We start from the raw sequence: 72,089 nt of genomic DNA on the forward strand, positions 1-72,089 counted from the left end.
TTGGTAAACCAGCAAAAACCATGGTGGCATGATGGCTTAGAATGGCACAATTGCTTTAAAAGTGGCCTATTTGAGGATTTTAGGAGCTGGTAGGATTAACAATCGCAACTTCACCTCTCCAGCAGTACCTTGCTATCGCACCTTGCCCCAAATCCTCACATAGGATGTTTCTAGTTATCCTCGGTTGGAGTTGCTTGTATTTATTTCTTGATTGATTTTTCCCTTACGTGTGGTTAATCACTAAAGTCACTTCTCTTCTCAAATAGCTTGGCCTACAGGACATCTAGTGCCAAGATTTCCAGTTGTGGAACATACCAACCTTGTCTCCAAAGTTGATGTAAGATATACCAATTTATTCATGGATTTTAGTAAAACTTCAAGAAGTAAACATGTGGGTGCAGAGTACCAAATTCAGAAAAGATTTTAAGAATTTTAAAGTGAAATTGAGATACTGAACACTGCTTTTCTTTCCCCTCCAACTCTGAGGTCCCAGGAGTACACATTTTCAAAAATTATCTCTCATTCAGATACTTGGTAATCAGGAAATGAATCTATGGCAAATACATATTTGATTTGTTTCAATTGTTTTGATAGGAATGAAATCAGCCAAACTCTGTATTGACTTGAATACGCAGTTCTGTCAAAGCTTAAGTACATAAGTTCAAAATTTCCATCCTGCCGATTCAAAGCATAGAAATATATAAATTCCTCCAACTGTGTACTAACATGAAGACTGATGGAAATTATTAAAATAACCAAATTCTGGACTGTAGTACTTACTACTTTTGCCCTTGGTTGTTGTCATTAGGATGGATCATAAAACGGATTGGTAAAATCTTCAGTTCTATAGATATTTAAGTCAAGGATTCACAGTTATACTGCTAGAGTTGGTATGAAGCGCCACTCAAAAGAGAAGGAGTTGAACTGAAATTCTTCATAATTTCTACAAAAAGGACACACTTCTTTTGTTCCATAATTCCTTGGCCAAGTGGTAGGAGTCTTTGTTTTTCCTTTTACTTTTATTTTCCTTTATTTCCAATATATTTACTTTGGAGCTATATTTATTTTGAAAGATGGGTAGAGAAATAATTAAATTGTTTGTAGCTAAGTTTTTGCTGTGAACAAATATGCATACCACAAAATGTCATTATACAAGATAAGTGCTTATATGTAACCATTCCTTAAATGAGAGGACATGGACACACTATTGCTTGAGTTATTGTAATTTTATAACATAAGAATACTTAAAAATGTGATAAGAGAAAGGAGGATGCAGTACATACTTGGGGAGAAAATAATTTTACATTGAAAAATGAACACAGAGAGTTCCCACTGTGGCGCAGTGGAAGTGAATCCCCCTAGGAACCATGAGGTTGCGAGTTTGATCCCTGGCCTTGCTCAGTGGGTTAAGGATCCAGCATTGCCATGAGCTGTGGTATAGGTTGCAGATGCTGCTGGGCTCTGGCGTAGGCCAACAGCAACAGCTCCAATTAGACCCCTAGGCTGGGAACCTCCGTATGCCATGGGTGCAGCTCTCAAAAAGACAAAAGCCAAAAAAAAAAAAAAAATGTGAGCACGGGAGTTCCCGTCATGGCTCAGTGGCTAACGAACACGACTAGGATCCATGAGGATTCAGGTTTGATCCCTGGCCTTGCTCAGTGGGTTAAGGTTCCAGCATTGCTGAGAGCTGTGGTGTAGGTCACAGACGCAGCTTGGATCCTGCGTTGCTGTGGCTGTGATGTAGGCCAGTAGCTACACCTTCAATTGGAGCCCTAGCCTGGGAACTTCCGTGTGCCACAGGTTTGGCCCTAAAAAGCAAAAAAGCAAAAAAAAAAAAAAAAACACATTTGGAAAAAGTCTTCAATAGTAGCATAAAAAGGATCTGACACGTACAACTCAACAGAACCACATAGGACATCAGGAACAGAAAAGGAAGAATATAATGTTTAACCAACAGGGAATAAACTTACAATTTAAAAAAATAGGAAGAAACTTATCCCAAGTTTCAATCCCTAAGAAAGTAACCAAAAAATTTCTCTAGGCTGAGAAATAATTGCAAATACCTGGGAAATCTTCATTTATTATTTACTAAATCATCACAACTTGAAACTAGGATGCTTATCAGACTTTTAAAAAGAATCACAGGTCTCCTTGAAAGTAAGTAAAGCACAAAGTAGGACCATTTATTCCTTCAAAGAGAGAGCAAACACACTTGATTCACAAAGTTCACATTAGCAGACATACATGTGAGATTCAGAAATTGAAAGCAAACTTAGGTTAGTTTTCATAAACTTACATCAGGCCAAGTGCAACAGCTAGAGGTGAGGTGAACTTTCTTCTTTTCTCTTGGGAGTTAACCAAACAATTGCCCATATTTCTGGGGCAGAAACAGCCTTGAAAAATTAGTGTTGAATATCAAATTTTGTCTCTTTTACTTATGCATTAGTTTTATCAGTGTCCTTAGTTCCCTTCCAGGAATATGTCTTCTAAACTCCAATTTTATGAAGACTTACTCCAAGATACCTATTAACTAAAAAACACATTTTTTACATCACAATATTACTTACCACACCTTGTGATCAGATTCCTGGTTCTCTGCCAATGAGATCAGCTTAGACAGTTGACACCAAAGACTAATTTCAGTAACACAATTGTGTGATCATGGTGTAGGGGTTTGAAAAACATAATGATCAGGTTCCATCTGGTCAAGTGGAACCTGATCCAAGCAAAACCCAAGGTCTAGATTTTTACTGTCATTATTCACAAGCTGACTTGGCTCCAAACTATGAGCCAAGGAACTTTAAAATTATCAGTGACCTACGTCTTAGACTAGATATTATCCATTCAAAACTTACCGCTTCATTAAGCTTCTTGAGGGCAGAAATATGCCCTACCAGTATCTACCATGAGACTTAAATATAATATATTCTATAAACATATTTGAAATAGAATTATTTGATCTTTACTGGGTGACCAGTTCACAAGGATATTAATGATCACCATGTTGTATAATTCCATAATAACTATTTACATTAAAACATAGGACTCTAGAGAAATTGTGATTTATTTGCTTGAGCAATTATAAGAATTATCACTATTCATCAGAGAAGTCAACTAAAACTCAGTAAGACTAGGTATCAGGCACAAAGTCACAGTGCTGAAATATGCTGAAATACTATAAAAGAGCTATTTCTGGGAGCCAGATATGTTCAGATGGCCCTATGAATGAAATTTTGAAAAATGAAGCTCTGAAGACAAGTGAAAAAGGTCCCCAGATAAAATATAGTATGATCAATTAAATTAAATTTCAGAAAAACAAAATAATCTTTTACTCTATATCCCAAATATTGCATGGAACATACTTATACTAAAAATTATTCTTTGTTTATCTAAATTTCAAATTTAACTTGGAATCCCGTATTTTTATTCACTAAAGCTGGCCGTTTTACCCATGACCCATTCTTACTGCAATACATTTCACCTGTGCAAAAGTTGATACCATGAAAACTTCTGTGAGAAAAATTTTGATAACAATTCAGCATATATTGAAAAGCAAAATCTATTTAATAAGAACATTCTGAAATAGAAAATATATGACAAGGTTCTTTACTCTCAAAAAGTTGATAATCAGTTCATGCAAACAAAAAATAACCCAGACAAAGTAATAGTGAAAAATAGTGTAAAATGAAGTAGTAAGTATTAGATTGTGGGTTTAAAAAAGAGGCAAACAAAAACAACACAAACTAGCCAGAGAAGACATAATCAAGAGTGGGGAAGATGAATACTTGGAAACTGAGCCTGCCTGGGAAAATAATTATTCTCAATGGGTCTCATTCCTCCAGATCTGAAACAGGGTAGATTTCTTTTTTTTTTTTTTTTTTTTTTTTTTGTCTTTTTAGGGCCACAGCCACAGCATAGGGAAATTCCCAGGCTAGGGGTCAGATTGGAGTTATGGCTGTTGGCCTACACCACAGCCACAGCAATGCTGGATCCAAGTCATGTCTGTGAACTACACCACAGCTCATGGCAATGGCGAATCCTTAACCCACTGAAGCAAGGCCAGGGATCAAACCTGCATCCTCATGGATACTAGTTGGTTTCATTAACCACTGAGGCATGATGGGAACTCCGGAAACAGGGTAGATTTCATTAAATGTTAATACCGGTTGTTGAATGTGGGCAATGGAGGTCCAAGCTCTCTCCCAAGCAAAGGGAGCAATAAAAATGTGGCCATTAAGAGAAGAATAATAGATGGAAATGCTATAAAATTTGGTTGTGATGATTGTTGTACAATTATAAATGTAATAAAATTCCTTGAGTAATAAAAGAAAGAATAATAATAAACAGATATAAGAGGAGTCAATAATGTGAAGGCTAATGTGAATACTGCAGGCTAATGCCCTAAAGGCTGTGCTAAAGGCTAAAAGCAAGCCAAAGCCCTAAGTACTATGCATCTTTTGGGGGGAAGATTTACTTGAATTTGTGTAGTCTAAAAGGAGAAAAAGAGCATTTCTGATAAGAATCAGGGTTGGGGCAAACATTCATTCTTCTCTCTTTCTGGAATCTTAGTCATTGAAGGTGGTGTCAGGAGATCTCTATGTGATCCCAGTGATGGTCTTCTGGGTTATAACATCTTGACTTTTTTAGAATGAAAATAGGGCAATTGTGTCAGAATCCCTAGTCTTTAGCTCACAGGTGATTATGTTTAGGGCACAATCAAGCAAGGAGAAGTACAAAGAAGGGCCCCAAGCTATTCAATTTTAAGCTATTCATTACTAAAAAAAATAAATAAATAAGGAATATAATCTTATAAGATCATCATGTATTATATATACATAATGTATATCCCTTGAGGGGGAAGCAGGATCTTTCCCCAAGGCTGTTGTTTCTTGGTTCTTTCTCCCTTGTCTCTGCATCCCCTCCCTTCCCTGATCAGCAGCTGTCTGAACCTGCCCTTTGGAACTCAGGGAAGGCCCTGGAGGCTGAATGAGACCCATTTCCTAAAAATAAGAAATGGGGGACACAGAAAAGCTTTTGTGCCCAGGAGCCCCACAGGGCCCTGCTCAGTTTCAAAGGTAAGAAGACATCTTTGAATAACACCAAGCAGTGGTTCTCAAAGTGTTGATACCGGATAGCAATATCAGCATCACCTAGGAACTCCTTAGAACAAATTTTCCACCTTTACTCAAAGAATTCTCAACCAGAGTCATTCATTATTTTAAAAAGTCTTCCAGTATTTCTGATATATAGCAACATTTAATAACCATTAGAGTTTGTAGAGGCATCTTCCTTTTTCTATTAATCAGGACAGCTTGGGTAGAAGGTATCTACACTACAAAGGGTTAATCTCCAATATCAAGTGCAAAGCTGACAGATAGAGTAACAATATCCAGGCAACTAATTGTCCAAAGCCTTTGGTTTCTTCTTGACATCATTCAAAGTCCCTGTTAGGAGGCACAACAACATTGATGATTAGGAAGAAAAACATCCTTGAATGGACTCTAATATAAAGAAGTCTGGGAGTTCCCGTCGTGGCTCAGTGGTTAACGAATCTGACTAGGAACTATGAGGTTGCAGGTTCAATCCCTGGCCTTGCTCAGTGGGTTAAGGATCCAGCATTACTGAGAGCTGTGGTGTAGGTTGCTGACGTGGCTCAGATCCTGAGTTGCTGTGGCTGTGGTGTAGGCTGGTGGCTACAGCTCCGATTAGACCCCTAGCCTGGGACTCTCCATGTGCCACAGGAGCAGCCCTAGAAAAGGCAAAAAGACAAAAAAAAAAAAAAAAAGAGAGAGAGAGAGAGAAATCTGTACCTAGAAGGCATTAATACCCACTTTCAAGAATCCAAAGGAATCATTTAATTCTTATAACAGTTACCTACTTGACCCAATATTATTAAAATAGTACAATATTATTTTTTTCTGGTAAATCCTTATCTATTTAATTAAACATAAGGCAAAAGGTCTTTCAAAAAGTTTATGGTAAATGCTATGATTTTCAAATAGAACTTGAACATAAAATAGCTCAAGGGACTATTTGACTGTTTATGTAAAGTTTTAGGTCAAGTGGTTGTGAATAATGACAGCTAGTACTTATTGAGAGATGGGTGTAAGTCAGATTCTCCTTGGACTCATTTATATATAAACTTTCAGTTAATTCTCACAAAAAACTTATGGGGCATTGATAATAAGTTTTTTGTATAAGAAAAATGAAGCATGCACAAGTTTCACAATTTGCTTAAAGTCATAAGACTACTAAGAGGAAGAACAATATTTATAATTCAGGCAATCTACCTTCAGAGCCCAAGTTCTTAATTATGCCAATGGAAGACTTGCCGTCTTTATTAAGCACGAGATTAGTATTAAGAGAGAACAACTCTGTGGGATTATTTGACATATGTTAACTAGTTTATGGAAATAATTTTGCTTCTCAAAGGGAAAACATTGTGATATAATGTAGGCAAATGAATTGAAATTTGAGAAAATTTTATTTTCTATCAAAAATAGTATTAAAGGAGGAGTTCCCATCATGGCGCAGAGGAAACAAATCCAATTAGGAACCATGAGGTTGTGGGTTCGATCCCTGGCCTTTCCCAGTGGGTTAAGGATCCAGCATTGCCGTGAGTTGTGGTATAGGTTGCAGATGCAGCTCAGATCCCACGTTGATGTGGCGGTGGCAGTGGCGTATACTGGCAGCTGTAGCTCCTGAGAACCTCCACATGCCGTGGGTGCAGCCCTAAAAAGCAAAAAAGAAAAAAAATTGTTAAAGGAGATAAAATTTTAACGTAATTGAAGAAAAACAACAGCAACATTTTGTGATGGTCTGTTTTTATTATTTTTATTTTTATTTTATTTTCTTTACTAAAGTATGGTTGATTCACAATGTTGTGCCAATTTCTGACATATATAGCAAAGTAACTCAGTCCATATATATATATATATGTATATGTATATACATATATATATACATACATTCTTTTTTTTAAATATAATTTTCTATCATGGTCTGTCTCAGGAGATTTAATATATAATTCCCTGTACTATAGAGTAGGACCTTTTTGTTTATTCATTCTAAACATAATAGTTTGCATCTACTAACCAACAATTCCCAGGTCCTCCCACTCCTTCACCCCTCCCCATTGGCAATCATAAATCTGTTCTCAGTCTGTAAGTTTGTTTCTGTTTTGTAGATAAATTCATTTGTGCTATATTTTATATTCAACAAATAAGTGATATAATATGGTATTTGTCATTCTCTTTCAGACTTACTTCATTTAGTGTAATAATCCCTAGTTACATCCATGTTGTGCAAATGGCATTATTTCTTTTTTTATGGCTGAGTAGTATTCCACTGGGTATATGTTCCACATCTTCTTTATCCAATCCTCTGTCAGTGGACATTTAGGTTTTTTCCCATGTTTTGGCTATTGTGAATTGTGCTGGAATGAACACATGTTTGCGTGTATCTTTTTTAATCATAGTTTTTTCCAGATACATGCCCATGAATGGGATCGGTGGATCATATTGTAATTCTATTTTTAGTTTTCTGAGGAAACTCCATAATGTTTTCCACAGTGGTTGTACCAATTTACATCCCACCAACAGTATAGGAGTGTTCCCTTTTCTCCACACCTTCTCTAGGATTTGTTTTATATATATATTATGTTATATATATAAACACACTATAACTATATAGTATAGTTATATATTTAGTATTTATACATATAAAATTTAATATATAAATTATTTATAAATATATAGTGTGAGTGTGTGTGTATATATATATAACCATACATACCCATAGCATATGAAAGTTCCCAGGCCAGGGATGGAATCTAAGGCCTATCTGAACCATTGGAGACATGAAATAACCTGCTGTGCCACAGTGGAAATTCCTATTTGTAGACTTATTAATGATGGCCATTCTGATCTATGTGAGGTGGTACCTCATTATAGTTTCGATTTGCATTTCTCTATTAAGTGATGTTGTACCTCATTTCATGTGCCAACTGGCCACCCGTGTGTATGTCTTCTTTAGAGAAATGTCTATCCAAATCTTCTGCCCATTTTTCAATTTGTTTGTTTGTGAATTGTTTTTGAGTTGTATGGGTTATTTGTATATTTTGGAGATTAAGCTCTTGTCAGTTGCATTTTCTCCCATTCTTTAGGTTATCTTTTTGTTTTGTTTATGTCTACCTTTGCTGTGCAAAAGCTTGTAAATTTGATTATGTCCCATTTGTTTGTTTGTTTATTAATGTTTAGGCTGTGCTTGTGGCATATGGGGGTTCCCAGGCTAGGGAGTGAATCAGAGCTGCAGCTGCCGCCCTCCAGCTCAGCCAGAGCAGTGCAGGAACCAAGCCGCTTCTGTGACCTACACCACAGCTCATGGCAATGCCAGATCTTTAACCCACTGAGTGAAGCCAGGGATCACATCCACCTCTTCATGGATTCTTGTTGGATTTGTTACCACTGAGCCACAATGGGAATTCCCCATTTGTTTGTTTTTGTTTTTATTTCTATTGCCTTGGGAGACTGACATAAAAAAAAAAAATTGGAACAATTTATGTCAGAGAATGTTTGGTGGTTTTTCTGTTTTTGTTTTTGTTTTTTTTTTTTTTTTTTGGTCTTTTTTTTTTAGGGTTGCACCCATATCATATGGAGGTTTCCAGGCTAGAGGTCGAATCAGAGCTATAGCTGTCAGCCTGCACCATAGCCACAGCAATGCGGGATCCAAGCTACATCTGAGACCTACACATAGCTCATGGCAACACCAGATCCTTAACCCAATGAACGAGGCCAGAGATTAAATTTGTGTCCTCATGGATACTAGTCATATCCATTTCCATTGAGCCACGATGGGAACTCCTGTCAGAGAATACCTTGCCTACATTCTCTTCTAGGAGTATTTATGGTGTCATGTTTTATGTTTAAGTCTTTAAGTCATTTTGAGTTTACTTTGGGGATGTTCTAATTACAGTAGTTACCACTTTTTAATTTTGAAAGCATTCTCTATAAAATAACTCCATATATCAATATGTTATGAGTTGGAACCATTTATGACATAATTTTAAAAAACAAAATTACACGCAATGATATACACATACATGTACATATAAAAATATAGATTTTTCTATTCAAGAAGATATTAAATATAAATTAGGTGATATTATTCAGAATTACCATTATAAATATTACTTTTAGTGCTCTAATGTATTCTAGAAATTGATATATATGAGACATACTTGTCTAGTAACAAGCAGTATCTGGCTCATAGTTCTCCATATTGATTAGGCATAAGATTAGAGAAATGGTTACAAGTATTGTATGAAAGTTAAAGAATTTGAATTTTATCTGCTATATAATAATCTTTAGAGTTTTTATTTTAAATCAGGAGTTGTATAAGGGGTGGTTTTCAGGAAGTGCCAGTGTGTAAGATGGGTGAAAAAGCAGGAATTAGGCACAGATATGAATTGTAAAGTTATTAATATTGTCCAGGTAAGAGATAATCAAGGTTTAAATTAGAATGTGTCAAAAGAAGTTTAAAGAAGAAGTCCGAAACAAGGGGTATTTCAGATTCAGAATCAATAGCAAGGGAGAATTCGAGAGAGGGAGAAGCCCAAGGGTGACTATGAGCCTTCAAGCCTTCAAATGACAAGTGAGTGAGCAGTGGTACTGTTAATAAGAAACACTGAAATATGTTTTCCAGCTCACCTTCAGCATGGTAACCACTACTAAGACAACTGTTTCCACTTCTGAAAATGACAAAATGAAATGAGGTTCCTCTGAGGTCCTTTCTAGCTCTAAAATTTCATACTATAAAAATACATTTTAATCTAAATGTAACTAATGCAACCAAACAGTGGAAATAGGTTGGAAAATATCCTTCTGACAAATTCTAACTTTTTAACATAGCATTTATAAGCATGCACATATAGAAAATAATCCTAAATGTGAGATAATCCTTTCTTCTAATTTACTTGAAGGATAGCTTAAATGAACTTTTTCCTCTGCACATCAGCTGGGCAATGTGGTCTTTAAAATCAGTAACTCAGAGTTCTTGATGTGGCTCAGTGGTTAACCAATCTGACTAGTATCCACAAGGATGTGGGTTCGATCCCTGGCCTTGATAAGTGGATTAAAGTTCCAGAATTGCTGTGAGGTGTGGCGTAGATCACAGATGCAGCTCGGATCCGGAGTTGCTGTTGCCGTGGCTATGTAGGCCGGCGGCTACAGCTCCAACTGGACCCCTAGGCTGGGAACCTCCATATGCTGCAGGTATGGCCCTAGAAATGAAATAAATAAAATAATCAATAACTGAAATAATGAATATAGTTCAAATAAAAGAATCTGGCTGAAATTCAAGATGTACCAAAGTATTGTAGTTTCCTAATAATTTGGCATCCTCTAGCTTGACTTTCTACAGCCACTTCAACATTTACATAATTGCGAAAGTGAAAACTTTGGAGATCACACACAATTTATTCTGTGGTATAAAATGAAATCCCAGGTTATGAGGCCAAGCTTGACAGAAGACCACCACCTATAACCCTGGTTCTATGACCATCATTTTCTCTCTTTCCAAACAAGTCTAAACACTCCTGCTACAGCAAGTTTTCTTTTACTACACCACTCCATTTGCCCAAGATACGTCTACATTGTTCTGTTTCCATCCAGAGCATTTTCAGAAACTTAGCTGGTCTTCAGTGTTCCTCAATATCTGATCCTATTCAAAGTAAGCAAATGGATCGTATTTTTTATTTTGATTCACTTCCCAGTGTCGACTTAAAAAACGCACAACCTGGAATTCCCGTCATAACGCAGTGGAAACAAATCCAACTAGGAACCATGAGGTTGTGGGTTCGATTCCTAACCTCACTCAGTGGGTTAAGGATCCGGTGTTGCCATGAGCTGTGGTGTAGGTCACAGACACAGCTTGGATCTGGCATTGCTGTGGCATAGCCCCACAGCTATAGCTCCGATTAGACCCCTAGCCTGGGACCTCCATATGCTGCGTGTGCGGCCCTAAAAAACAAAAAAAACAACAACAAAAAAAAAATCACAACCTAAAAGTTGAGATTTAAGTTTTATTTGGGGCAAAATTAGGACTTAAGCCCAAGGGACACCATCTCAGGTAGCCCTGAGAAAACTGCTCCACAGAGACAATGAGGAGTTAAGATATATAGGAGTTTTTTTGCAACAAAGGACAGGTGGTAGGAACAGGGGGAGCTGAAGGTCAGCAGCTGCAGTGGCTCATGATTTAACCCATGTAAAGGCAGATGGCATGTGACAGCCAATGCCAAACTCCAGTTCACCACAGAGTAGCTCCTTTTCCACCAACACAGGACATTCTTTATTGCCTGAAATGTAAACATTTCAGTGAGTGAAATGACTCCTCCTACCTCCTACCTAAATCCTGCAAGGTTTTGGAAGATCCCCCCTTGAGATCTCCCCTTCTATGTCTCCTCCTTTGGTCTACAATCTCCACCTTCTCTCCAATTCTAATAAATATCTGATAAATTTAAAAGTACTCTTGCATAACTCCTCCATTTGTTTCATTGTTTCAGTTTGTCATTCCAACTAGATTTTTCCCCCCAGAATGATAGGAAATATATTACCTTCTTTACATAACAGTTTCTGTCAGTATTTGTCCAAGTGATGGTGACATATTATGGTTCATTTATTGGTTTTCTTAAAAACTCTCACCATGAATCTTAGTAATTGAGTGCAGTAGTATGTACCCAAAGTGTGTATGTGTGTGTGTGTGTGTATTCGTTTATTCGTTTAATGGGCTGATTTAAATAAGCCATGTTTGTGTTCAACAAGCATTTAATTTCCTTCTAAGTTTTACACATTGTAATATATAGTTAAACATAATGCTATAAAATAAGCCACCAGAAAAATCTCAGTGATATGCAATAACAAACATTTATTTTTCTATCACATATGTCTGCAGATCATCTAAGGTTCAGCTGATCCAGGTTGGGCTTACCCTCAAGGTTTACTTCAAGCTCTGATTCTATTCTAGACTTGCTCCAATTATCACTTATCATCCTTGGATAGGGGTGATGCAAAGCAGTTCTTCTGATGGCAAAAGATGAAAGGAAAAGAGTACAAGGTCAACTGTACAAGCACATTTTAAGAATCTACTCATGTCCATTAACATTAAATTGGTCAGAGCAAGGGATAAAACTAAGCACCGAGTCATGGGGAGACCATGGCAAAGCATGGAGATGAGCATGTGCATAACTCCAATAGGAGACTGATAAATTGTAATTGGAAAATTATTTCTTCATTATTTATGAAGAAATGTTTTCTGTATAAGTATTTTTTAATTTTAAAGTTTTATTCAGTATAGTGTTATAATTTTACATTCCTAATGAGTCTGTTCTGGCATTGAGTATGTAAGAGCTCCTCCTATCTTTGGGAATGTTTGTGTGATTACCATGTAGTAACTTAATATCATGTGGTAGCTATGCACAGACTTCTTAGGTGGGGAGAAAATACAAATTAAATAATGAAGTTTTCCCTATGCTCTTCCCTAAGACAACTCCTAATCCTATGCTAATTAAAATGGAGCTTTTTTCAAAGCCTGTAGCCTACAGCCAGCCTTTGCCTGGTCCAAACATTAGTGAAATAATGATAAAATATAGATGACACATTGCTGTCTACTAATGAAAAATGAGGCTATGCAATAGTTTCTTCACTATAACTATAAAATCACTTTTAAGACAATTCCATACACAAAAATTAAAATATCCCCAAAAAGCAGGAGATTTAGTCTTTTGGATAACACTTTCCTTAGAAAAAAAGATTTTATACCTAGGAAGGTTTAAACTTAGAAAGTTTAGGAGTTCCCATTGTGGCACAGTGGAAACGAATCCGACTAGGAACCATGAGGTTGTGGGTTCGATCCCTGACCTCACTCAGTGTATTAAGGATCTGGCATTGCCATGAGCTGTGGTCTGGGAACCTCCATATGCCCTGAGTGTGGCAAGAAAATCAAAAATAAAATAAAATAAACTTAGAAAGTTTGAACCTTCCTAGGTATAAATTTGCGTTTGAAAATGCCAGACTAGGTTAAATTTGCTTTTGAAAATGCCAGATTCATGTATTTCAATCACATACTTTTTACTTTCACACAGACTCAACAATTAGGTGCCTACAGTGGAATGTTTCACAATGTTATAGATCTGCTTTGAGATTTGTGAGCTTATGAATCCCTCGGAAAGAATGATGCTGCTGCTGATGACAATGATATAACAATGATTAAATACTACTATAACTACTGATGATAATAATAATAGTATCTATTATTTATTGAACACAAAGTGTACTGAGTAACTTTATTATGCATTTTCACATTTCCTTGTGGACTACTTTGTAATTTAAGTATTATTATTATATTTTGTAGATCAGAAAATGAGCTCAGAATATCCAGGTGATTTCCATGAGGTGGCACAGAAGATTAATGGAATTCATTTCGCTGTCTAGGCCCAACTGTAGGATGCTGGGCTTCTATTCTAGGGTCAAAGGAGTCAGATCCTAAGAAATGATATAAAGTCTCTTCTACAAAGGACTTGAAGTTATTTCATGCCTTCCTCCTCCCAATTTATTTCCAACACATAGATATTTGAGGAATTATTTCTGTATGTCCATAGCTTCAATGGGGGAACACCTAGACCTAGTCCTGAGGAAATAGTATGCACTGATTATGTGTTAATAACATCCCTGCATCCCTGTCTAGAATCATCTAGGAAGTATATATATATATACCCTATACATACATATATTATGTGTGTGTGTGTGTGTGTGTGTGTGTGTATGTATCCCACTGGCTATGTAATAAACAAAGTGCAGTGCTAGGCATTGGGTGGAGAGGGAGTTGAAGGGTTCATGGCCCAAATTTCTTAGGACTCACTAAGAGAACAAATAATCCATTTCACTAATACTTCTACGATAAGATAGACCATTAAAAAATGTATATTTATTGTGGTAAGAGCACTCAACATGAGATATACCCTGTTAACAAATTTTTAAGTATTCACTACACTATTGCTAACTATATCACAGTTTTGTAGAGAGAAGCTTTAGAACGTATTCCTCTTACATAACTGAAACTTGTTACCTGTTGATTAACAACTCCGCATTTCCTTCTCCGCCCTCAGCCTCTATATCTAATGTTCCACCATCTGATTTGACTCTTTTAGATACCTCATAAAAGTGATATCATGTAATATTATTAGTCCTTCTGTTGAAACTGACAGCAATAATGGCCTGAACCTAGCCAGAAACCCAGGTTGGGACTTGAACTCACGTGCTGGGACTTGAACCCAGCCTAAACCCAGATTGGAACTTAAACCCACAGTTTTAAATTAGAATCACTCACCTGGTGTCTGGACTCACTGAGGTTCTGGCTCTTCATTCCTCTGCACAGAAAGAATTCAGTGAGAGACAAAGTGATAGGCTAGAAATAGATTTATTAAGATAGGACACTTGTGAGAGATGCAAGTGGGCATGCAAGGAGGCTCTGCCCCCAGGATCCAGTGGGCTACAGTTTTATCATCCAAGGGGAGTAGGGGTCAGAAAAGACTACCTCCTCCTCTTTTCTTTGAGTGGTATCTCCTCCTTAGTATCCAGTAAGTTATGTATTGAATACAGCAGAAGAGCAGTCTTCAAACTCTTGCCCTTGGTTTGAATCTGAATGTAGGCTTCAGACTCCATTCCCCACCCAGCAACCTGAGGCAATTCTCTCACCTCCACTAGTCAAACAAAACTGACTCATTGTTTTGATGGTCTTGAGCAATTATTAACTTACAGTAATCTCCCAAAGTCCCCTAGGTTTCTCTCTCTACCTATGGTCCCTTATTGGGACTTCTAAAAGTACCGATGCCTGCTCCATCCCTGTTACTGTGACTGGACTATTTTACTTGGGTATAATGTCCTCCAGGTTCATATATGTTGTTGAATATGGCAGAGTGTCTTTCTTATTTTTAAGGCTGAATAATACTCTATCTTATGGATATACTACATTGTTATCCATTCATTCATAGATGAACATTTCAATGAACATGGGAATGCTAATATCTCTTGGAGGTCCCGATTTAAAGTCTTCTGCTAAATATCTAGATTTGGAAATTCTGGATCATAAGGCAGTTCTATTTTTATTTTTTTGAGAAACCCCCATACTATTTTCCATAGTGGATGTACCAATATGTATTCTTACCAGCAATATAAAAAGAGTTCAGTGATTCCACACCCTCGAAAACCCTTCTCATTTCTTCTCTTGATACCAGCTATCTTACAGGTGTGAGGTGGTAACTCATTGTGGTTTTGATTTGAATTTCCTTGATGATTCGTACCATTTAGCATCTTATGTGTAATACATGTTTAGAGTTATAAAAGTATAGTGGAGAGAGAAATTATGGAGAAATGTGGGAAGGCTTCTTGAAGGTGGGCATTACTATAAAACTTGAATATGGGAGTTCCCATCATGGTGCAGCAGAAATGAACTCGACTAGGAACCATGAGGTTGTGTGTTCGATCCCTAGCCTTGCTCAGTGGGTTAAGGATCCAGTGTTGCCATGAGGTGTGGTGTAGGTCACAGATGCAGCTCAGATCTGGCATTGCTGTGGCTGTGGCATAGGCCAGTGGCTCCACCTCCAATTAGACCTCTAGCCTGGGAACCTCCATATGCCACTGGTGATGCCCTAAAAAGCAAAAATAAATAAATAAATAAAACTCAAAGATAGTTAGAACTTGAGATGAAGAGAACAGCTTGAATAAAAGAATATTTCTTGGGTATATCCTATGTTTTATTTAAGGATTCTCAAGTTCTTTAATTTGACAGATTAAATTCTCGTCACCTGTAGTATAATTGTACTATCTCTATTCATAAGGTCATTTTCAAAGTGATTTTACAAGGCTAATTTTTAATAAATATATATAACAACCCTTTAAAAAAGATACAATTAACCTCATTTACAGATAAATGCTAGATATTCAGGCAGGTTGTTGGCCAAAGAAAAGGACAGTCTTTTTCTTTTTCTTTTTTTTTTCTCTTTTAGGGCCGTACCTGCAGCATATGAAGGTTCCCAGGCTAGGAGTCAAATTGGAGCTATACCTGCCAGCTGCAGCTACTCCAGATCCGAGCCACATCTTCGACCTACACCACAGCTCATGGCAATGCCACATCCTAACCCACTGAGCAAGGCCAGGGATTGAACCTGTGTCATCATGGATAGCAGTTAGATTCATTTCCGCTGAGCCACGACAGGAACTCCAGAAAATAACAGTCTTTGAAACTAAACCCAACTTTTAAAATTTTAACACTTGTACATCTCTAACTTGACAGGTTTTGTTTGTTTGTTTGTTTGGGGTTTTTTTAGAAAATAAATTGTCTTGGAGTTCCCATCGTGGCGCAGGGGAAACAAATCTGACCAGGAACCATGAGGTTGCAGGTTCGATCCCCGGCCTCGCTCAGTGGGTTAAAGATCCGGCATTGTCGTGAGATGTGGTGTAGGTCGCAGACGCGCTCGGATCTGGCATTGCTGTGGCACTGGTGTAGGCAGGCAGGTGTAGCTCCAATTCGACCCCTAGCCTGGGAACCTCTATATGCTGCGGGTGCGGCCCTAAGAAAAAGACAAAGATAAAAAAAAAATAATAATAAAATAAATAAATTGTTGTATTTTGCATCTGTGATAAGAAGACAATATGAAATGTATTGTGTTCCCTTTTAATTCTTAGAAAATGAATTCTTTACTCATTTCACATGTTAATAAAAAGCGTTGATATTTTTGTACATTTCTAAAGATGGCATGTATGGTAATACATATTAAAATAAATACAGTTTTTAATTAGTGATGAATTTATCACATATACAAAAGGAGATAACGGATAAATCTGAAAAAGAGAAGTAACTCTTTAAAAAGTGTTGTTGCAATGTTTTTAATTAATGACAGGTGATTATTATTTAGAATTCTCGGGGGTAGAATTGTCTTATATTTTTAAACACGTCTTAGAGTTTTGTATATTTACAATTGCTCAGATTCTAAAATCTGCTTTATTCTTTTCACTCTCTCATCATTATTTTTATATTTTTCCATTAGATTCTCTCCATGAAGGAATAGCTTACTCTCCCCTATGAGCCTTTATAAAAGGTTGAATGTATGTACTTTCAACTTAAAAATATGTGAAAGAGAAAACAAATAATAAGCATGTTGCAATGAATGATGGGTGACAGAAAAGTAGTCAGAATTTTTAAAAAGTTTTTCTCTAATGTTCCCCATAAAAGGTTTCATTTCCAATGACACTGACAACATATTTTTACCATTAAATTTTTTATTTATTTTTATTTATTTTATTTTATTTTATTTTATTTTGCCTTTTTGCCATTTCTTGGGCCGCTCCCACAGCATATGGAAGTTCCCCGGCTAGGGGTCAAATCGGAGCTGTAGCTGCCAGCCTACACCAGAGCCACAGCAACTCGGGATCTAAGCCGCGTCTGCAACCTACACTACAGCTCACAGCAATGCCGGATCCTTAATCCACTGAGCAAGGGCAGGGATTGAATCCGCAACCTCATGCTTCCTAGTCAGATTTGTCAACCACTGCACCACAACGGGAACTCCTTACCATTAAATTTTTTAAAGAATATACATAGTTGCTCTTGACACAGGAAAAGTGTCTTATGAAACACATTCATTTACTTTTTATAGAGTCTACACAAAATAATATAAAAATATGATAAAATAAGGCAAAAGAGCAATAGGTTTGTCCCATTCAAAGCATTGTTCAGCCTCTGAAATAGTTTTCAAATATCATTGTCTTCAGGAGTTCCCGTCATGGCTCAGTGGTTAATGAATCTGACTAGGAGCCATGAGGTTGTGGGTTTGATCCCTGGCCTCACTCAGTGGGTTAAGGATCTGGCGTTGCTATGAGCTGTGGTGTAGGTCGCAGACACGGCTCGGATCCAGCATTGCTGTGGCTCTGGCACAGGCTGGCGGCTTCAGCTCTGAATAGAGCAAAAAAACCTATTTCCCTTTTGCCTTATTTCAGCATATTTTTATATTATTTTGGGTAGACTCAATAAAAAGTAAATGAGTGTGTTTTATAAGACACTTTTCCTGTGTCAAGAGCAACTATTAATATTCTTTTAAAAATAGGCTCCCCTCCAATTAGCCTGGGAACCTCCATATGCTGTGGGTGAGGCCCTAAAAAAACAAAAAACAAAAAATTCACTGTCTTCAAAAATGCACTTTGTGGAGTTCCCGTTGTGTTGCAGTGGAAATGAATCCGACTAGTAACCATGTGGTTGTGGGTTCGATCCTTGGCTTTGCTCAGTGGGTTAAGGATCCATGTTGCTGTGAGCTGTGGTATAGGTCACAAACATGGCTTGTCTAAGGCGTGGCTGTGGTGTAGGCTGGTAGCTGCAGCTCCAGTTGGACCCCTAGCCAGGGAAGCTCCATAGGCCATGGGTGCAGCTCTGAAAAGCACACACACATGAAAAAATATGCTTGGTTCCAGATTTTCAATCAGTCCACTTATGTTTTCTGATGTCAAGCCTTTCTTATAAGCCTTTGAGATATATACCAAGGCAGTACGATAACCAAAAGTATTTATAAAGTGTTCATTCATCTCTGAAGGTGGTAATTTGGATCCTGCAAGAGGCAAGATATCTACTTCACCTCCATATTTTTTCACTCAGTTTTTTTCCTGAATTTAAAATGTTTTATGTGAGATAAACTCTGGAAATAACCTATACTAATGTATCTTTTTATCACTTATGTAATGAATTAAAAAGATAAACACATTAAAGCTATATCATAGGTACAATTTTGTATAAAAATAGGCATGATATATCATAAAATAAGATTTAAATTCACTTGTTTTATTGGACAAAGTAAAGCTTTTAAAGCTCTAAATAGATGCATAGATGTCTGTATAAATGCACAGATATATATACACCCATATTTCAGTAAAAAGATTTCTTTGCCAAACTTTTAAAAAGTTAAAAAAAATAGTATGGACAACATCATTAATTTGTACATAACAAATATGGAGCCTGACAATTACCTGATGGTTGATATAACAGAGGAACAGTAATTTCTTGTTCCATCATCAACTCTATTTGAGGACACAGTACTAACCTCTCTGGATTATAGTTTTATCATCTGTATGTGTGTAAATGGTAGTAACTACATCTTATAGATCCCATGGGCAACTGGACTGACTGAATGTTGAGTTGCTTCTATGCTATGATTGTACGACGTCCACTCAAAATTAAGATTTTGATCCTCTCTATACTCATGATTGCCTTTATTTCTACCCCATTTCTGTCTTTTATCCATTATTTAATACTTTTCTTGTCTTATGAAAATATGATAAAATATTCTTCTTGTTATCATAAAATGAAACTTCTTAATATCCTTGAAGAAGCTTGACAAAAAGAAGCTACTCCAGACCAAAACTGATCACTGAGATATTTTTCCACTATAACTCTAATATTCTACATTTTACCACTGTCCTATTCCAGTGAAATTGACCTACATGTATTTCCTGCTGCAGAGATGTTGTCAGGTTGAAATAAACCGTCATAAAGGGCTTTGATCTTCTGAAAAGAAAAAGCGTTATAAAAGGTTATTAGATGAAAAGTACTTTCATGTTTGGGTGTCCAGGCTCTTACAAACGCCATAGACAATATAAAATATTCATAAGATTATTATAGAGATGAAAATATGTTCTCTTGGGGGGATTTGTCTTAGAGTCTTGGGATTGCAATTCAATTGCCATTCAGAAAGGAAGAGATTTTTAAAACATTCCAAAATCCCAAAATGATCCCTGTTAAATCTTTGTGGTCAGCCCTCATATTTTGGTATGCATATGTAGGTATCTAGTTATTGACTTTGAGAGACTTCATGAGGAGAGGTGACCAAGACTTTTATTCTTTTACCACTCTCTGTCACCCTGCCTTAAATAGCCACATAGTCTCCCCTTAGTTAAAGTAAATAGAAATCCTTAAATGGACCACATCATTTGAATAAATTTTTAAATAACCACAACATACTGAAACAATTTTGTTACTAACAATTTCTGTGTGCTTATTCTGATAGAGAACAAGTATCTGGAAAAACAAGGCACTGATCTCCTAAACTTGACCTTTCTCCTGAATTGTTTAGCTAACTTATTCCTTTAATTAACACTAAGGGAGTTCCCACTGTGGCAGTGGGTTAATGATCCTGAGTTGTCTCTGTGGAGACATAGCTTGGATCCATGGCCCAGCTCAATGGATTAAGGATCTGGCATTGCTGCAGCTGTGATGTAGGTCACAGCTCTGGCTCAGATTTGATCCCTGGCCTGGGAAATTCCATATGCCATGGGTGCAGAAGCAAAAGAAAAAAATAAAATAAATAAAATAAACACTAAGTTGTAGGAGTTCTCATGCAAAGACAACAATTAACACATCTAAATAGTTTTTCTTTCTTAAAATTGATTTATTCTTCATTGTACCATTACTATCATCATCATCATTTACCTAGTTATTCTTATACTTCTCTGAGCTTGGCCTTCTTGCTTCTAACCTTGATTCTGCAGCTAGAATGAACAAGTCAATTATCTGCTAAAAAAATCCTTCAGTTACTCCCAGTGCCTAGAACAGTGATTTCCAAAGTGGGTGTATCACTCTATGTATTTCTCCCAGGAATAAACTTGGTAAATTACTGATGTGGAAGAATAAAGTATTAGAATTTCCCTTTATGATTTATCACATCCTTTTAAAACATGTTCTGTTTGTGCAGGAGTTTTATAGAGCTTTCAATATAGTGGTACAATAATACTTGAATATCATCTATTAATAAATGTTTATATTAAAAATGTATTTTTAAAATATTTAATGATAAAAATATACAAAAATAATATTTGACTACATACCTATATAAATGACTAAAATTAATGTAACTGACCCTACAAAGTATTGAAGTTTGAGGAACTGGATTTCCCATAATTGCCAAGAGAAATGTAAAATAGTATAGCAAAATTTGGAAACAGTTTATAGTTTTTTTTTAAATATAGATATAAAATCCATCATATAATCCAGCCATTTCCATCCTAAGTATTTATCCAAGAGAAAACATAACACATGTCCATACAAGAACCTCTACATGAATGTTCATTAAATCTTTATTTGGAACAGCCAAAATGTGAGGAAACACACATTTCCTTCGTGAGGTAAATGGATAAACAAATTGTGATTCATCCATTTACTGAAACATTTCTCAGCAATAAGAAGGAATTAGCTATTGATATTCACAACTAGGTGAATCTCAGAATAATTACTTTGAGTAAAAGCAGCCAGACAAAAAAGTATACTTACTGTATGATTCCATGTCTATAAAACTGTAGAAAATAGAAATTTAATCTATTGTAAAAAGAAAGAAGATCAGTGGTTGTTTGAGGATGGGAAATGGGGACAGGTAGGAAAGGATAACTAAAAGACAAAAGAAAAATTTATTTATTAGTTATTTATTTATTTTTCTAAAGCCACATGCATGGCATATGAATGTTCCCAAACTGGGAGTCAAATCGGAGCTGAAGCTGCCAGTGTATGAAACAGCCATAGCAATTCAGGATCTGAGCTGAGTCTGTAACGAATACCACAGCTCACAGCAATGCCACATACTTAACCCACTGAGTGAGGCCAAGGATTGAACCTGCATCCTCATGGTTACTAGTCCAGTTCATTACCACTGAGCTGCAATGGGAAATCCAAGAGAATTGTATATGTATTGAATATATTCAATTTTCTTCAAAATTATGAAAGTTTATTTTATGTTAATTATATCTCAATAAAGCTGTTCAGCATTTTTTAAATTTTGATTTTGTAAGTGCTATTAAATGGTGGAGTAAGAAGACCCTAATTCACTCCTCCTGTGGGCACACCAAAACTATAACTACTTACAGAGCAGCCATCTATGACAATTACCTGAAGACTAATAGAAACCATTTTCTGAAGTTAAAGATATAAAAAAGAGCCACAGTGAGATGTGTAGGAGGGGCAGAAATGTGGTCTAGTTAGGATCCACACCCCCTGGGTTGTGGCCAATAATAGGATTATTACAATCACATGTTTCTGTCTGAGGAGTGATGGTTCTAAGCCCCACACTGGGGCACCCACCTTGGGGGGGTCCTGAACCAGGAAAAGAGAATCCATAATATTTGGCTTTGAAAATCAGCAGGGCTTATGTTCAGGAGAGCTAGAGGGCTATAAGAAACAGGGATTCTACTCTTAAAGTTTATACACACTCCAAATCCCAGCACAGCAGTTTGAAGAGTGCCAATGTCAGATACACTTGCTGATTTTGCAGAGTTACCAAGAGAGGTAGGAGGCAGCTGGGATTGTTCTTGACAATGGAAACTCTGGTAATAGCCATTTATAAAATTGAAGTCTACCATGCTGACACTGGCACTGGTACATAACATTCTGGAATCTTCCATGTAGCCTGTTAGCACCTAGGAGTTTTTCTGCCCATCACTGGGCCCACAGCAGTGGTGCATAGCTGGGCATCACAACCAGATGCACCAAAGGCATGCCCCTCCTATCAGTACATCCACAGTAGTTAGCTCCACCACAACAGGGGGGATCACACAGTCTACATAGGAAATAATCCTAAAGTATTTAGCTCTGGAGTCAGATATGTACAATTGCACCATGAGATCCTATTAAAGTATTAAACTATGATAGCCAGAGGGTAGTGTGCTCCTGGTCCCCATAGGACATCTCCTATATAAGTCCACTTATCCAAGATCAGGAGACATAACAGATCTAACTAATACACAGAAATCAACAGAGAATTAGGCAAAATGAAGAGAGCACAGAGGAATATGTTTCATGTGAAAGAACAAAACAAAACCTCAGAAAAAGTACAGAATAAATCAGAGAAAAGAAACCTACCCAATAAAGAGTTCAAGGTAGTCATCATAAAGATGCTCAGCAAGGTCAGGAGAGGAATGGGTATGCAATCTAGAAGATAGAGTAGTGGAAATCACTCAAGCTAAACAGAATGAAGAAAATGTTTAAGTGATGATAATTAAGAGACCTCTGAGATAATAACAAACATACTAACATTGCATGATAAGCATCCTAGAAGAAGAGGAGAAAGAAAGGAGAAGAGAACTTATTTAAAGAAACAATAGCTGAAAATGTCCACAACATAGGAAAAGACACAGACATCCAGCTGCAGAAGCACAGAGTTCAAGGTAATGATCATAAAGGTTTCCACCTTTTGGTTTCCAAAGAAATCATACCAAGACACACTGTAAAGAAAATATCAAAAATCACAGATAAAGTGAGAATCTTAAAAGTGCAAGAGAAAAATAAGTTACATACAAGGAACTCCCATAAGATTATCAGCTGACTTTTCAGCAGAGACTTTGCAGGCCAGCAAAGAGTGGCACAATATATTTAAACTGATGAAAAGGAAAAACCTACAACCAAGAATACTCTACTTGGCAAGGTTATCATTCAGAATTAAAGGAGAGATAGAGTTTTATAGGAAATCTGAAGTTAAAAATGTGTCACAACTAAATCAGTCTTAATGAAATATGTTAAATGGACTTCTCTAAACAGAAAAAAAAAAGTCTACAACAAGAAGTAAAAATATTACAAATGTAAAAAACCTCACTGATAAAGGTAAACATACAGTGAAGGTAATGATCAAGCACTTTTAAAGTTAGTGGGAAGTGGGAAATTGAATTTAAGAGATAATCAACATAAAATAGACATATACAGAACACTATAAATCATCTATAATGGAAAAAAATTTAAATCATAAAAAATTTTAAAAAGAAAAAGGAAACCTAAAAGATAGACATATATATGTTATATATAAACCTCATGGCAACAACAAACCAGAAAACTACAATAGATACACAAAATATATCAAGAATCTTTTCTGCCACAGTGACATCAGACTAGAAATCAAGTACAAGAAAAAGAGCTACAAAAAGAAAAAAAAAATGTGAAGGTGGAGCTGAAAATGTGAAGACTGAGTAACAAATGGGTTACTATAGAAATCGCAATGGAAATCAAAAAATACTTAGAACCAGTGAAAATGGAAACACCACAATCTAAAAATCTATGGGATCTAGCAGAAGCAATTCGAAGAGGGAAACTTATAGTGATATAAGTCCACCTCAGGAAACAAGAAAAATCTCAAAGAAAGAAATATAACATACCACCTAAGTGAATGTGAAAAGGGAGAATAAGAAAAGACAAAGTTAGTAGAATAAATAAATATTAAATATCAAAGCAGAAATAAATAAAATAGATGAATAAAAACAATAGAAAAGATTAAGGAGCTGGTTTTGAAGAGATGAACAATATTGATAGTCCTTTAACCAGACTCACCAAGAAAAAAAGATAAAAGGCCCAAGTGCGAGTTCCCATTGTGGTGCAGTAGAAAAGAATCCAGCTAGTATCCATGAAGATATGGGCTCAATCCCTGGGGTTGGCGATCCTGCATTGCCATAAGCTGTGACTCAACTCGGATCCTGCATTTCTGTAGCTGTGGCAAAGGCCAGCAGCCATAGTTCTGATTTGACTGCTAGCCTGGGAACTTCCATATGTCACAGGTGTGGCCCTAAAAAGAAAAAAAAGTCCAAATAAATAAAATCATTAAAAAAAAAAAAGGAGAACTTAGAACAGATGGCACAGAGATGCAAAGTTTATAAGAGATTGCTACAAATAATTATAGGGGGAAAAGGATAACCTAGAAGAAATGAATAAATACCTAGATGTATAGAATTTTCCAAGACTAAATGAGAAATAGAAAATATGAAGAAAAAAATATGAAATTCAAACATACAAGAAAAAAATTTAAGAAAGAAAATATGAAGAGACTAATTACCATTAATAAAAGTGAATCAATAATCCAAAAATCCCAGCAAATAAAAATCCAGAATCAAATAGCTTCACAGGTGAATTCATTTAGGGGAGAGTTAAAGTTATTATTCTCAAACTATTCCAAAATATTAAAGGTGGAACACTTCTAAACTCTTTCTAGAATTCCTGTTGTGGCTCAGTGGTAATGAACCCAGCTAGTATCCATGAGGATGCAGATTTGATCCCTGGCTTTGCTCAGTTGGTTATGTATCCTACATTACCATGAGCTGTGGTGTAGTTCGCAGATACTGCTCAGATTCTGTGTTGATGTGGCTGTGGTGTACTCTGGCAGCTGCAGCTCTGATTTGATTCTAGCTTGGGAACCTCCACATGCCAAAGGTGCAGCCCTGAAAAGCAAAAAAATAAAAATAAATAAAATAATATAGAATAAAATAACTAAATAAGAAAACCGACTATTGCTATAAGGCCAGCATCACCCTGATATGAAAACTAGACAAAGACATCACAGGAAAAGAAAATTATATGACAATATGACTGAAAAAAAAATCCTCAAAAATATTAGAAAAAAAATCCCACAGTATATTAAAAGAATCATACATAATGGTCCCTTGGGATTTAAGCCATTAATTGCTACAAATTGCTGCAAATTGTAGCCATTGCTACAAATCAAGCAATGTGATATACCATGTTAACAAAATTAATAATAAAAATCATAGCATCATCTCAGTAGACACAGAAAAAGCTTTTGATAACATCCAACATCCACCTTTGACAGAAATTCTGAACAATGTATGTATAGAGGGTACATAACTCAAAATATTAAAGTCCATATTTTATAAAATTACAGCCAACATCATACTTAATGGTAAAAAATAGAAATAATTTCCTCTAAGATTAGGAACAAGACAGGGATGCCCTTTCTCTGTACTTATGTTCAATATAGCATTGACAGTACTAGTCACAGTAAATATACAAGTGAAAGAATAGGAATTCAAATTGGAAAGTAGGAAGTAAAGCTATCACTGTTCACACATTACATGATACTTTATATAAAAAAATCCTAAAGATGTCACCCCTCAAAAAGAAAAATCTATTAGATCTAATAGGTGAATTCAGTGAAAGATACAAAATTGCTATAGAGCAAACTGTTGTGTTTCCTAATTACTAATAACAGAGAAATTAAGGAAAAAAATCTTTTTGTATAATTGCACCAAAAAGGAATACCTAGGAATAAATCTAACAAAGGAGGTGAAACACCTGTACACTGAAAACTATAAGACATTGAAGAAAGAAATTGAAGATGGCAAAAATGGAAAGATATACTGTGCTCATGAACTGGAAGAATGACTATAGTTTAAATGATGGCATAATCCAGGCAGTCTACAGATTTAATTCAATCCCTATTAAAATACAAATCTCCCTTTTTGCACAAATCTAGAACAAATAATGCTAAAATTTGTGTGGAACCACAATATATCTTAATAGACAAAGCCATCTTGATAAAAAATAACTAAGTTGGAAGTATCACACTCACTGACTTCAAACGATACTACAAACCCACAGTAATCAAAACAGTGTGGTGCTGGCCCCCAAACAGACATATAGATAAATGGAACAAAACAGGGAGTCTAGAAATAAACCAAGTGCTTATGGTTAGTTAATCTATGACAAATAAGGCAAGAACATACAACTTGGAAAAGACAGCCTCTTCAATAAAGTGTCCTGTGAAACCTGTACAGCTTTATCCAAAAGAATAAAACTGTACCACTGTCTTATACACAAAAATAAACTCAAAATTGGTTAAAGCCTTAAATTTAAGACTGGAAACCTAAGATTGCTAGATGAAAACATAGGCATCATGCTCTTTGACACAGTTCTTAGAATATTTTGGTGGGGGGGGTATCTGACTCCTCAGGCAAAGGCAACAAAAACATAAACAAGCACATGAGCCTATATGAAACTAAAAATACTTTATGCAATGAAGGAAACTATCAACAAAACAAAAAGGCAGCCTACTGAATGGGAGAAAACTTTTTCAAATGATACATCTGATAAGGGGTTAATATCCAATATATACAATGAACTCATAAAACTCAACATCTACGAAACAAACACACTTGTAATCGGGCAGATGCCTGAATATACATTTTTCCAAAGACATACAGATGGCCAAAAAATAAATAAAAAGATGCTCAAATCACAATCACCAAGGAAATGCAAATCAAACCATAATGAGATATTATTTCATATCTATCAGAATGGCTGTCATCAAAAAGAAAACCAATAACAAGTGTTGGCCAAGGATGTAGAGGAAAAGGTAATCCCATACACTGTTGGTAGGATTTTAAAATGGTATAAACAGTATAGAGATTCCTCAAAAATTAAAGATAGAACTAGTGTATGATTCAAAAATTTTGCTTCTGGGTATTCACCCAAAGAAAACAAAAATACTGGACAAAAAAGATTTATGCAGCCCTATGTTCATTGCAGCATAATTTACAATAGCCATGATATGGACGCACCCTAAAAGTTCATATGTGATGAATTGATAAAGAAGATGTGGTGTTTATATACAATAGAATTTTACTCAAAGTCACAAAATAAGTGAAATCTTGCCATTTGTGACAACATAAATAGATAGTGAGCTATCATGATAAGTAAAATAAGTCAGAGACAGTCATATACTATATGATATTATTTATATGTGGTATCTAAAAGAGTAAAACATGAAAAACCAAACAAAAGCAGACTCATAGATATGGATACCAAAGGAGTGGTTGCCAAAGGGGAGGATGTGGGGGGTTGAGAGATTAAGAGGCACAAACTTTCAGTTATATAATAAATGTCATAGGATGAAATATACAAAATAAGAAATATGATCTATAATATTGTAATAACTTTGTATGGGGAAAGATGGTTGCTAGACTGACTTTGGTGATCATTTTGTAATGTACTTAAATGTCAAATCACTATCTCATACACCTGAAAGTGACATAATATTGTACAGCAATTATATTTCAATTAAAAGAATGTTTTGATCCCATTTGAAAGGAAAAGCCTTAGTATGGACTATAGGTCTGTATATTATCTTCACCATCTTATCTGCTGGCACCCACACATTTCTCTAATAATAAATAATTGCTTCCCCACCTTAAGGTGCTCCTTATCTTTGTGCCTGTGCTCATCATCTTCCCTCTGCCACACACACAGTTCCCTGATCCTTTGGCTGTCTAAAATTTTTATATCCTGAAAGACTCAATTCAGTGATCAGCTTCTCTAGAAAGCTTCCTGTGGCTATCTGAGGTCAGGCTACCTGCCACTCCTTTTTGTTTCCCTCACATCCAGGACATACTCCTGTCTTTATACCAGTAATTATCTTCGCATGTGTTTCTTCTGTTCTACGAGGTCAGAACCTTCATTTATTCACCTGAGTATTCCTGGGTAATACTTTAATTTAATTTAATTTAATTGTTCAATATAAATTTTGGAAGTAATGTTAAATTACAGTAGACAATGTGCAGGTTCTCATCCTGCAAATCATGCTGAGTTTTTGTGAGAATATGCTGAGTCAATTGTTTCCTGAGATTAAGTTGAAGGCATTATATATATCAAATATTCATACTGTTATTTTATTGTATTTCCAACTAACACATCCATTTTCACAGTCACTGAGAAAATATGCTCTGTTTCTCTGTGTGGGGGTTGATTTATTGCACTCTGTTTCCTGGTTACGTCTGCTAATGCTTGATATTTCTTCCTATTATACAAGAACCGTTATGTAAGGTTGCAGGCATAAGCAGCAGGATCTAGGGTGGATTTAAACCAAATCAATTTAAATCTCAGTCTTAGACCATAATTTAGATCACTTGTGACAAAACCTAGGTTCAGTCATCATTCTTCCACCATGTGCCCAGCTACTTTGTGATAAAACCTCAATGCATTGTGTTTCCAGATCCAGACACACTAGGAGTTATATTTAGAAGACTGTAAATCTTTCTTTTTAACACGTTTAAATGAACAATTTTAAAATTTTATTTTAATGTAATTAGCAAACCAGATTGTATCTGGTTATTTTGAATATTGGATCAAACTGTCTAATGCTAACAGTCTTGTCTCATTCTGAATGCATATTATCTAATATAAACTAGGTTATTTTGTTCCTTGGTTATTCCCCCCCCATAACTGAACAATTTTTGCGTTATTTTATAATAAAAGGTACTTTCTTCCAGGAGTAATTCTACACCCAAACTATGTTTTTTTCTGCCTTTTTGTCTTTTTAGGGCCGCACCCCTGGCACATGGAGGTTTCCAGGCTAGGCATCTACTCGGAGCTGTAGCCGCCAGCCTACACCACAGCCACATCAATGTGGGATCCGAGCCACATCTGCGACCTACATCACAGCTCACGGCAACACCAGATCCTTAATCCACTGAGCAAGGCCAGGGATTGAACCCACGTCCTCATGGATGCTAGTCAGGTTCATTAACCACTGAGCCACGACAGGAACTCCCCAATCTATATTCTTTCCATATGTTATCCAATCTTTGATTGACTTGGGCAATCAATCTGCCAAGATGGATTTCTGTTGTTTTCCAATTTTTTCATTGTTATGTATGTACCATTTTCTACTTTAATAGATGAGGGGTTTATTGTCTCTTTTTACACTTAATGACTTTATTTATATCCTCAATTTCAACCATTCCTATCCACCTACCTTCTCCATAGCACCTGAATTGTTCACCTACCTCCCACCCCACCATAAACAAATCCCAACAGTCCTATTTCAGAAGCTTTTAGAGGTGCATAGTTTGTGTTTTACTTATAGTAAAACGGATTTGACTCGGTGACCTCTTTTCCCTTCTTGAAATAAGAACAATCCATTTAAATAAGACTATTTTAGTTTTTTTAACATAAATACAGATTATATGATTACTGCCAAATCAGCATAAGCCAAATGCTGACTTGCATGTCCCAAATGTAAGCTTTTTCTCCCTGTTTATTAGTAAATTAGAAAGGAAATATGTCTTCCTATTTTATCCTGTTTAATGTTCCTTCATTTTCCAATTTGCCTGTTTAGCGTATTTTTTTTTTTATTTTTTGTTTAGCGTATATTATATCCAGAAGGATAGTATTGACAAGAGGAAATCTTTAACCTACAGAAGGATAGTCTGTTATAAGAAAGTTCAATAACAAATTATGTATTTGTATCCCTTATATTCAAGTAACAGTCCCAGTTTTAAGATATGTAATACATAATGGTGGTTATACAACTATAAATATAATAAAATTCATTGAATTAAAAAATAAAAAGATGTAATAGATTCCTTCATTGGCCTGAATTCTTCCCCTTCCCCTTATGCACAGCTTTGCCCTATGACCTTTCAGTGCCTTCCACCTCCATGTAAAATATTCTTCACTACTACTTGACTTTGGGTTCATGTAACTTACTTTGGCCAATGAAATGTTAGCAAATATAATACAAGCAGAGACTTGAAAAGTGCTTATTTTGGGGGGCTTACTTTTTTCATTTTGGTCAGTAGCCCATTTGTTTAGAATTCACCAAGTTCAGACACTCTCTTTACTCATTGTTTCTAAAATTAATCATTTACTTGGGTATATTTTAGTGCCATAAGATTCATGAGAGGGAGTTCCTGTTGTGGTGCAGTGGAAACAAATTCAACTATTGGATTATCCATGAGGGTGTGGATTGAAGCCCTGGCCTAGCTCAGTGGGTCAGGGATCCAGTGATGTATGAGCTGTGGCTCCTTGCTGTGGCTGTGGTGTAGGCTGGCAACTCTAGCTCTGATTCAGCCTCTAGCCTGGGAACTTCCATATGCCATGGTGCCGCCCTAAAAAAAGCACACACACACACAAAAAGATTCATGAGAGACTTTGGTGTACAATCAGACTGTACACTTCATAAGATGAGCAAATTGCCAGTCATTTCCTTTAATTCTATTCCTCTTCTACCTCTGAACTCCCTTTATTTATAATTTTTATTGCCAAAATTTATGGAATGTCCATTACATTTCATAATTATGTGCTCTGTGCTTTGCCTATATGTTTATTCTGAATGTTGAAAGCCAGTAAATTATTTGCTTTGTTATGAGCATGCACATAAGATTTATTATGCATTTAAATAATGTATTCTTATTGTATAAACCTTTCTTATACATCCATTGCTTTTTCTGGAGTTTTAAATTACCTTTTTACCTGGTGTATTTAATACTGTGTTAATGTGAAGGGTTGAACTGACAAAAAGAACTTGTGTGAATCATAGATCTTATCCAACACCAAGCTTTGAGAATGAAAAGAGGGCTAGAGCATTATTTTCCCATAAGAGTCCTAAACCATCATATGCAAGCTTTGAAAAATATCCCTTTCTCCTATATAAGGATATGTTTATATGTTTATTATACTCGTGGATAAAACTTGAACAATATAGACAGAAATATGTGGCTTTTTTTTGTTTGTAAAAAATCCATATCCATTTCAATAGCCTCTCTTTTATGCTCTATCAATTATTTAAGATAATTGATAAATTTATGCTATGCCCCTTAAATTTATAATTCCAGATATACCTACAATAAGCACTCTGGTCAAACAAGGTACATCCACTTAGAAAAATTTTATAGGAAAGAGACTTCCAGGTATCTTGCCATTAGTAATGCCATTTACATCTGTCCAAGTATCCAGCTCAAGCCCATCAGCAGGTTTACAAGAAAATGTCTTGGGCACTCGTTTTTGCTTGGCCCAATGGAGATGAAATGAGTAATAGGACTTTTGCTAACATTGTTCTTACAATATCCCTAAGATTTTTCAAATTTTAAAAAACAGTATCCAGTCTCTAGACTTGTCTTTCTTTCACTTCCAACTCTCTGTCCTCGTATCCCTTCCACTATCTTTGTTCAGGAGCCTTTTATCAAAATTTCAAGTAATTTCCCAGGAAAGACTGTAAGAAAGATGAATATTCTGTGCTTTTTTCCTTGGAAAATATTTGATAACTTTTGATTGCTTTTTTAGCCTGGATCCAAAATTCTAAATTCAAAATAACTTTCCCTCAGTCTTTTAAGATGACATCAAGGTCTCCTTCTAAATAAAGTGCAGCTAATGAGAAATACCTGATTCTTTTTTTAAAAAAAATTTATTGGAATAAAGTTGACTTACACAGTTTTGTTAGTTTCAGGCATACAGCAAAGAACATCAGTTACACATATACATATGTATACAATCCTTGACTCTTACACCTCTCTGGGACAGCTATATATTTTTAAAAGTGCAGGACTCAGGTTTTAGATGGAAAGGAGTAAACATGAGTTCATTGCTCCACTCTTTATTGCTTCATTTGTATACTATCACACCTGACTCTCATCAACTATTTGCTAGTTGTTTTAGAAACAATTTATTTCCAGAGTCACGTCAAATGACTACAGTTAATTGGATATTTCACTGGCATCTTCAGTGTACAGAGGGTGCAACTTTACAGAGAAGACTTGCTTTGGGAGTTTGGGAGGGGGGAGTCATACCATTTTTAACCATTTTGTGTGCAGCAGATAATGTGCTAAATGTTTCATACAGTTGTCATATTTAACCCTCACAGTAATCCCGAAAATGGCTTATGCTTGCATATACACTTTAATCTCCTATTTCAGGAAAGGAAACTAAGCATATGCAATTGAGGTAGAAATGAAACCCAGAACTACCTTGCCTAGAGCCCACCCAATAGATAAATTGCCTTCCTTTCATACATGGAATAAAATGACCAACTTAAAAATCCCTTCCAGTCCTCATTTTTCTGCTAAGAACAACAAACTCTTAACACTTGCCTGAATTACATTCAGACATTCTTTTTCAGCCTGGAGGAATCATTTCTCTAAGGATAGTTGCTCAGGATCTGTTCCTGGTGGGCAGTAGATAATTTGTCACTTCTTCTTTCTAGCCAAATGAAGATGCTCATTTATTCAAATCCTCATGGTAACATCAATTTCATAATAAAAAAAAGTACACTTCAGTTTCTTCCTGTAAATATTAATCATGCTAAGATTTTGACAATATAAGGCTAATAGCACTCAACAGAAATGATCCCTGCAAGTGCACTGAGCTAAAAATGGGGACAGTGTAAGTAACTATAACACAATTTGCCGAGGCCCATCTGCCTGGTGGGATTGGCCGGCATTCCACAATACAAAGCTAATTGGAGAAAGGAAGCCAGGCAGTATTGGCTACACAGCATGTGGATTTCCAGGAGGAGACATAAAGATAGAAATTTAGCTAGAATGAATCAGGGAGGATTTTCTGTTCCAGCCCTTTATTTGATGCAAATTTTGAGCAAGGGCTGAACTTGGCAAAGAGATAAAGCTTTTACTTAGCCCAAGGAGTAGGTGAAGGTGTAGACACAACTGCCTGAAGTGAAGCTCTAGCAGACCTGGTGTGTTGAACCCAAGAGCAAATTCAAATACACTTCAAGTTTGAGAGAGAGAATTAGACTGTGCACGGTGACACTCATGGGAACAAGTTTTTCACATCACAGTAGCTCAGTAATTTTCATCACCTGTAACAAACTCCAAAATTAAAATCAGGACCATAGCTTATGGATTTTACTATTGATTACATGTTTTAATTTAACTTTGTGGTACAAGTGCCTGTACTGCAGATATTTTCAGAAATTATGCAAAGGGAGGATCGTGCCACCCAGAAATGATCCATGAAATGAATAACCTGGGAACATTCAGGTTACAAAGGCATTAAATCAGGAATGTGTAAAACATTAATCCTGGTGCCTGGCATAGAGTAAATACACAATATATTTTAGTTCTCTTTGACTCTAACTTGATTTTAAATTTTATATTTTCATTCTTATTCATTTCTCTAGCTGAGATAATTGAGGTATGTGAAGCAGCATTTTTTTTTCCAAAGGTTCTGCTAAATTACATCATAATCTAACTGCTTCTTCAGTCTCTCCCAATGGCAGAGCAGAAAGGAATCATTTATATTAATGACAAGATTTCTCCACCACTGAAAATATGATGATTATTAATTGAGACCCTAAGTTAGTATTTATCTAAGTGTCACCATTTCTTTAATGCAAGCATGTTAGTTATCTATTGTTGCATTATAAATTATCCCCAAATTTACTGGCTTAAAACAACACATGTTTATTATCTCACAGTTCCTATAGGTCAGGAATCTGAGTGTGGCTTAACTCGGCCCTCGGCTTTACAATACCTCACAAAGCTGTAATAAAGATTCAACTGGGGCAGGATCTGCTTCCAAATTCATTTATATAGTTACAGAATTCAATTCCTCATGGGTTTTTGGACTCACATTCTCAGTACCTTCCTGACTATTACTTGGAGGCTGACCTCAATTCCTTGCCATTCGAGACTCTCCTACATAGCAGCTTGCTTCATTAAAGCCAGAAAAAGAGAGAATCTACAAGTAAGACTGAAATCAGGAGTTCCTGTCGTGGCACAGTGGAAACAAATCCAACTAGGAACCATGAAGTTGCAGGTTTGATTCCTGGCCTCGCTCTGTGGTTAAGGATCCAGCGTTGCCGTGCGCTGTGGTGTAGGTGGCAGACGTGGCTCAGATCTGGCATTGTTGTGGCTCTGGCGTAGGCCAGCAGCTGTAGCTCCGATTAGACCCCTAGCCTGGGAACCTCCATATGCCGTAGGAGCAGTCCTAGAAAAAGGCAAAAGGACAAAAAAAAAAAAAAAAAAAAAAAAAAGACTGAAATCAGTCTTTTATAACCTAATTATGGAAGCAGTCTCATCACTTTTTCATATGCTATTCTCCAGAAGTCAAGCCAGTAAAGTCTAGTCCACACTCAAGGAAAGGGTATCATACAAACACATGAATATCACTAGTTGAGGATCACCAGGGGTCATCTTGGAAGCTGACTGCTCTAATGAGTAAAACTCTTATAAGTGTCTCTGGAATACTTTAAGTGTTCAAAAGATATTAGCTATTGTTATTACTGCTAATGACAATTATGTGTTTACATAGTGCTTCCTTCTTGAATAAATAAAAAAAATCAAATATTTTACATCATTCAGGTCTTCTCAACAATATTAGATACGAAGATATTATTATACCTATTTGATCATTGTAGAAAATGTTAATTATTTGAAATTAGTCCTGTACTTAAGAATATCAGAATCCCAAGAGGAGGAAATCTCTCTTACCCAGGGATAGGATTGTGAACTGGCATTCAGCACACCTTGTTTCTGGTATGTATAGCTGTGCAACAGACCACTCTGTAACAGTGATGGAAAACAGGGACTCATTTATTTTCCTCAAAGATCTGAGAGGTGACTAAACTCAGCAGGGAGTTCTTACTTTGAATCTCTCAAGTACTGTCAGTCCAATATTACCTGAGGTCCTTCCTGTGTTCTAGAGCCTGGGTTGCATAGTCTAAGACAGTGAGGACTCTAACAGCTGGGGTATCTTTCTGTCTCTCTGTTGTGTTTCCTTATAGGCTTTCCCCACTGGCTTCCTCAGGATAGTTGGGCTTCTCAAGTGTTTGATGAAGCCTCCAGGAGTGACTATTCCAAGATAAATGAGCAGATGCTACATGGCTTTTTCTAACCTGACTTAGACATCACATGACATCCATTTAGCTGAAATCTATACATTGGGACAGTAAGCAAAAAACATGACCATATTCAAGGTGAGGGAACATAGAATTCATTACAAGGGAAGACTACCAAATGATGTCAAGATTTTTTTGTTTGTTTTGTTTTGTTTTTGTCTTCTGTCCTTTTTAGGGCCACACCCCCAGCATGTGGAGATTCCCAGGCTAGGAGGCTAATCGGAGCTGTTGCTTCTGGCCTATGCCAGAGCCACATCAACGCCAGATCCAAGCCATGTCTTTGACCTACACCACAGTTCACAGCATCGCCAGATCCTTAACCCACTGAGCAAGTCCAGGGATCGAACCTGCAACCTCATGGTTCCTAGTTGGATTCATTTCTGCTGTGTCACAACAGGAACTCCTGATGTCAGGGTTTAAAACCACCATATTATGTTCAAGTAGAGTATTACTGTAAAAATAAGAAAATGTCAGCAATTTCCATCTTTCTTCTCTTTTCTATGTATCATCTTAGTTCCTTTTCTATATTTCTTTTCTTTACACTAATTTAGTTATACCATTTTAAGCATTCTTTATATCTATTTCCATCCCTTTTTCAAATTGTTTCTTGGCTCTGGCTTCACAATTGCCTAGCCACCGTGAAATGCAGAGTTCAAAGCATAAAAGACCATTAACTGAGGGTCATCATATCTTTGAGTCTCCATGCTTCTTTCATCCTTTTCAGGCTTACATGGATCTCATCTTGCTCATCATCATTACTCCTCCTTATCTCAAAGATCTAATGCATCAGTGAACCTGTGGGAAGTCTTAAGCACCCAGCATGTATCTGTAAACAAGAGCTTACAAATTCATATTCAGGAGATTTCCAGAGCAGAAATGAGGAAAGAAAAAAAGGAAAGCCACTTTCTATGTAATTACAAAGAGGATTGCATTCACTGTGAGCACATTTGACTTCTGTAAATTGCCAATATACCCTAAACAAAAGCAAAAATACATCATTAAAGCAATACATTTTAACTTCATTGCAAGGCCTATTAAAAAGGAGTCACAGAGTTTTCTTGAGATGTTAAAACTGTCATGTACCATGGGTATTAAACATGTGTGCCTCAGCACAAGGAAGCAAATCACAGAGGATGGTGAAGATGCAGGAGGCTTGATACTTGGCAGTCTAGGAAGTCTGTCATCATTTCACGTTTCTTCATCTCTACCTCAAAACGTCCCCTGTTATCATCTTCTCTTCTCTTATAAATAAAACAAATAACTCCTGTAATAATTGCAGTGATCTCCAAAGCAAGCATATACATGTGACTTAGTCAAAGCCCTTCAGCTAAAGACAACCAGAAACACACCTGTAGTTAAATAAGTTGGGTGCACTGCAATGAGGAAAAACACATACCACAGGACTTCTCAGTAAGAGCGTATTAGAAAAGAATGATATGATTTGGGATTGTGTGAGGTTTTTTGGTTTGTTTGTTTTTTTATGGATGCACCTGCAGCATATGGAAGTTCCCATAGCAGGGTGGAATCAGAGCTACAACTGAGCCCTACACCTCAGCCACGGCAACAACAGATCCAAGCCACATCTGTGACCTATACCACTGCTTTCATCAACATCAGATCCTTAACCCACTGAGTGAGGACAGGGATCAAACCTGAATCCTCAGAGAGACTATATCAGATATGTGTGAGTTAGTTTTGAGGAGAGTTAAAGGAAGTGAGTCTTTGCTCTGGCTTGGATCCTGTTATGAAGTATAGTAAATTATATGACTGCTTATCATAATAACTCTTATCTAGAAGGATGTAAAAATAGGTTGAGGCTAAAATTATAATTGCTAAAGAAGTAGAAGTCATTTATTAACCAGAAAAGAGGTGTGTTTGGTCATTTTGTGATATGGACAAGTTCAGGCTATGTGTGTGTGTTTTCAGATCTGATTGTAAAGTAGTCTGGTTTTGCCTTGTACTGTCATCATCAGGGAGTGGCCTTATTTAGTGTTGATGCCCAGTGAGATTGTCTATGTGCTATGAGTGAGCACCAAAACAGAGCTGATAGCAAGGCCCCTGCTGACAAGAACTGCTTTTTTTCCACCTTAAGCAAGTTGCTCAGTTTCCCTCATCTGCAGTTTTCTTCGTGTAAAATGGGGTTATAAGAATAATACTTGCTGGAGTTCCCATCGTGGCTCAGTGGCTAATGAATCTGACTAGGAACCACGAGGTTGCGGGTTCAATCCCTGGCCTTGCTCAGTAGGTTAAGGATCCAGCATTGCCATGAGCTGTGGTGTAGGTTGCAGATGTGACTTGAGTCCCGCAAGAAAAAAAAAAAAAGTAAGAATGGGTTTAGTAGTAAACTTGAAAAAAATTTTGCAGAGCCAAGGTAATTAACCTAGTTTGAGATATGTTAATTGCAATGCTTTTGGTTAGAGGTTTAATAAATATATTCTTTTTTTTTTTTTTGTCTTTCCTAGGGCCGCACCTGAGGCATATGGAGGTTCCCAGGCTAGGGGTCTAATTGGAGGTGGAGCCACTGGCCTATGCCACAGCCACAGCAACGCCAGATCTGAGCTGCATCTGTGACCTATACCACACCTCATGGCAACACTGGATCCTTAACCCACTGAGCAAGGCTAGGGATCGAACACACAACCTCATGGTTCCTAGTCGGATTTGTTAACCACTGAGCCACAAAGGGAACTCCATAAATATATTCTTTTGAAATGAAGGAAGTGGGAAGGAAGGAAGGAGGGAGGGAGGGAAGAAAGGAAGGGGATCGGGATCTTGACTTTGACCCACCTAATTAGATGATGTTAGCATATAGATCATGCTTGAAGTCATGAAAATAAGCATTACTTAGGAAGTAAGAAGAGGAGTATTAGACCTCCTTTACCAGATGTGAATGTGTCCTTGGGGTTACTAAAAACCCCTGCAGCAATGTCCTTCATCCTGATCTGAAAATAGGACTATGGTACCTGAAGTACTGAGTTTGAATACCAAAACTTGAGGTATGTTACCCTACAGAATATCCAAGTCCATTGTGTGGCTAATGTATAAAGCTCTTACAGGGGTGCCCAAGAGATTTGAATAATAATGTCAATTGTAGCAATATTTCTAATTTCCAAATACCATAAGGAAAAAACCTTGATATGTCTCAATAGGGCAAAGATAGGCAGATACATTTTAACAAAATTATCAAAGGATATTTAGTAAAATGAATACATTAAAGTTACATGTATCAACATGTAAAAGATTAAAGCCCGTGATTATATGGATAATATGTCTTGTAATATGCCAGGTTATAATGTGAAAACATGAATTTACTATATATTTTATATTTATATCTAAAATATCTAAACAGAAAATCATGATAGAATTATTTTCTGAAGGGAGAGAGAATGAGGGTTTCAACTGTATTAGAACATTTTAGTTCTCTTTTTTAAAATATTGACTTAGTATGTCAAAATGTTAACATTCAATATTGATAAATATTCCATCACATTGTTTTGCAGGTTTCAAGCTTTATATATAATGCATAGTATATTATTCTCCAGCTTACTATATGCACTCACTGTTATGTTTTAAGATTTATCTTTGTAGGAGTCTTATTATTCCCTGTTCTCTCCAATATGTTTAAAATATTTCATAAAAATATTTTTAAGAGAGCAAGGAGATGAGATGAATAAAATAATACACAGTAACTAAAGAGAATGTGAACCTGGAAAAATTATCAGAAACTTGATTCTGAGTGTGTTGCAGTTTGTTATATAATAGCCCCAGCCTCTGGTGTATTTGTACTGGGAACAAATGAGCAGACTGATTGTGCAGATATAACCCCGCCTCAAACCATCCCTTCAATCATTCCTCCCTAAAGCTAAGAGGGTCTAGGTACTCGGGCACATTTCTGATTTGGAAAATATTTTTTTGCAATTATCCCCCAGTTCACCTTCACCTTGGACCTGGAAAGGCAGCAGCCCCCACCAGGACTCCATCACTTTCTCTATAACCTAAAAGCCACATCCTGCCCTCTATTACAACCTACTATAAGGGAGGGGTTGAAAAGCTTGGCTTTAGTCATCTGTAGCAGAAGGTAGTGGGCAAAAAATATTATTGGTGGGGGAAATTAAGGTCAGGGAGCCAAAGGGTTGATTATCAATGTGATAATGACATTGTCCCAAGAATGGGTCCTCCACACTTATGTATTGGTAAGTAGTAAGACTATGTCTACAATAGAACCAGAACATAGCTTTCATTCATCTGCTTATTCTAGTGGTCTGGTAGACATAATTCATATACTGCTCTATGGTATGACACAAAACATCTTCGAGGTATCTCTGAGTTACCTATCCTTTCCTTCTGCTAGGTACTAGACTGCTTAGAGGTTATTAGTACTGTCAAGAATTGTAAGAAAATATCAAACTTAAATATAGTTGCTCTGAAATAGATTGTTACAGACAAAAGAATAATAGTAATTTGTTTTAGGCAAAATCAACTGGTGAAGCAGGTAGACAAATCATGTTATTAGCAGATGGTATAAAAGTTCATACACATGTATGAAAGTTGAGGTTTTAAAAATACTATCAGAATGGTCTTTGGGTCCATTTATTTTGGGGTTTGGGGACACGAAGTTGATTATTTATAATAAATTGAACAGCCTGATCTAAAACAGTGATGTAAACTTAGGGTCACAGAGTCATGTCCTTCGGGGAGTCAGGGATGATACTAAACATCCTGCAATGCACAGAACACCCATGGCCACACCCACATCGTCTGCTTCCCCCCACACACTCCAAAAGATCATCTTATCTAAAATGTCAATGGTGCCAGGACAGAGAAACCATAACGTAGAACATAGTGGTAACTGGAGCAAGGTAGGAGTTGGTTTGACACAAAATAAATCTGAAAATCTTAAGGCTTCCATCTTCCATCAAAACAAGGTTGATATCTTTATTGTAAAAGAGTGGTAAGTCAAAATAGAAATGTAATGTGCATCCTGTCCCTTCTATCACTAGGGTGGTCCTTGTTCAAAGTTTTCACTGATGATAACATACTGAAGTATGTGTATCAGTCATGGGACCATCATGAGCCCCTTTTCAAGGAATTAACTTAGACTATTGCTAGAGGCATTGTAGCTTTGAGTAAGGACATCCTGAACCTAAATATAGTTCAATTGTCCACTCTTTAGACTTGATCACCTCAATCTTTATTGTCACTTAGGGATTTTTAATAAACATGAATCTTGACTTCCTCACAATGCCTAAGCAGATCAGTACCTGCTGACTGCCTATTCCAGAAGGTTAGGAATAGGTTAGCTGTATAAATATATCCTGCCTGCTTTTTTTCACTCTCTAGGTTCTGATGTCTTTTATGACACAGTCAAATATAAGTTCATCCCACAACTCACCTGGCATGGGGTATATTTTGATGTCAGTCTCAGGTGATCCAAATGGGTACTGTTGCCCTTTGTCCTTATTAAATGTCTCCAAAGAGCATTAATGTGTGGTCAGCAGATCCTGTTTCCAGTGTAGTTAGCTTTTTCTGGAGTCAGCTTTCTGGAAGGCCTGACATAGAGATGGCAGTCACTTAAGCAAGTATTTTCCCAAGACGTGGCCTTTCACAAATCTGGGATAACCAAGCTGTCTCACTTTTGGTAAAGACGGGGGTAGGATAAACAGAATTTGAACTACTGGAAGGGTATAAACATACTGAGGGACGGGGTGAATCCTCTAGCTTTGTTATCACAGTTTACGTAGGCAGTTTGTCCAAGAAAATGCGAGATGAGCTTTAGCCAATGCCCCAAGAAATCTAAGAACTGTTAGACATTTTTCAAATAACTAGAGGACTTTTTTACAAGGTTTGACTCTTTTTCAAAGCCACCAGATGACATGAATATAAAAGGATTCAACAGTTTTTTCCCAAGTTTTTAAATATGTTTGTCTTAAGGTTTATATAAATGTGATACTAGAGAAAACCCATCTATACCCTTCACAACTGGTAAACTTCTGAGGATGAAGTCTTATTATGCATTAATGTAAGCCCGAGACCATATAACAACATATAATCTTTGAAAGACAGCTGTATTGATGAATATACCAAGTTTCAGGATGATGGGCAAATAAGAAAAATCATGTTGGAAAAGAAACACATTTTTACTCCAGAGCAGATAAGGTTGTAGGTGCTCAGATGCTTACTTCCGTAGTGCCATTTAACACAACTGAGCTGATACAGAAGGTCAGAGATGAGCACAAAAACAAAAGTGCTCTTAAGGAATAACAAAAGAGAGTCTGGCCAAAGGTTTATCAGTTTTTGATTTTAATGTTTTCAAAGAAGCAGCTCTTAGCTTCATTGATCATTTCTAATTTTTTGTTGAAGTATAGTTGATTTACACTATTATATTAGTTTCAGAGGTACAACAAAGTGATTCAAAATTTGAACTCTCTTCTCGCATGCTAAAGGATCTTCCAATAGGGAACAAACGAACAAGGCATTTTGACAGGGGAGCTTTTTTCTCCCTTTGACGTAAAATTACTTACTGATATTTCATGTAAAGAAGCCCTGAAAGTTTGGTAACAATTCATTTAGAAACTTGTATCATCTTCTGAAAACAGCACACACCTAGCATTTAGTCACTTATTGATCTAACAGGGTCACATTCCTAAACCAGAGGATAGTTTGTATTCTCCTACACCTGAAAGAAAACTCATTAATACTTCTGACTGAGAAAAGTTCTATCCCAGAAAAGAGGCTTTTATAGTTATATCTTTTCTGTCTAGTATCCAGTTAACTTATTTTGTTCCTCTTTATTTTCTTGTGGCTGGGCTCTGGATTTTAAATAAAAGATAGCTTTGGTGACCTCAATGTATTTGTGTAGTCCAGGATCAGTTCTGATAAATAATATATGCATAGAGTATCCATTATTAATTCTTACTATCAGCAGTAAACAACAGAAACCTAGCAGCAGCTCTCCTGCCTCTTCCACAGGAGGCTGTTTGCTCATTTCACAAGGTGCTTTCAAAACTTAATCTTCTTGTTTATGTTTGTGTTCGGAGATGCTGTGATTGGAAATCTCATCACAAGATGTTTTTGCATTGGGTCCTAATGGAAGTCCCAGTATGCTATTTATTCCACACCACATAGAGTTTGTTAAGATGCATGTGCTGCAGCTTGCTGGACAATGTTCAGAGAAATAGTGCATCCTTTCATAAAGCCACAAAGCATGCAGTCAAAAGTGCAAACAAATCTCACTACACTAAATCCCAGTCTTCAATCAATGCTGTATTCCAGCCTGTCATATCTCTACAACAGCTGCAAAGGAATAACTCTTGTTTTAGAGTTTCAAGGTTTTCTTTCAAAGTAAGATATGTGTACAAGTGGCTTGTCAAAAAGAGGGGAATAAAACTCTGCAATCTTTGCCAATTTTCTCTCTCCTAATTTAATGTTGCCTGGCATTTCTATAGATGACATTTAATATTTAAAAAGGCATAATTTCTTTTGGTGTCCAGAGGAGTTTCTGTTATGCTTCCGGAAGATATAGAAAAATTCATATTTCTACACAAGGTCTGCATTGAAATCTCTAAATGTGATGGACATCGCTCAATATTTACACCCTTCACATTGTACCTCAATGGGATCTACATTGATCCTCTACTTGGTATTCCTTCCTAGGTTTAACATCACTCATATTAACCAGTGAAAATTAATAAAAAATGCTAGAACTGAAAGTGACTAGAGAAAAATCTAGTTTGATGCTTTTCAAATTGTGTTCTCCTGGAGATGAGATTAAAACGGTGGAAAAGAAAGACTGGAGCTCAACTTCTCCCCTAAAAACAAAAAATTTTACAACCAAATGCTGAACAATCTTCAACCAAATGGACCAGAAACTTTCAAAAAGATGTCCTACTCCAGAAAACAAAGAGGAGGCCACATCAAGAGGTAGGAGGAGTGATTACATGATATAAGCAACCTCATACCTCCTGAGTGGGAAGCCCCACAGACTGGAAAGTAACTGGTTCACAGAGACTCACCTACAGGAGTGAGAGTGCTAAGAACCCACAACAATCACCAATGCATGGGAATCTGGCACTGGGAGAAAGAGCCCCTGGAGCATCTGGCATTGAAGGCCAGTGGGGCTTGTGCACAGGAGCTCCACAGGACTGGGGGAAATGGAAACCCCATTCTTAAAAGGCACGCACAGACTTTCACGTGCACTGGGTCCCAGGGCAATGCAAAGTCTCCATAGGAATATGGGTCAGACCTGACTCCAGTTCTTGGAGGATCTCCTGGGAAAACAGGGGTGAATGTGACTTGTTGTGGAGGAAGGGCATTGGAAGCAAAGCTTTTGGGAATATTCTTCAGCATGCCTTCTGGGGAGGTGGCCATTTTGGGAAAATCTGGCCCCACCCATCAATGCTGAGAAGCCCCAGGCCAAACAACAATCCAGGTGAGATCGCAGCCCCACCCCTCAGTAAACAGGCTGCCTAAAGACTCTGCAGGCAAACAGCCACCTCTAATCTCACCCAGAGACAAAGCCCCACCCACCAGAGGGATAGGAATCAGCTCCACCTACCAGTGGGCAGGCATCAGTTCCTCCCATCAGGATACATCAAGCCCCCATACCAACTTCAGCCACAAGGGGGGGAAGATGCCAGAAGTAAGAGAGGCTACAACTCTATTATCTGTAAAAAGGTCACCACACCAAAAACCTATAAAAATGAAAAGACAGAACTATAACTCAGATGAGGGAGAAAGAAAAAAAACCCAGAAAAAGAGCTAAGTGATGAGGAGATTCTCAGCATCCAGGAAAAAGACTTTAGACTGTTGATGCTAAAGATGATGCAAGACATTGGCAATAAACTGGAGGCAAAGATGGATAACTTACAGGAAACACTGAGCAAAGAGATACAAGACACAAAACTTAAGCAAGAAGAGATGCAAAATACAATAACTGAAATAAAAAATTCATTAAAAGCAGCCAACAGCAGAATACAGGAGGCAGAAGAACCAATAAGCAAGGTGGACTACAGATAACTGGAAATTACGGATGCAGAAGAGAAAAGAGAAAAAAGATTGAAAACAAATGAAGAGAGTCTCAAAGAACTCTGGGACAACATTAAACGCACCAATATCTGTATTATAGGGGTGCCAGAGGAGAAGACAGAGAGAAGGGGACAGAAAAAATATTCGAAGAGATAATAGCCTAAAACTTCCCTAACATGGGAAATGAACCACTCACTCAAATCCAGGAAGCACAATGAGTAGCATATAAAATAAACCCAAGGAGGAATAAACCGAGACACATGTTAATCAAACTGACCAAAATTAAAGACAAAGAGAAAATATTGAAAGCAGCTAGGGAAAAGAAACAAATAACATATAACATACAAGGGAACCCTGGTAAGGTTATTGGCAGATTTTTCAGCAGAAACTCTGTAGGCCAGAAGGGAGTGGCATGATATACTTAACATGATAAAGGAAAAAAACTTCCAACCAAGATGACTTTACCCAGCAAGGCTCTGATTCAGATTTGAAGGAGAAATCAAAAGCTTCACAGATAAGCAAAAGCTAAGAAAATTCAGCAACACTAAACTAGCTTTACCACAAACACTAAAGGAACTTCTCTAGGTAGAAAAGAAAAGACCACAACCAGAAACAAAAATACCACAAATGACAAGGCTCACCAGTAAAGATATATATACAGTAAAGATATGAAATCATCCACCCAAAATTATGCCACCAAAATCAGAAATCGTGAGAAGAGGTGGGTACAAATGCAGGACACTGGAAATGCACTTGCAATGAAGAGACCAACAACTTAAAACAATCTCGTGTATATATATAGTCTCTTATGACAAAACTTCAGAGTAACTGCAAACCAAAAATCTACAATTGATACACAAACAAATAAGAGAAATAAACTCAAATACAACACTAAAGATAGTCATCAAAACACAAGAAGAGAGAAGAGAAGAAAGAAAGAAAAAAGAGAAACAAAAACAAATCCAAAGCAATTACTACAATGGCAAAAAGAACATACACGTCAATAATCACCTTAAATGTTAATGGACTAAATGCCTCAACCAAAAGACATAGACTGGTTGAATGGATACAAAAAAAGACCAATATATATGCTGTCTTCAAGAGATCCACGTCACTTCTATGGACATATATAAATGTAAAGTGAGAGGATGGAAGAAAATATTCAATGCAAATGAGAATCACAAGAAAACTGGAGTAGCAATACTCATATCAGACAAAATAGACTTTAAAATGAAGGATATTTTAAGGGACAAGGAAGGTCACTACATAATGATCATAGGATCAATCCAAGAAGACAATATAACAATTTTAAATATCTATGCACCAAACATAGGTTCACCACAATATATAAGACAACTGCTAACACCCTTAAAAGGACAAATCAACAGTAACACAAGCATAGTGGGGGACTTCAACAACCCATTTACAGCAATGGACAGAAAGAACATCCAGACAGAAAACCAATAAGGAAACACAGGCCCTGAATGAAGCATTAGACCAGATGGACGTAATAACTATTTATAGGACATTCCATCCAAAAGAAACAGAATAGGAGGAGTTCCCGTTGTGGCGGTTAACGAATCCGACAAGGAACCATGAGGTTGCGGGTTCGGTCCCTGCCCTTGCTCAGTGGGTTAACGATCTGGCGTTGCCGTGAGCTGTGGTGTAGGTTGCAGACGTGGCTCAGATCCTGCGTTGCTGTGGCTCTGGCGTAGGCTGGTGGCTGCATCTCTGATTCGACCCCTAGCCTGGGAACCTCCATATGCCACAGGAGCAGCCCAAGAAATAGCCAAAAAAGAAAAAAAAGATACATTAAAAAAAAAGCAACAGAATACACATTCTACTCAAGTGCACATGGAACATTCTCTAAGATTGATCACATCCTGGGCTACAAATCCAACCTTGGTAACTTTAAGAAAATTGAAATCATATCAAGCATCTTTTCTGACCACAACACTATACGATTGGAAATCAAAACAAGAAAAAAACTGCAAAAAACACAAACACGTGGAGACTAAACAACATGCTACTAAACAACCAATGGATCACTGAAGAAATCAAAGGGGTAATTAAAAAATACATAGAAGCAAATGATAACCAAGGTACGACACTCCAAAACATATGAGATTTGGCAAAAATCGTTCTAAGAGAAAAGTTTATAGCAATACAAGCTTACTTCAGGGAACAATAAAAAGATCAAATAAACAAGCTAACTTTACATCTAAAGCAGCTCGAGAGAAAAGGACAGGACCTAAAATTAGTAGAAGGAAAGACATCATAAAGTTCAGAGCAGAAATCAATGAAATGGAAACAAATAAAACCATAGAAAAGATCAATGAAATGAAAAACTGGTTCTTTGAAAGGATCGACAAAATTGATAAAACCTTAGCCAGATTTATCAAGAAAAAAAGAGAGAGGACTCAAATCAATAAAGTTAGAAATGAAAAAGGAGAAGTAACAACAGACATCACAGAAATACAAAGGATCATAAGAGACTACTATATGCAACTATACACCAATAAAATGGAAAACCTAGAAGAAATGGACAAATTCTTAGAAAAGTACAATCTTCCAAGACTAAACCAAGATGAAATAGAAAAGATGAATGGACCCATCACAAGAACTGAAATTGAAACTGTGATTAAAAAACTTCCAACAAACAACAGTCCAGGACCAGATGGCTTCACAGGTGAATTCTATCAAACATCTAGAGAAGAGCTAATACCTATCCTTCTGAAACTATTCCATAAAATTGCAGAGGAAGGGATACTCCCAAACTCAGTCTATGAGGCCACCATCACCCTGATACCACAACCAGACAAAGATACCACAAAAAAGGAAAACTACAGGCCAATTTCACTGATGAACATCGATGCAAAAATCCTCAACAAAATACTAGCAAACCACATCCAACAATACATTAAAAGGATAATACATCATGATCAAGTGGGATTTATCCCAGGGATGCAAGGTTCTTCCATATCCACAAATCCATCAGTGTGACACACCACATTAACAAACTGAAGAATAAAGACCATATTATCCTCTCAATAGACATGGAAAAAGCCTTTGACAAAATCCAACACACATTTCTGATAAAAACCCTTCAGAAAGTGGGCGTAACGGGAACCTACCTCAACATGATAAAGGCCATATATGACAAACCCACAGCGAACATCATTCTCAATGGTGAAAAGCTGAAGGAATTCCTGCTGAGATCAGGAACAAGAAAAGGATGTCTGCTCTTGCCACTACTCTTCAACATAGTTTTGGAAGTCCTAGGCACAGCAATCAGAGAAGTAAAAGAAATAAAAGGAATCCCAAATTGGAAAGGAAGAAGTAAAACTATCCCTATTTGCAGATGGCATGATACTATACCTAGAGAATCCTAAAGACTCTACCAGAAAACTGTTAGAGCTTATCCATGAATTTGGCAAAGTCTCAGGATACAAAATTAATACATAGAAATCATCAGCATTTCTATACACTAACAATGAAAGAGCAGAAAGAGAAATTAGGGATGCGATCCCATTTACCATCACATCCAAAAGAATAAAATACATAGGAGTAAACCTACCTAAAGAGACAAAAGACCTGTACTCTGAAAACTACAAGCCACTGATGAAAGAAATCAAAGATGACACAAAGAGATGGAAAGATATACCATGCTCATGGATTGGAAGAGTTAATATTATCAAAATGACTGTACTACCTAAGGCCATCTACAGATTCAAAGCAATCCCTATCAAATTACCAAGGACATTTTTCACAGAACTCAAACAAAATATGTTAAAGTTTGTTTGGAAGCACAAAAGACCCAGAATAGCCAAAGACATCCTGAAAAAGAAAAATGGAGCTGGAAGAATCAGGCTCCTGCACTTAAGACTATACTACCAAGCAATAGTCCTCAAAACTGCATACTACTGGCACCAAGACAGAAATATAGATCGGTGGAATAGGATAGAAAGCCCAGAATTCAACCCACGCACCTACTGCCAACTAATCTATGACCAAGGAGGCAAGAATATACAATGGAGAAAAGACAGCCTGTTCAACAAGCTGTGCTGGGAAAACTGGACAGCCACATGGAAAAGAATGAAATTAGAACACTCCCTAATGCCATACACAAAAATAAACTCGAAATGGATTAAAGACCTAGATATAAGACCAGATACTATAAAACTCTTAGAAGAAAACATAGGTCAAACACTCTCTGACATAAATGACAGCCACATCTTCTCAGGTCCACCTCTTAGTGTATTGACAATAAAAACAAAAATAAACAAATGGGACTTAATTAAACTTAAAAGTTTCTGCACAGCAAAGGAAACCCTAAACAAAATGAAAAGACAACCCATAGAATGGGAGAAAATCTTTGCAAATTAATTGACTGACATGGGATTCATCTCCAAAATTTATAAACACCTCCTACCACTCAATACCAAAAAAAAAAAAAAAAAAAAAAAAAAAAAAGAATCCCATCAAAAAATGGGCAGAAGATCTAAACAGATAATTCTCCAGAGAATACATACTTTGGATGAAAAAAACACATGAAAAGATGTTCAACATCACTCATTATCAGAGAAATGCAAATCAAAACCACTATGATGTAACACCTTAAACCAGCCAGAATGGCCATCATCAGAAAGTCTACAAATAATGTGTTGAGAGGGTGTGGAGAAAAAGGAACCCTATTTCACTGTTGGTGGGATTATAAATTGGTGCAACCAGTGTGGAAATCAGTATGGACATTGCTCAGAAAACCACAAGTAGAACTACCACTTGATCCAGCAATCCCATTCCTAGGCATCTATCCAGAGAAAACCATGACTTGAAAAGACACATGTACTCCGATGTTCATTGCAGCACTATTTTCAATAGCCAAGACATGGAAACAACCTAAATGTCCATCGACAGACAAGTGGATCAAGAAATGTGGTACATATACGCAATGGAATATTACTCAGCCATTACAAGGAACGAAATACTGGCATTTTTAGCAACATGGATGGACCTAGAAATTATCATGCTAAGTGAAGTCAGCGATACAATGAGACACCAAGATCAAATGCTTTCACTGACATGTGGAATCTGAAAAAAGGACAGAATGAACTTCTTTGCAGAAGAGATACTCACTCATAGACTGAAAAACTTACGGTTTCCAAAGGAGACATTTTGGCGGGTGGGGGAATGTGGTGGGGATATGGGATGACAATCCTATAAAACTGGATTATGATGATCATTGTACAACTATAAATGTAATAAATTCATTGAGTAATAAAAAAAATTTTTTTTTTAATTGTGTTCTCCTGAAACTTGGCATTCTGAAAGGCACTGCAGGATAGAGGGAGCTTTGTAAGGAAGATGTAGGTATCCTTTTCCGCTCAGAGCAACTGCTCTTTGAAATGTTTTGTTCATTAAAACTTGAGTGAAATTTTGTTAAAAAGAAGATTTCATTTACTAAAAACAAACTATTTCTTTCACAAGTGGGGAACTTGATGTAAAAGATCAGATAGATATCTGGGATGGCAGAAACTGAACCTCTGAACTACCAGTGTTACACCAAGGCCAAAGAAACAAGACTGGAAACAAACATAAAAAACAAAGCCCATAGTGACCATAACATAGAGAACTTACGCTGGAAAACTTGCCTTCAGTGAAAGAAGAGTGAGTTCCGTTTTAACAGTTACATTGCTGCAAGTTTTTGCACCACGTAACTTGCTCCCTGCCTAAAAGAAAGATAACCTTTCAGTCTTCATTTGATTAATAGCTAAGAGGAAAGACATCTTAAAATGCATTACTCTGGTAAAAACTTTTTTTTTAAACTTTAGAAGAAAATTTGATACTTTTTTATTAATTTATTAGGAGGACATAATGGAATTATTAGAAAAGCTCTTTGAAGAAAAGATGGTTTTCTTCCATTTTTTTTTCAGTTATAAACTTGTTTAGAACAGCGTGGCATGAATGACCCTGAGGTGATTCCACTGTTCATCAGAATTTGAGAATCACTTTTTCATGTCAGAGCCCCAGACCCAGGGGTTTTTTACCGCTCTGGGGCAGGGCATGGGCACGAAGCTTTTTACAAGTTGCCCAGGGGAGAAAAGTACTGAGTTAACAGTAGTCACTCAAACATGGTTACCTGTTTGAGTCACCTACACTTAAAGTTTTTTTTTTTTTTTTTTTTTTTTTGCTTCTTAGGGCCACACCTATGGCATATGGAAGTTCTTAGCCTAGGGGTCGAATCAGAGCTGCAGCTGCTGGCCACAGCCACAGCAACACCAGATCTGAGCCGCATCTGCAACCTATGCCACAGCTTTTGGTAACGGCGGATCCTTAAGCCACCAAGTGAGGCCAAGGATTGAACCCGCATTCCTCATGGATAATAGCTGGGTTCTTAACCCACTGAGCCACAACAGGAACTCTGAGTTTTGTTTTGTTTTGTTTTGTTTTAAAAAAAGCAAAGTTTGAGAAGCATTGATTCACAGGATCTGTTTCTCAGAGTATGGCTCATGGGTCACTAACTTGATGATGTCTTTGGAACTTACAGGTTATAAGATCTTTCCAAATACTTACTAAATCAGACTGCAGTGTCTGAGCAATGGAAATCTTCAGTTTAACAGGATCCAAATAAAGTTTAAGGTGATGGATCTTCATTTGACAATGTCACAGCTTAGATTTTCAGCTGCCACAACTGGGTCATGGGTCACTTGTATCTAAAAGGTAGACTCTAGGGATGTTTCTACATCTCGTACTATGCCCATGTGGAAAACAGCCCCATGAGATAATTATTCAATCCAGAATGTCCATAGTGTTGAGGTTAGGAAAACTTGTCATAGAGCAGACAATCTGAAATACTAGAGTACAAAAATATCACCTGGATTGCTTATTGAAAGACATATTGCTGGTCTCCATTCTCCAGAGTTTTTGACCTAGCAGGTTCAGGATGGAGCCAAAGAATCTGCATTTCTAATACGTTCTGGTGACATCGATAGGGGCTAGGATTTAGCGAACCACTAATCTAGAGGTTGCCTCTTATTTGTCATCTAATGCCTCTGACTCTACTAGAAATACAGTTCAAGTTCAAGAGATGGAAAATTTAGGAGTTCCCACTGTGGCACAGTGGGCTAAGAATCTGACTGCAGCAGCTCTGGTTGGATTCAATCTCTAGCCCAGGAACTTCCATGTGCCAAGGGTGAGGCAATAAAATGTAAAAAAAAGGGGGGGGGGAGAAAGAGAGATGGAAATTTTAACATAATCTGAGGTACTACTGAGAACTTGAAGACACCCCTGACCAGTATGCCTTAAACCTCTAAAATTACTATTTTTTAAGATCTGATCATTTCTCCATCTTTATCGTCAGTATCAACGGCAGGACCACAATTTTGATTTTACATATTCTACTCACTTCTATATATCTTTATAATTGCATTTATTTAGTCTCTAGGTGATTCTTGGTATTAATCTGGTAAGAAACTTTTTGATAATATAATCACCACACCTCAAAGTGTGATTTAGGGGAGAAGACCAACCTAGTTCAATACAATGTTATAAGGAAACCTATAAAATAAATACTTCGTAATAATGCACTTAATAACAGAACAAAGACAGACCATCTCAAACCACTGCCAAACAGCTTCTCACTGATTTTTTAATACTATCCCTTCCCCAGATCATTGTAATCAACAGCACCAGACACATACAAAAAATGTTAACAGCATCTCTGAATAGAGATTTAAAGTGTTTTCATCAGACCCTCAGTTGCTGCTCTCTCCATTAGAGTCATCAATAACAAGAGAGACAAAAATTATAAATCTGTAACTAGGCAACAAGGACAAAGCTAATGAATATTAGGCCGGAGATGGTAGCCTTTATAAATAACATCCAAATAGCACCTTAGCTGAATATATTTTTCCAGTTTATTGCTGTTTTGACACAAATGAAACCAAGATATATTCCTTATACTTTGTTTGCTTTTATCCTTTTTTCTTCTAGTTTATGTCCTGTGTTATTACTTTGTGGAAAGAGACAGAGTAGATGTAAAGAAGTCCATAAATTGGAACAAAACTGTTTTAGTGTAAATACTTCTACTGACTTAACAGTCTTATTTTAATACGTCTAATCAGCAGGATTGCCGCAGTAATCCTCAGGGCATCCCTCATGTTTTGCCGTGCTATCTGCAATTAAAAGGTATGATTTTGGGGAGTTCCCCTTGTGGCTCAGTGGAAATGAATCCTACTAGGACCCATGAGGTTTTCAGTCCAATCCCTGGCCTCACTCAGTGGGTTAAGGATCCGGCTTTGCCATGAGCTGTAGTGTAGGTCGAAGATGCGGTTCGGATCCCACATTGCTGTGGCTGGGCGTAGGTTGGCAGCTGTAGCTCTGATTTGACTCCTAGCCTGGAAACTTCCATATGCCACAGGTGTGGCCCTAAAAAGAAAAAAGTGTGATTTGCCTCTTGGAATTGCAGAGATAATCAGATAACATTATTTTTTTCTTTTAGTTTAGCAGAAAGACCATGAGACTTTTACCATGAGAAACCCATAGAAGCCTAAGCTATCATCTATTTGTGGTCCAGCGACCTCTGGCATACCAAAATATCCCTCTAGAGGTTTAGTTTCCGAGTTGGGCAGTAGATCCTCTTGCATAAACAATAGGAGAACTCCAAAGAGGCTTATAAAATACCAATAGACACTACCAGAAAAGCATAAGAGGCTTTCTCTTTAATTGACTACTAAAAATTCATGAAGGTAAGAACCCTTTCCCTATCAACATTGGTGGCTATAAGAACTACAAGACCTGGCTTCAAGACAGAAAGAAGACAACTGACATTCAAAACCCCAGATTAGAAGAAAGCCAGTACAGATCCAGAGAAATAAAACTAAGCACAAAGCTAAAATAACTGATCACCAAGTAGAGGTCAGGAGATAAAGAGGAAAATTTTGTGCCATCCCAAAGTTATTTCAATGATGTGGAAACTTACAGTTAAGGTTTTCTGTTAGGACTTCAAAGATTAAATTAATATATTTTCCTTCCTTATACCTTATGATTATATTATCCTACAAACCAGTTAGTTGAAGCATTTTTAAAACAGTAGGTTACATTTTATTCAACTGAAAAATACACATCCCAAGATATTCTATTTCACAAAATTAAAAAAAAAAAAAAAAAAAAAAGAAGCAGCAGCAGCAGCAGCACTGGGGAAAGAGAATAGGGAAGGAAAAAATAAACCAAATGATAGTCACAGTAACAGAAAGAACATAATTGAATATAGAGACAAAAACTAAAATCTGACAAAATTCAGTCAATTGTTGTCTCTGATTAAAGATTTGACTCTGCACAACAAAAGGCATCATTGTCTTTAAATCTTAGAGGGGTTGGAATGTTTCATTTCATTAGTCTTACACCAGGGCTTTTGGCAAGCATATTCCATCAAGATTTTATAAATTATTTCAGCCACTAATAAAGTGATTATGATGCAGCTTGAAAGTGCAACACTTAAGTTTTATAGCAAAATGGCAGAACCAATAAGTTGGCCTTAAAACCGTAAAATTTGTGCTAATTGAGTGGAAGGGAATATTGACTGGAGTGGAAATGGCCAGGCTGCCAATTTTCATCGAGTGTCATATGCCATCGCACACACACTTAAGCAAATGTGCAATTTCCAGTGATTATAGGAAATGAAGTTAAGGATGATCAAAACCAAGCAAAAGGCATAGGAAAGATTCACTGAAACATTCTCATTCTTCCCTTTTCTGTTACACATAGGTATCTACTCCTACATTTCTATAGCTATTGAGAAGGAAGGGTTGTTTTATTTTCTTTTTGAAATGTCCTCTTACAAATTAATTTCCAAATTCCAGAAGCAGCAAGCATTGGAACAACACACAGAGTGGAGCTACTTTTATGACCTAGGGGTTTCAAGAAAGATTGGCACAACTCTGAGATGGAAGGAGATTAAAAATCAGAATAATCTAGCAAGTACATAGTTAAGTCTACCATGTCATGTATTTTGTGGGATGTCAAAAGGAGGGAAGTTAAATACACCCCCCCCCAAAAAAACTTCCACATTTCCCGTCCTCCAGAATCTTACCGTCTTAATTAGAAGCTGTATTTCTTCTTGCATTGTTTAGTTATTTATTAAACAATTATATTTTGTGTGCCAGGCAATGAGCAAGATGTAGATACTTGAGTTATTTTAATCCTCACTTGGTCAGCTCTAATACAGAAGAAGAAATACATAATCATCTTTTAGGAACAAAATTCCCATCACTGACTTTTATGACCAAAGCTCGCTCTTTTAACAGATGCCAGTTCTTTGGGGCAGCCTCCTCGGGAACATAGTATTTAATACTTGCTCCAGTTCCAGCTCATTTCGCATTATTCTTCCCCTTGCCCTTTATGCTAGAATTCCTTACCCTCTTTGTTACTTTGAATACACTATACATTCCCCAGTTGCAGAGCTTTCTTACCAAGAGTTCTAGAATACTCTCTTTCTTGGCTATGTTCTCAACTTTCAGCACTAGAGCAGATCTGTATGCAATCCTAGGACTGTGAACTTTTTGAAGCACTTATCAAAATTGGAATCAGTTATTTACATGATTATTTGTCTGTTTTTTCTCCTGAGACTAAACCCAACAAAAAAGCCAGAATTTGTCTGAATTGTTTAAAAATGTATCCCAAGGATGTAGCACTGAGTTTAACACATATTAGATTCAATGAATAGTGTGAATAAACTAATAGAATTTTTTAAAACCCAGAATAATGCAATTCAATAGTTACTGGAGGATAAAGAGGGTGCTTTTCATCACTGTGCTCCAGGGACAAGGACAGTGACTATAATATTGAGGGACAGAGGCTACAGGTGAGTGAACAAGTAGGAAAGCAATCTATGTGCGAAGATGGAAAGAAAATGAAAGGTTTTAGGGAAGGCTTCTTTTACACAGCTACATTTCAGGTCTTCACCTGGGGGAAAAAAAAAGAAGGAGAAGACAAAGAAAGTAGCTGTGCCAAGAAAAGCAAGGAGCATTCGAGGCAGAGGAGCAGTGATTTAAAAGGGCCCAAAGGCAAGGTAGCCATATGTTAGGGACAACAAGAAAGCTGTCCCAGTACCCTGGAACATGTCAAACAAGAGGGACAGAAGCTGGGAAAGAGAGTGAGAATTAAGCCTAAGGGTGAGATCACCTACAGTTTTGAAGGCTATTGTATAATTTGGGATTTTAAACACAATGGGAAGCTACTGAAAATTTTAAACAGGGATGGCAGGGTCAATTTATGTTTTATAAAGGTCACTCTGGCTACTGTGTAGAGAGTGCACTCAAGGAGGGAAATGCTGAGTATAGACTGTGATAGAGTAATTGGAAATTGGAAAGAGGATCTTTAAGTTTTTTTTTCTTTATTTTTCTATTAATACCATGGTATCCCCAGGTCAGGGAAATTGTTCAAACTCTGTGTTATTCCTTATAAATACCTGCAGTCTTTGTTTTGCTCCAAACAGCATACAGTGTAAACATTTCTGCTTTTAATTGTTTACCTTACAAATATGCCAGAAGCAATAGACTTCAATCCGTGACTTTCTGATATGTTATTGGTTTTGTATTGGAAAAAAAAAAAAAAAGCCTTGGGCTGGCACCACAATGAAGTGAATGCCCACCTGGTTTCAGCAAATCCAGTACCTTCTGCTGTGTCTCTTTCTCTAAGTCTATGGAACATCCAGAGTTAGGAATAGCTTAAGGGGCCCTGTTTTCCTTTCTCGATTCTTATAGAAAAATGTTTGCTCCAAAGAGGGCTGTACTATTACAGACCTCCGGCCTCTAGGATGAATTCTTGTACAACTAGGTTTATACTCCTTGTTTTCACCTGTTTTGTCTAAATTATTTTTAGAAACAAGAGACCCCTGATATTGGCAGAGACAATGCTATACACGGAACAGCCTTACATGCATATGCAGACCAACAAATGTACTGCAAAAAGCAGCCCTTCCCATAAACACATGTATTTACACAAATATTCACATGCCTATTTCTTTGCCTAGAATGAAGTGTTTTAGTAATTACATTGTCTCAAACACAGCTGCTTATCACCAAAAAACAAATGGTTTTGTTTGTGTGTGTGTGTGCCTATGTGTGTTTTCAGAAACTTTGTAGAGAGAAAGGAAAGACATAATATGACTATCAAAATTTCATGTTTAGTTTTTCAACCTGCTTCCAATCATGTCATTTTGTGGTCTCAACAGTTTTACTTAGTGAAAATTCAGCCAGGGATAGAGGAAAGAGAGAAATGTGAAAAATACGCTATCTGTTCCCTTGCCGATGTTTTTATTTCAAAAAGACAATTTGTCAGTTAAAGGTGAATAGCTGAGAAATACTGATTCACAAAGTGGGGAACTGCCCTGTGTTATTTATGGATTCAGAGAGGGCCTCATCATTCTTTGTTCAAGTTATAATTTACGAAACTATATTTTCAGAGGTCCCTTGTGGTGCAGTGAGTTAAGAATCAACATTGTCACTGCTGTGGCATGGGTTCGATCCCTGGCCTGGGAGCTTCCACATGTCATGGGTGGGACCAAAAACAAACAAACAAAAAGAAGTTCCCATCATGGCTCAGTGGTTAACGAACCCGACTAGTAATCCATGAGGACGTGGGTTCAATCCCTGGCCTCACTCAGTGGATTAAGGATCTGGTGTTGCTGTGAGCCGTGGTGTAGGTCACAGACATGGCTTGAATCCCAAGTTGCTGTGGCTGTGGTGTAGGCTGGCAGCTACAGCTCCAATTCAACCCCTAGCCTGGGAACCTCCATATGCTGTGGGTGCAGCCCTCAAAAGACAAAAAAAAAAAAAAACCAAAAAAACCACAAACAGGAAGTTCCCATTGTTGCTCAGTGGTAACAAATCTAATTAGTATCCATGAAGATATGGGTTAGATCCCTGGCCCTGCTCAATGGGTTAAGGATCCAGCGTTGCTGTGAGCTGTGAGCCGTAGTGTAGGCTAGTAGACACGGCTCCCGAGAAATGAGCTTTTGGAATGTTCTGTTGCTGAGGGTATTTTTGCATGCCTGAGACCTTGAACCCCAGTCCATCAGTTTGTCCGGACAGTTGATGTTCACAGAGTGATGTGTGCCGAACACCTGCTTCCCATTGGGAGGCCTGGAGCTTGAGCAGAGGAGGCCAGTGACATAGGGGCTTTATGCTTACGTGACAAAAAACCAACAAAGATCCTGGACAGCCAGGCTCAGAAAAGTGTCCCTGACTGGCAGCCCTTCCCATGCGTTGTCATGTATATCTTGGGGGGAATTAGGTACATTCTGTGTGACCTCCCTGGGAGGGAACCATTGGAAGCTTGCTACTGGTTTGCCCCAGACTTTATCCCACATGATTTTTCCTTGGTTGAACTACTCTATGTCCTTTTGGAATATAACCTCTGAGTCTTATGAGTTTTTCTAGTGAATCACTGAGCCTGAGGGTGAACTTAGAGACATCCAGGACAAAATGTCCTGTAGAAATCCAACTATTGGCTAATCTGACCAACCACTGAGGGGACCTCCAGTTTCTATATTCCTCATGTCAGATAACATTGAGAAAGTGACAAGACACCTATTTCTGATGACGAAGGATGTACATGCACTCTTATGATATAACTGAAGGAGCTTATTGAATAGCCAAGCCTAACTTCTTATGTATCCATACTAAGGATGGAAGAAACCATTTTGCTAAGGATGGAAGAAACCATTTTGCTACCCAGGTCTCTTTTTGATTGAGTGTAAAGAAGAATTTATTGGTACAGAGAGAATCATGCTTTTCCAAAGAGATAATTCTGTTTAGTGGAGTCAACCTCATTAAATACCCTTCCTGGTTTTGCCTCTGGAATCTATGCCCTTATATTTTGAGCTTGTGAGCAAGAATCTTTCTCTCCTACCTTAGGACTGATGTATACCTCTTATACATAATTTTGAGGCTAAGTTATTTTCAATTTGCCACACATTCAGAGCTCCTCTTCCCTCAGTTTTGTCCTTTAAGAGCTTGTCCTCAGGGAGTTCCCATTGTGGCTCGGCAGGTTAAGAACCAGACTAGTATCCATGAGGATTTCAGGTTTAATTCTTGGCCTAGCTCAGTGGGTTAAGCATTGCCACAAACTGTAGCATAGGTTGCAAATGCAGCTCAGATCTGGCATTGCTGTGGTTGTGGTATAGGGTGGCAGATGCAGCTCTAATTTGACCCCTAGACTGGAAACTTCTGTGGGCCACAGGTACAGCCCTAAAAAGAATAAAGAAAAAAAAAAAAAAAAAAGAAAACTTAACCTCTATGAACCAACTCATCCAGAGTACCTTGCCTTAAGGCTTAATATTGGGTTTCCCCAAAGGAGGCACTCTCTAGAAATTTGAGAGGAAAAAAGGAAAGGTAGAAGCAGTTTTTTCTACTCTCTCTGTACCTGGGTACTGTATTTGGCCAGTGGCTATATTCTTCTCTAACTACAGCTCATTCCTGATAGATTGATCCCACAGCACCAGTGATTCTTGGGCTCTGGTTATAATGTTTCCTCTTCGTGTATCTTCAGACCTGGTGGTAACAGTAACTTTCCTTAAACTCTCTTCACCACACTAGCGGCCTGTGCCTTTTTTTCCCCATCAGTTAGGAGACTGGCAGAAAGGCATACACTGAAAGCTCATTGAAAGAATTTCGAAACAATCAAATGTCTAAATAAATGAATGAATGAGGAACCCCTGCTCTCTCATGATTTACAGAACCTACTTTGAGAAATGAAGCCAAACCAAACACATAATTTGCTGTACTTTTTGAGTTGCGGTTTAACAGAGGCCTTGGAAGTTAACCCAATGACAATATATCAATGCTGAGAACTACATGTAAGGTGGAAAACAGGGATGTAGGGGGGCAAGCCTTGAGGATTGATGCAGGCAGGGCTATGGAGAGGCTAACAGTTTCTTCTGCTTTGACTTTCCTGGGATTCTCATGTAACCATCAGGTTTTACCATCCCGACGGGAACCAAAAAATCATAGTTGCAAGAACAAAATTCAAACTCGAAAGAATTAAATCAAGGAGAGCCCAACAAAAGGGATGTTGATAGAACTGTGGGAAATCTCATTGCCTACAGGCTTGCTGCCAGCAAAGAAGGGCCACCTGACAGGCATCAAAACCAGCTATGGGCAGATCCATGGTGCTGAGGCAGGAAACGAGAGGAAGAAGTAAGTGCTGCCAGCTTTCTTTCATCTTGGCTTATAATCTACTGCCAGTGCTTCCCATTGATTTCCTCTAACTCAAACCAGAGAATAAGGGTGATGCAGTGTAAACCTCCCCTGGAATACAGGAGGGCAGACCTGGATTTGAGACTGTGGGACTTCAAAGCCTCTTCAAGGAGGCAGAACTCAAAGCCTCTGGCCAAGAGAAGAATTACCAGACCATTATCATCACACCAGCTGTCTCATTGTAGCCCCTCCCCAACCTTGAGCAACCTGTCCTACTCCTTCCTGCCCCCTCCTAAGAAAGGTATTTGGCCCACTCCTCACCCCACCCTACAGGGGCATTATAGGCCCCCAACCAACCAGGAAGTGTATCATGAGACCCATCTTTCCTCAACTAATCAGTGAGTGTATCATAAGACCTCTCTTTTCTCCCTGGGCTATAAAAACAGACATGACCGGAGTTCCCATTGTGGCTCAGTGGTTAAGGAATCCAACTAGGAACCATGAGGTTGCTGGTTCTATCCCTAGCCTTGCTCAGTGGGTTAAGGATCCAGCGTTGCTGTGAGCTGTGGTGTAGGTTGCAGACGCGACTTGGATCCCATCTTGCAGTGACTCTGGCATAGGCCAGCAGCTACAGCTCCCGTTTCGACCCTTAGCCTGGGAACCTCCATATGCTGCTGGAGCAGCCCAAGATACGACAAAAAGACAAAAAAAAACAGACATGACCATGCACCTGGGGTCAGCTCTCCCGGTTCATCAGGAGGTCATCCGGCTGAGCTAGCAGAGTTTCTATTCTCAATAAACTCTTCTTTCTTTTCACCAAACTTTGAGTCCAGAAATTCTTCTTCCAACCTGTGTGCACAGGACCACAACAGAGAAGTGAAGAAGAGCCAGTGTAACAGGTTTAAAATCTTCTCCAAGAAATGCTAAACCTGTGTGTAAGGCTTATCTAGTAAGAACATGAAAAACCAGGATTTTAATACTATCTGCTACTTTTGAAAACGAACTCCTGAGGCTAACAATCACTCCTACCCCAATGAGGGAGATTTGACAAATAGCATATATTTTCTTTGATGACAGGTACCCTAGATACTTAGCAGATATGTTAGGTAGACACTAGCCCATCTAACTGTGAGCCCCCTAATGATACAGAAAGAAGACTCTGAAGCCATCTTCCAGTTCTTTTATTACTGCATGTTGTGCACCTTGACCATACAACCTCGTTTCCTCTTTTATCCTGGCAGAAGCTTTTGTTTACCTCATGTAAGTTACTATCCTGAAAAAAAAAAAAAATCATTGTGCTTTAGTTATACAGTCCAATAGCCATTGGCTTAAAAATGATGAGGATTTTCCCCAAGAGGAAGCTTTTGATCACTGGAGCCAGATCCAGCGGTGAAAGTGTGTGTTTTCCTTCTCAATTCTACCATTTTCTCTTAATTAGGACAAGAGAGACTGCCTTACTGCGGAAGTTGATTCTTCACCTGCACACATAATATCTGTGCTTACTTTCTGTGTGGCCATGTTCTCTGCAGAGGCACTTGGGGAACCATTGCTAAGAATTTGGTTTTGAGGTAATTGCAAGGGGAAAATGAAGCACACCTCAATGAAAACTCATTTTGATTCTATTCCCCCCACACTCTCTCTCTTTTCCTAAGTCCAGCAGCCCCAAATTTCAGATTGCAAACAATGTTATTCAATAGATTTCACCACCAGAAAATAATCCAGTTGAACAGCCCAAGGCAGAATAAGAACTGCAAGACCATCCTGTTCTCACATGAACAGTTTTGCAACCTCTGCCTGCAGGAGATTGTTCTCAGAATCACCTGTCATCATTTCTAGTACCTGAATGCGCAGAAAAGGTCCAAGCTGGTCCACAGAGTTCCAAATAAAATGTCCACATAGGTAGCACAGGGCACTAGTGAAATCGATCTGGGCCCTTCGGGCTCCTGGGCACAAGCCTTTCCATGTCTCCCATTTCTTATTTTTAGAGAACAAACCTCAGACTCCAGGACCTTCCCTGAGTTCCAAAGGGCAGATTCAAACAGTTGTTAATCAGGGAAGGGAGGGGATGCAGAGACCAGGGAGGAATTCCCAAGAAACTATAGTGCAGCCTCGGGTCAGGGTCCTGGTTCCTCTTCAAGGAATATACATAACAATATCTTGGAGGTCTTTGACAGAATTAAAACCCCCAACAAAGAAAAACCAGAGATGAGGACCAGGAGAAACTGTCCTGGAGCCACCAAAAAAGAATAGAAACTTGCATCTACCCTGATCTTTATCTTCAACCCTTCCTTCTACTCCAAACTATAAAATCACTTCCTAATCTCTCCCAAGTGAGGGCACAGTCTTTAGGGCATTAGCATGCTGTGGCCTCCTTTGCCTGGCAAAGTAATACATCTTTTTTTTTTTTTTTTTTCCTTTGCTAAAAACTCTGTCTCCACATTTCTATTTGGCTCTAGTGGACAGAGGCCACATTTTGGCAACACTGAGGGGTTTAAAATGAAGATAACTGATAAGATTAGTGTTGTGGAGAAGAGACAGTGATGTTGTATTGGAAGTTATGATGGAAGTAAAAGAATAGCAAAGATGATGCCAAGACAAGAAACCAAATCCTTGTAAACAGGACGGGAAGTTTGTCATGGAAGTCTGAAAAAAATTCAATAGAATATAAATTTACTCCAACAGGGAAATTATGCTGACATTTTTAAAAATGCATAATATGTTATTAAGGAATGTCACAATGGTATGGGGAGAGGGTAGCATTTCTAATACTTGAAATTGACACCCAAAAGGGCAGCAGCCCTTGTTTGGTAACTGAATAAAAACAAAATTTTGGAATGTAGGTCCTTTGGATCTGACCCTTCGTAAGAGTTCTGGTTTAGAGCCATGTCCACTCCCACCTCTAAGTGTCTTCTCTCAATAAGCCTAGGTTCAAAGTCCTAGCCAGCCCCACTGATTATTTTTTATTTGACCTGGGCCATGAAATGAGCCTCCTAATTTCATGATCAAATTATATCTAAGCCATAACCAAACTTTAATTGGAGAGGGCTGCAGCAATGAATTATTTTACCAGGAGACAAAGTCCTTGTCTTTTCTAATGGTCTGGTAGCTTGCATAGTGGGGAAAGTAAGAAGGGAGAGAAGGAAGTATTTTACTTTTTTTATTTTTATGTTTTTCTTTTTTAGGGCCACACCCATGGCATATGGAATTCCCAGGCTAGGGGTTGAATCAGAGCTGCAGATGCTGGTCTACACCACAGCCGAGGCAACGTGGGATCTGAGCTGCATCTGAAACCTACATCACAGCTCACAGCAATGCTGGATCCTTAACCCACTGAGTGAGGCCCAGGATCAAACCCACATCCTCCTGGTTACTAGTTGGATTTGTTTCCACTGTGCCAAGATGGGAACACCCTTAGAATAAGAAGACCTCTTGCTAAATAAACATTGAGGTAACTGTTCATTTTGTCTAATGACTACATGCTAATATCTACATTTACAGCTAAACATAGGCTGAAATAAAAGCTTAGTAAGCAGACCGTATGTGTCTATGTTTATGGACGACTACTGAAATGCATTAGCACAATAGTTTTATAGAATAAATGAAATCTTGTTTTTATTTCAGATTACTTTTTTTTTCATATGCTCTGGACCAGTCCTTGCAAATTTGAGTTTTTACCCTTTAGTACATTATAACCCTACTACAATTAGACATAAGCAAATTTGAATAAATCCCAAGCCAGCTAGTGAAGTTCTCTACAACTAGACAGCGCAGGTAAGGATACAGGTGAAAGCCATCCAAAGAGACAGGTTACCTAGTCCTCAGTACTTTGAGGCATCTTGCCAAAGCCCTACTCTGTGCCTTCCAGATAGATAAGCATTAAAGTTGTAAAGACACTAAATATCTTAAGATTTCACACTCCCTCCACCACAAATACACACAGACCCCCTCCAAACACACACACACACACACACACACCCTCAACATTTCATCACTTCCCAGAGAATTTTCATTTTAAACAGAGACTCTTCATGAACAGATAACCCAAAGGGAATGATTCAATCCTGGAATTTTAAGTTGGGTAAAACTTAAGGGAATACACTGTGTTCACTTCTCAGTTCAGAAATTACAGTTGCTCCCTTGCCCTCCTCACTTAATTCCTCTAAAGTTTGACACTCATCTGAAGAAAACAACCTCGTAGTCCACTTTTCTCTGTGTTTTTACACATCATCTATTTTGTTTGGCCCAGAAAAGGACTTATTACAGATGACTGGATCCTAAATTCAATGGTGTTTGGTTTTCAAAGATACATTTTTCTTTCAACATTCTTGTCTTCAAAGGCTAATGGGATATGCTGCTCTGTTGGAAGTCAGAGTTAGGTAGGTGGAGACATCACAACAATTATTCCTAATTGCCGCTGAAACCTTGCTTCTTTAGCAGAGGAGGGAGACAAGTTTAGTTGACAGAAGTGCATATCTGCTAAATAGGAGAAATGCAATTAGTGGTTAGTTGAGAGGTGGGAGGGAGAGATTTTACTTTGTAACAACTTAAAAAAAATAAACTTAGAAATTATTTAAATTAGGCAAGATGTATGAACCATCACAGAAACTGTATTGCTCAAAAGTCTAGCATAATCACCCAGTGCACTTCTCTTCTAAAATATATTTGGAAAACAAGTGAATTTTGCCTCTATAATCTCATTAAATATAAATATATTCATTAATTAGAAGTAGAAAAGCAGGAGCTTTGTAGTTAGGCAACTCCAAGTATGAGCCTGGCTCTGTCATTTATAAGCTATATGACTTTTTGCATGTTATTAAACATTCATAAGCCCATTTCCTCTAAAATTGGGTAATAATGAAATATCTTCAGATGAGTGTTATAAGGTTTAAATGAGATGATTATTATTTTTCAAATCATTATTTAATTATTTCATTCATGTCTAAAAATAGTTTCTTCTTGGAGTTCCCATTGTGGCTTAGCAGGTTAAGAACCTGACTGGTATCCATAAGGACACGGGATCAATGCCTGATCTGTTTGATGGGTGAAAAGATCCAGGGTTGCTGCAAGTTGCACCTTAGGTCATGGATGGGGCTTGGACCTGGCACTGCTGTGGCTGTGGCTGTGGCTGTGGCTGTGGCTGTGGCTGGCAGCTACAGCTCTGATTTGACCCATAGCCTAAGAACTTCCATATGCCACTGATGTGGCCCTAAAAGACCAAAACAAAAACAAAAACAAACATTGTCTTCTTAGCTGCAGGAATCTTAAGCAATTTATTTAAGCTCATGGTCTGTAAAATTGACAATATGTATGTACAATCAGCAGAGGAGATAATTACATACTCTTCATGTGTCATGGAGTATCTGAATATGAGCTTGGCTTACACTAACCCAAGTTCTCGAGAGATAGCTGTTCCTCTTTCCCTCTCTCCACCTTCCTTCCTCCTTCCCTTCATTCCTTTTTATTCCTTCCTTCTTTCCTTCATTCTTGAGGTAAGGTTAAAAGACTGGGAAAGATGTTACCTCGGTTTCATCTACTCTGAATGGCCTCCTGTCACCCCTTGGAAGCTCCATATCTCCAATTGCAGAGCCTGACAGAGTTAGGATGAATGACTCACCAGTTCAAATCTGAAACCCTTAGAGGTGAAGGATGGGTGATTTACAGGTGAAGCCACAGCTCTCCTCTGTTTCCAATCCGAAATCTAATGAAACAGTAAATTGACGGACTTCCCTTTCCCTTCCCCTTTTAACTTTTGATGGAAAATGACCCTTTGGCTCATTAAAAACAAAAGCAATGGTTGGAAGATAAATTTGATCAAACCCTGAAGGTTGTCTTCCTCCTAACCTCTGAGGGAAGCAGGTCCCATCAGTCAGGAAGAGGAATGCACAGTCAGGAGGTTGCCACCCCGGGGCCAGGAGAGTGAGAGAGAGGATTGCCTGTTCTCAGGTCTCAGAAAAAAACAAACATTAGGGAGTGAATAAGGACTCCTTTTTTTTTTAAGTTTTATTGAAGTATAGTTGACCTATAATGTTGTGGTAATTTCTGTTATAAAACAAAGTGAAATCACTTATACATACACATATATCCATCCTTTTCTAGATTCTTTTCCCACATAGATTATCAGAGAATATTGAGTAGAGTTCTCTGTGCCATAGAGCAGGTCCTTGTTGACCATGCATTCCATATACAATACAACTCCTATGCTTTTCACAGCTAGTATCTATAAGGCCAAAGTGATTTAGAATTCAAGTGGCATTGTTGAAATACACCTTTCTTTCATGTCCAACCCCATACCAGAATCATCCATAAAGCTTTTCCTACCTACACCAGTCCCTCCAAATTAGAGTTCTAGAGCATGCTTGGAAAACAGGACCTCATGAAAGACTTTTAGAATGCTTCCAGTGAGAGAGCCAAAGTTCCTCAAGCTTCATGTGTGTCCTTTTTTTTTTTTTTTCCTCTAAGACAATTGACCTCAATTCTAACCACATAAATCCTAGTTTGCTGATAATTAATATTAACTACAGTTCAAAGTGCTAGAGAACTAGAGAATTCTTTAAGCCACATGGAACAATTATGTTTCAGATAAAATTTAAAGTGTTGAAAAATGTCATCATTTAAAAGAAAGGGAAAAATAGGAGTTCCTGTTGTGGCTCAGTGGATAACAAACCTGACTAGCATCCATGAGGACGTGGGTTCAGTCCCTGACCTTGTTCAGTGGGTTAAGGATCTGGTGTTAGTGTGAGCTGTGGTGTAGGTCACAGATCATAGGTGTAGGATCCTGAGTTGCTGTGGCTGTGGCCTAGGCCAGCAGCTATAGCTCCAATTCGACCACTAGCCTGGGAACCTCCATATGCCATGGGTGCAGCCCTCAAAAAAAGACTAAAATACCAAAAAAAAAAAAAATTAAAAGAAAAAGAAAGGGAAAAAATAATGTATTAATCAACTTTATGAAACAAAACTTCATGGCAAATACCTTTAAAATCCCATTGAAGAGTTCCCTTATGGAGCAGCAGGTTAAAGATCTGGCATTGTCACTGTGACATTGTGACAAGGGTTTGATCCCTGGCCTGGGAACTTCCACATGCTCTGGGTGTGGCCAAAATTAAAAATTGATATAAAAAATTAAAATTAAATTAAATCCCATTGCCTTACTACAATAAATGCTTCTTTTCTAACTCAGAAGTCTTTAGGTGGGCTGTGGCTTCACTAAGCTTGGCTCCAGATTTCAGATTGCTTCAGATCTGCTCCATATGTTTCTTATTTCCCTTAGACCAGCAGCTAAATGGGCCATATTCGTCTCACAATACACTGCAGGAGCACAGGAAGGCAAACCTACACATATAAAGGCTGCCCCTGGAAGTTCCCTGCATGGATCACCAGTTAACAATCCTGACTAGTCTCCACAAGGATAGCAGTTCAATACCTGGCCTTGCTTAGTGGGTTAAGGATCCGGTGTTGCCATGAGCTGTGGTGTAGGTTGCAGACGCAGCTCGGATCCCGGGTTACTATGGCTCTGGATCCCAGGTTACTGTGGCTGTGGTATAGGCTGGCAGCTGCAGCTCTGATTTGACCCCTAGCCCGGGAACTTCCACATGCCATGCATAGGTGTGGCCCTAGAAAGCAAAAAAAAAAAAAAGACTGTTCTTATGTTTTCTCAGCCACATGGCCCACACAAGAATGTCACATGGCTCAGATCAAGATCAGTACATTTTATAGAAGGGAAGGAAGAAAGAATTGGAAACAGTCAACTTTTCATTGGAATTAATATTTAGGTTCCTTGACAGTGCCAATCATAGTATTGAACGATTTATTAATATCTCATTTAGTTCTTACTTTATTCTTGTATATGGGATTTCACATCTCTATTTTATATGCGACAAAAGAGGCTCAGAGAAATTTAGCAGCATATTCAAGGCCAAGAAGAAATGGTACATTAGCAACACTAGTTCAAGGATAGTTCCCTTCAGTTCCAACCTCTGCCATCTATGAACTCATATTGATGCTGCATAGCATACATTCAAAAACAGATACTATTTTCATCGTATTATGTAGTATTTATCAGTACTGGCAGTAATGTTAGCCTTTTGCATATATTAATCCTGTCACCATCTCTTTGTATTATGTAATATTATTTCCCATTTCATAGATGATAACACTAAAGCACAGAAGGTTTAAACATTTTCTCTATTATCCAGGCCATCTGTCTATGGTTCTATATGATAAGCCATAGTCATTCTGTGTTTATGAATACAATGATGATGAGAATAATTAGCAAAGCACATTGACGCACATTGAATATTTACATAACAATTATCACATTTAATCCTCCTGCTATCTTTAGAGTTAATATCTAAAATATATTATGACTCTATCCACTTCTCTCCCTTTCCTCTTCCAACTTGCTATATTATTCCATCATCTTTTGACTGAAATTCTTTAGAAGTTTCCCAACTAATTGTCCTGAGTCCATTATTATCCCCCTGAAATGCATTTTCCACATAGCAGTCTGCCTGAATAATCTTTGTTAAAATATAAATCTGATCATGCTATTCCCCTCTCAGAAACCCCAATGGCTTCTGTCTGAATTTTATTTTATTTTCCTTTTGAGGGTTGCACCTGCAGCATATGGAAGTTCCCAGTCTAGGGGTTGAATCGGAGCTGTAGCCACCAGCCTACACACCACAGCCACAGCAACACAGGATCCGAGCCGCATCTGTGACCTATACCATAGCTCATGGCAATGCCTGATCCTTAACCCACTGAGTGAGGGCAGGGATCAAACCTGCATCCTCACGGATCCTAGCTGAGTTTGTTACCACTGAGCCAGGACAGGAACTCCTGTCAAAATTTTAAATGACACTCAAACTGTGTTTTGGTTTAGAGAGCGGAGATCATCTGCCTGCATCTTTGATCATATCAAGAACCACTCTCTGCTTCACTCCCCAAGTGTCAACCTGTAGCTTGCTTCCTCCTCAGGCAATAGCACAGACTGTTTTCTGCTTTAGGACCTTTATACAGACTCACAGTAGTACTCAGTCTAAACAGCACCCAAGAGAATGCTATTCTTAGCATTAACACTATTTGACATGTGCTTGATTTGCATGTTTTTTTTTTTTTTTTTTGTCTCATGTACAATGAAGCTTTAGGGGAGGAGGGATCTTTTCTCCCTTGATCAGTGCTTCCTTCTTGTTTCTATTGTCTAGAATACCACCCACACAGAGTGGGCACTGGGTTAATGGATGTTGACCGTGCTTTCTATAATAAATATGCCGTCTATAAATGAATACATAAAATCCACAGATGAGCTACAACCATACTATCTTATTTAATGCCTATAAAGAAAAAAATTGATTATTGTACATATTCAGAATTTGAGGCTTAATATGAACAGAGAATTAAATAAATACTGTAAGCACAAACATTTTTTCAGTGGTTTAAAATGACCAACAGTAAACTTAATCTCATTCTGTCTGCAAATGTGTTAGTTATCGCAAAAGCAAAATGGTTAAAATGCCAAGACACATGTATGTGTGTGTGTGGTATATATATGTGTGTGTGTACATATATATATATTTATGTGTATACACACACACACACACACACACACACACACACACACATATATATATAGGGTGAGAGGGAGGGCGGGAGGGAGAGGATGGGAAATAATTTCCATTGTGTGAAATATAATAAGTAATAAAATAATAAAAATATATTTTCTGTATTCTTTGGAGTGGTTTGAAGACTTTAAGGGAAATACTGAGTATACATGACTTAAAGCTTTAAACCAGCTTTATAACCAAACTCTTAAATCGTGTCCTCCCTTTCACTGTTCACTTAACTGTATATATATATTTAAAATATATTTTGGTCAATCTAGAGAAAAATGGTTGTATTATAATGTCACGAGATCAACTAAGATATAATCATTTACACATTCTTCAATGTGCTCAGTACTGAGGGACATACTTTAACTCATTCAACTCACAATTATTCTTTAATGCTCATTGCATGCCAAGAAATGTGGAAAATTATAAGAAAGTAAAAATGTGTTCCTTGTGCACAGTAAGTTTATAGTATAATACAGAAGAGAAGCATAACCTTAAAAAAAACAGTAGCAAACTGTATAATACAAGATGCAATTAAGCTGTTAATTACAGGTGATGAGAATAGAAGAACAAAAGACTGTGCATAGGATAAGATATTATTAAAGCATCAAAAGGAATGGTATAATTGATACAGACAGAAAGAAAATGAACTCAAAGTAAACCATGTGGGGTTTACTTTGAGTAAAGTTAGAGAAAAGGTGTGCATGTATGGATGTGGGTCTGTGTGGATGTGCATGTACTTTGCAACTGTGCACAGACCAAGTAGGAAACAGGAAATTCGTATAATGGCCCACCCTGCCCCAATTCTCTATTTAACTGCTTTTTCCATTTTGACTTAAACAATATAAACCTTGCCTCCATGTACAAGTTACATCCTAGAAATAAGGGAGTATAAGGCTTAACTCTGTGGTGATAGACTTTCAATAATGTGAGAAAAGCAACTTATTTCTTTTCCAGACTCCATAGTTGCAACGTCTCACGCCAATCTTGGAAGTTCTGCTTTTCATAGGCAAAGGGTTGCTATTAGTTTCCTTTTCCCTTCTCTCATATTGATTGCCATCCAATCCACAGAAAGGAAGAATCACACCTTATTCAGGGAATGGAAGCTACTTTTGTTCATTTCATATAATGGCCAATTTAAGTTAGAAATCTTATCCATTTCCTACTTTGGTTACCTGTTTCACAAAATTAGCACATTCCAAGATTCCTATTTTATGAAGTCAGTAAGGATATCCAGAGAAATTGTCCATCATATATTTCATATTTTAGGATTTCCAGGCTCATCAGAAAGACAATACTGGATTGATTCCAATTGTCAGGAAAGACATAGCAGTGTAAAAGATCAGTAGATACTTGAGGATTACTTATCAACCTCAAATTCAAATTACTGAAATATTGATGCAAACTGACTTGAGACAGTTAAAATATGTATACATCGTACTGTTAGATGCGTAGAAGAAACTAGATAGATTAACATAATAACAATGACAACAAGTAGATTTGAATAAATATTTTCACTGTAAAATCTATAAACCTATGTTTGTTCCAGTAATGATGACATTGTTCAAAATGTCAGCTACTGGAACTACTTTATAAAGCTGAATTTGGAGTAGTTTATAAAACAAAGACAGAAATCCCCCCCCTTTTTTTTGGTCTTTTTAGAGCCATACCCACGGCATATGGAGGTTCCTAGGCTAGGGGTCAAATCAGAGCTGTAGCCACCAGCCTTAACTACAACCACAGCAACTCTAGATCTGAGCTGAGTCTGCAACCACAGCTCATGGCAACGCCGGATCCTTAACCAACTGAGTGAGGCCAGGGATCATGCTTGCATCCTCATGGATACTAGTCAGATTTGTTTCCACTGAGCCACAGCGAGAACTCCATAAATCACGTTTTTTATAAAACCTTATTTTTGAACCCTAAGTCAGTAACAAATTAGTGCATAAATAATTACTAGGTATAGAAATTATTTTGAACAATGTTAATCAAATAAATCATGGTCCCAAGAACTAGGTCATGTCCTCTTCTCTTACTAAAAAGAAATAAGGGGAAAAAAATCAGAGGGAAAAAAGGTGACATAGAATTTAAAGACATTTTCTAAATGGAAATCCCAGGAGAGATGTGCATAATAAGATCATCATAATAGCCTATAAATTGTACATGCTGGTTTTGATGGAAAAAATATTATATAGATGAATGCTACTTTGTGGAAAAATGTCTCATTAACTTGCACACACACTTAATTTATTGTGATTTATACAATGTAGGGTGTTCTAGGGAATTCATCACTTTTCAATCATTTTTTTTTCTAAAATTTCTATGATGTGATTAAGAAATAATGATTTTATGCTGACAATATGAGGGAAAAGTCAGATTGTTATATTACTAATGAGGAGTAAATGCCTTCAAAATAAGTTTAAATTACAAAATTTTAAAGACATTAGGAAATGATAACCATTAGAAAAAGACTATAGATGAACTAAAATAAGAAAAAAAATTCCTAAATAATCGCTCTGTTCAGTATGTTTGTTATGTTTTTCCTATTATTGACTTAAAAACTTGACACTCCATATTACAGAAACTATTAACTTTCTACCCAAAAGAAATTTCTTTTTTTTTTTTTTTTTCCCACTGCTAAAGGGAACCTGGATTTGTTCCAGTAACCCTTAGCATTATGCTCAGGTAATGTGGCCTAATGATAAATCATAATAAGTCCTAGACAGCAAATAAAAGGAGTCTGCATGTAGCCACTGGACATAGAAAGACGACAGCTGGAGC

This window comes from Sus scrofa, chromosome 3, assembly GCF_054392235.1.
Source record: "Sus scrofa isolate SSC_HxYL_T2T_F1_AM1 chromosome 3, Sscrofa_HxYL_maternal_Yorkshire_Landrace_v2.0, whole genome shotgun sequence".
Lineage (NCBI taxonomy): Eukaryota > Metazoa > Chordata > Mammalia > Artiodactyla > Suidae > Sus > Sus scrofa.